Here is a 62,616-nt window from a genome sequence, read left to right on the forward strand (position 1 = left end):
GGTGGATATGATGTAGTAGCCGTTTATGCTGCTTTATGCTGCACTGCATCCATTTCATAGAGGCATTTTTGTGCCCATTTAAATCAGTTCCTAAAGCTTATGTTTATGTTCGAGCTTTTATTAGCAAAATGTATTTATTTGATTAGCTACAAAAGAAGGATCTTTGTCTGAAATGAACCAGACAACAAAATACAGAATATACTGTACATACTGTATATAAAATTCGACATCACAATAAAGAAAACATTTGAAATGAAATGGATACTGGTACCAGACGATGGTTAAAAATTTTAGAAACTGCTGTTCTCCTCGGATGTTCAAACAGAACAGTCGCTGGAGTTTATAGAGACTGGTGTGAAATATAATAACATCAATGGTGAGAGCTCCAGGGTCCATGGTTGAATCCTGAGTTCTGGTTTTATCCAGTGTGGTGTTTCTGTGCATGTTGTCCCCTTGATCACATGGGCATTTTCCTTTGTTTTCTCCCATAGATAAAACATTGCCTTTACCTCAGTTTGTTACATTTTCTACAGAGGATAGTTTTTTTCCTTTCCATTTGGTAAGCTGCTTTGTTCTCCCTGCTGTTCAGTTTTATTTATCTTTCTCTTTCTCTCACTCTCTCAAACACTCTCTCTCTCTTTTCACTGATTTCCTTATAATCTGGGGAGCACAGTGGTGCCACATGGACGTAGGACTCCTAAGTGTGAATACAGAATGCATTAATCAGCTGAAAGTTAAGGTGGTCTGTCCGGTCCTCGGATTCTTCTGACTCATTCTATGATGCTAGCATGTGTTCATTCTTTCAGATAATGTTGAATTATCAGCCGTCAAGGAATCAGAACGGTCAATAATCTCTCCCAAGGTGGGCCTATTCATGGACATCCTCACAAAGGAGTAGCCCAGGAGTGAAATATAGGCCAGGCACAGATGCCAGTGTAAAAACCACATTGACATTCAGGCTTCTTCCTGGTAGAGTCAAGACAGGGTGCTGGTAGAGGATGCAATTACCTGTAACTGGCTTTTTCGACTGTTTTCTGGTTTCTTAGGGAGGCGGTAGCCCGGTGGTTAAGGTCCTCAGTTACTACCGTAATTTCCAGACAATAAAGCGCACCCTTATATAAGCCACTGAATTTTACAAATATTTTTATTTTGAACAGAAATAAGCCACAACTGTCTATAAGCCGCACACTGAAACTAATAAACTTTACACAGGCTTTAACGAAAGACACTAAATGCAATATGTTGCTCTTCTATTAGGAGCATGTCACTGCATTCTCCCGGTATTACTGCGTGTGTGTGCGTGTGAGACTGAGGATTATGTTCTTATTATTTTCTGATGCTCATTTCTAAGTTTCTTTGACTAACCTGTAACGCTGTTGGCAAAAAAATAAAAAAGCACGAGTTTTGGAAACCTGTCTGTGCTTATATGATTTATGTTGCAACTGGAGTTAGCGAGCTCTCCCTTCACCCAGACTCAACGCGCTACAACGGCTTGTATCTAAACAGTAGCCTACCAAAAAAGTCATTGTTCACTGTCTTCCTCCTTCCTTTCACAACTACAGTGGTTCCTTGACCTACGAGTGCATTAATGTACGAGTTTTCCGAGGTACGAGCGGTCACTCGGTCGATTTTTTTGCTTTGTTACGCAAGCAAAAAATTGAGGTACGAGCTCGAGACGCCGCTGCTAGATGGCGAAGCGAAGCCAGAAAGCGAAGATTGTGACGAAAATTAAGATAAGCAAAGAAGAAAAAGTAAAAATTGTAAAGTTTAGGGATACGTAGTGTACAGGAGCAATAGTAAAAAACACCCCACCGGCATTTTCGTTAGCTCAAGTCGTCTCAACTCCAAGGAAATTACACTGAATAAAACCTTATTATATCTTTACATACTCTTTCTATTATGTTTTTATACAAGATTTGTTATTTAGAAATGTATTGTCTAATTTAATATCATAAAACATAAAAACGGGGTGTCATTTTGAGGGTTGGAACGGATTAATGCCATTTTAAGTATTTTCAATATGGAAAACTGATTTGATGTGCGAGCAAATGGAGATATGAGCTCGTCCACGGAACGAATTAAACTCGTAGGTCAAGGTACCACTGTATTTCTCTGGGGAGTTTATCTTTTGTCATCGTCGTGCACCACCGGTGAAAGTTTTTTCTCCCGATGCCGTGCAGCTCAGAACACAGGTGAGGTGCGTTTTTTCGTTTCCGTTCGGAAATTTCATTGGTCTAATGTTATGTCGCTCAGTATTTTTGGTTTGAAGTTTGTGAAAACGGGAAAAACACAGGAAATCAATAAATAAGCCGCTTCGTTGTTTAAGCTGCGGGGTTCAAAACGTGGGAAAAAAGTAGCGGAAGGTCGGGGGTTCAAGCCCCGGTATCTCCCTTAACTCTCTGCGCTTCAGGGGCACTGTATTATGGTTGACCCTGCACGCGGCCTCCAGCTTTCCAACAAGCTGGGATATACGAAGGAAGGTTTTTCACTGTGCTGTAAATGTATACAGGTATGTGACAAATAAAGGCAATTCTATTTTATTCTTACAGATCTGCTTTTCCCAGGAGGCGGAGAATTTTGGTATCTTCAGTCTGGCTGTGTTTGATCCATTGGAGTGAATGACTGTAGGATTTTTACTTGTGACTTCTTTTAAGCGTATGCATGATAATCTGAAATAGGCTTCTCTAAAAGCAGCAGAGGAAACTGTCTACTCTGAACTTTCTGCACTAATTGCCTTGTATGCCAGATTGGTGGTCAGATCACTCTGAGGTGACCTTTTTCCATAACACGATTGGCCATATTAGCTGGTTTTAACTGGCCTTGCAGCCTTCATGACAATGAACCCACTTCTTGCCTAAACATTGGGTCACTAAATGCACAGGAAGTGGCAGCTACTCCATTCCAGAAATGCCATTCATGAGCCCTTGTCACTCAGCAGTGGGACCATGCGGTTTACAAAGTGACTCTTATTTTGTTCTAATTAAATATTTTTAATACAAAGAACACCTGCTCCTTAGCAGGGGAGGGTTGACTTTAGGCACAGCAAGTGTCAGGTGAAAATGATGGCTCTTATGACAGCTTGCATCTGTCCCTTGGTCTGTCTTTTGAATTGGGCACATGTTAAAAGCAACTTTGACTACAAGAGTTTGTGCACCCAGCTACTACCAGCAGTTATTTTCTATTACATCAGTAAATTAACTACTTAATAAGCTCTCCAGGCTAAAACCAGTGTTTATAAATTAGCAAAATGGAAGCATTATAAAGTAAATTAATCCACTGGTTATTTCTTCTTACACCCTGCACAAATTTCACCTTCAAGTAATAACCTTCATAAAGTTGTATATAATTTGGGTTATACAAACTATTATTAAATCAGAAATATAAATAAGACTATTTATTTGCTATTCATTTGATGTTTTATATATATATATATATATATATATATATATATATATATATATATATATATATATATATATATAACACCCCTTGATATTCTCAACAATATTCTGTAAATTTGACCTTGTTAAATGTAGATCTGGGTCTAGTTGCTATAGTGAAGATTTATCTTCAGTATGTCCACTACATAAATCAGCCTTTATATATTCAAACTCTTATCATGGCACGTTGTGTATTCTGTAGATCTTGTCTGAACGGACAATCTAAAGTATCCTTTTTAGGTTTTGTAGGCTGTTCATGAGAAATCATGTCTGAGGCAAATGAATGGTAATTATGTCTGAATTGTTTGAATTGTAGCTATTTATATGTTTTGTTGGTGGTGTGATTTAATCCTATGGATAACCTTTTGTGTTGGAAAATAAATTTCAGTATAATACTGTATATTTATTGTAACTCTCTCTAAAAATTAAAAATACTTATACAAAATAATAATTAATAATCAGTGTCTAATCTAATAGAGAATGCTAAATAGTATTGTGGAGTCGCACGAAGAAACAGCAGACCTGCTTTTATAAATGCCGATGAATCATGGCTGTCGTCTGGTGAGCGATTTTGAGTACAAACTCATCAGGACATCAGGAAAAGGCGTGTGTTTTTCTTTCGCCCGCTGAAAAGTTTTCATTAATTTGAACAAATTCTTCATTGCAGAACAAAAGCCTGCGGTTTGAAGGCTGCATATGTGAGCTACAGTGGTATTGTTACTGTTGCACAGATCTCTGTGCAACAGTCTTAGACTCAGACTTACTGCTAAATCTCAGTTTAATCTGTACAATTAATGAATCATCCAGGCATACGTTATGAGCTATGTACGAAATTTTGACATCAACAAACCTCTCTCTTATAATCCTGCCAGCGCTGACGATCATGCCATGATGCGCGTCTGGCTAGCTCGTGTCAAAAATGCCACGGGTGTTGTAGTAGGTAAAGGCCACATGTGTCAAGCACGGTTTCATTGTTTCAAGGAACACCACATGGCACTTTAGCAGAAGTGTAGCAGCCACCGCCTACTACCTGCTGCCAATTAGGAAGCATCAGCCTGTCTGGATGTGCTAATGAACATGTAGTAAATACCATTTTCTGATCTTTAAAAAAAAAGCATTATATTTAAGCAGCATTTATAAGTAGGAGGTTTATCATAATGCAAAACAAGACGAGTCTAGTGGAGGCTGAAAAGTAAAATAAGGATTTTTTGCACCCAAAATGGTGTTTCTCTCTCTCTCTCTCTCTCTCTCTCTCATTTTTATTACAGGATATTAGGAAGATAGCAACATTTGATCAGACTAGCATATGAGATCATGCTTGAAAGCAATGCAATTTGCAACACCATTATATTACCATTTTTAGATATTGAGGCCAAACAATGAGCAGAATAAACTTGAATTTTAATATATTTATTTCTTTTTCAAATCTTCCAAGGACTGCACCAAAAACCAACAAATAATCTAGTATGTTTCATACAGATTGGTATTAATGTACTGGTTCTGTGTATGACGTGCAGCAGACGCTCCGTATAAACCTCGGTCTAACAGAAACAAACAAACAATAAAAGTGCTTTAACAAAGATTTATAAAATCATTCATATTTTATTACTATAAACTATAACTAAGGATGTGTCTGTATTTTTTTGTACTACAGGAAGGCTTAAGCACAAAGGGCCGAAGCTTTCCTGTTTCTGCAGTTTTGTTGTTGTTGTTGTTGTTGTTGTTAAATCAAGAGAGTGGGAAAGAAGAGGCAAGTAAGGGAATAACTCGTTTGTTGTGTGGACCTTTCATGACATTACATGTAACTATAAGATACAGAAAAATGAGCAAAAGAGCCAACAGGTTCAGAGCAGGGTTTTCCATCCACCATCACACTACTGAACTCTACACTACACCGTTAGAACACTGTATAAACACCGTGCATAACTTCTGTACTGTTGTACATACAATGAACATATTGCATATGGTAAATTAATATATACCCCTTTACTATGTACACATGTTGTGCCTTACACACATCTGCACTAATATTTGATTTATAAGTATGTGTCTATATATACACCTTACATACTGTACATCCTGCCAAATATTTCACGTATACATATATTTAGTGTACTCGATTATTCAGCTTTTAGCACAATATTTTTCCATGCAATACCTTTACAACAGTGTCTGCACATTTATCACTCCTATAGTCTTTATATTTACTTACTGTACATATGTTTAGATATAAATCTATCTATCTATCTATCTATCTATCTATCTATCTATCTATCTATCTATCTATCTATCTATCTATCTATCTATCTATCTATCATGTACAGCATATCTTGTTATAAATTAAATACGATAAATCATGCTATTTTGGGAATAAGAGAACCCCCCAGCCCCAGACCCCCTTAGTTTTTAGGTTCTTTATCTGCACTCGAAACAATCTGCTTCCTGCAACAAGTCCTCGAGTGCTCCATGTTTGTTTAGCGGCTGAGCGTTAAGTTAAAACCTACAATACAGACAAATTCACGAGTTATAACAATATGTGACACAGCGGCATCTACATAAACGGATCTCTTTTACATCTTAAATGGCAACTTTGTCACTGACTTAACAAAAATAGGAGGCTCTGATTAACATGGTCGCATTGTGGCTTGGATGTAACCATGGATACAGGGCAGTAATGTGTTTTTGCTCAGACAGTTGGGACTTTTGTTAAAGACAAGCCACAGTCATCGAGGGGGGATAGTAAAATCATGATGTGGAGGGAAGAAAAAAAAAAAAAAAAAAACACACTTCATGACACAATTAGAAATGAAAAATCTTTCGCTTTCAACCCTTTATAATCCCGAACCTTATCGCGAATAACACCTGTGATGATCTTACGTGCCGAGTAAGATGAAGCTTAGCGAACTAGAAAATCGCACAGGGACAAATGAAGAGCCACGGTTGCTAATGGCCTCCTTCTCGTGCATGTGGCCCTCTGCCATATTGATTTAACCTAAGCATGCCACTAATGGACCAGAACACTGTATATGACTATTAAATGTCCCGCTTCACCCTTTTCTCCCCTTTAACCAATATAAGGTGAAGATGACATGTTGCTAAGAGACTGGTATTTTTCGTGTCATGTGCTTTATTGTTCCTGCACTCATTTCTCGTCCGATGTAAGGGAATATCGAGGCAGACGGAAGCTTCATTTAGCTTTTATTTTAAAAGGTCGAACAAAAAACTGAGGTAAAAAAGAGACAATTGTCGAGTCAAGTGTTCTTCACTCACCTTTGAGGCTCAATTCAAGTTGCTGAGATGTCCTTTAGAGACATGAAGGAAAAAACACAAGAGCAGTAAAGCAGGTCTTTAGGATAATTATTGCTGTTAATGTGGTGGCATTTGTGTATGAAAGGAGCTCACGAGTCCTAACCCCTACACCATAAACAAGAGTCAATGATGGGTTTGCTGATTTAAGGGGTTTATTCCTGACTAATTGCCTTGTCAACATCATATTTTGTAGTCTGGTCAAATGTAAGCAGCACATAATGGAATATGTTTTCGAACAGGTTTTACAATTACAATGCATGAGGAGCTCTAAAGAATTTATAATTTTTTTTTTTTATATTTGGGCCAACTAAAAAATGGCCATTCACACCACATGCTTTTTTTTTTTTTTTTACGTTCGAGAGGCACAACGAAAGTATGAAGACTTACGAAGGAACAGAGGGTGGGAAAAAAATATCAGTATGAGCAAGTAGGGCGTGAAAGAGAGGCAGACAGAGAGAGAGAAAGAGATATAGGTAGGAGTGTTCTCATGCTTTCATAATGACCTTGAAGTGTGAATGCAGGACCCTGAATGCAGCAAGTTTGTTTAGAGGCTGTGACGTTTCTATGGCAACCAGAGTTTCCTTGTAGAGCATCAGGAATCTGGCAGTTCGAGATTTGTATTCCAAACTTCGTGTCCTTGATCTGCGAGACGAGCGAACTGAAGCGTTTCAAATGAGCGCAATTACGGCCCGAGTTAGTTCGATTGATTAAAGGCGGTACTTTTTTGTACTCCGCAGGCAACACGCTTTCTAAATGATTGAAATAAGTTGTGTTGGATGACGATTTGGCTTTGCATGCGCCACAGTATGCTTCAGAAGAAAGAACGGACCAGAAGAAACATCAGAACAGTCTCTTGGTGCCGTCAGCCTGAGGCACGGCCTCAGGGGTCAAGGGTCTCACAAGGATTTTTTTTTTAACTAACATCTCATCATGCAGCAACAGATTCAGACAAATCATGAAAAAAACATGAGGGGAACAACAAACACTATATGCCCAAAACTATGGAGACACATGATCATCATGCCTATATGTGGTTCACACAGATGGAGGTAGACAATCGTATAGAATGTTTTTGTGTACTGTGCCATGACTATTTTCCAGCACTGGAACCTTTTTTTTCCCCAGCAAAACAATGCGCCTGAATGCAAAGTGAGCTATATGAAGACCTGGTTTGTGAAGGTGGGATGAAAGTGTTCTGCTCAAAGAACCAAAGAACCCCACTGAGCACCATTCAAATGAACAATCATGCAGAATGCACATCTCATCCACCATCTTTGCTTGAGCTCACTACTGCTTTTGTAGCTGAATGATCACGAATCCCCATAGCCCCATGCCAAAATCTAGTGGAAAGCCTTTCCAGAATAGTGAAGGTTATAGTAACTGTAAAATGGGACTAAATCTGGAACAGGATGCTCATCAAGCACATACAGGTGTCCACAAATTTTTTGCCCATACACTGTATAATACACAGTCCTGTACAATGACATTTTAAGGGGTAATTACTTTCGGCACCTAAAGGACACGCAGCACTCTAAAAGAGCAAGGTGGCTCTTACAGACAGAGAAAACAACCGGTTTGAAATAAGCACTACAACTACAACCTGGAAAAACATCTCTGAGGTCTGCAACATCATTTATTCTTATAATCTCATTGTGACACCTGTTGGATTTGTGACTTTTGGTATTACAGCGCTCAATTAGATTAGATCGAATATATTCCGTGTCTATTTTATAAACTGTATGAAAGATGCCAACACTTTGACTCCACCGTTATTATATTGTTACTATAGAAACAATAACCTGCTAATAGGCTTGCAATCAATAGTACTTTCAGAGATGTTATAGAAAATTCAATCGAATCGTCTTCGGATCAGTCGGTTTCCAGAATTCAACAGCACCATTGTAAATAAAAAATTTGAGCCAATTAGACGTTTAACAATCCATGGATTCGACAGTAACCAGATCAAATTTTACTGTTGTAGTCATTATATTCCATAAACTGTATGGGGAAAAAATGCATGTTCTTACACTCTGCCTGCAGTGGAATCGCATAAGTTAGGTAAAGAATAAAACATGAAAGGGAGTGCTGTAATAGAAAACAGGTGGGGTAATAGCAATACTATTACAACGTTTTTTCATTTTCCAATAACTACAGGTCCTGAAGTTTTATTCCTCTTCTACCACAGCAATTTTTTAAAACGGTTGCAATTGTACATTATCAAAGATGCAAGCTTGCTCCAGTTATAGCCGCTGTTGCCTCATCAGCTTTTTTCCCTTTATTTTGATAGTAATTTTATATATTACTATTACTATATATATGTGTATATACATACATACATACATACATACATACATACATACATACATACATATATACAGTACAGACCAAAAGTTTGGACACACCTTATCATTCAAAGAGTTTTCTTATTTTCATGACTATGAAAATTGTAGATTCACACTGAAGGCATCAAAACTATGAATTAACACATGTGGAATTATATATGGAATTATATACATAACAAAAAAGTGTGAAACAACTGAAAAATTTCATATTCTAGGTTCTTCAAAGTAGCCACCTTTTGCTTTGATTACTGCTTTGCACACTCTTGGCATTCTCTTGATGAGCTTCAAGAGGTAGTCACCTGAAATGGTCTTCCAACAGTCTTGAAGGAGTTCCTCGAGAGATGCTTGGCACTTGTTGGCCCTTTTGCCTTCACTCTGCGGTCCAGCTCACCCCTAAACCATCTCGATTGGGTTCAGGTCCGGTGACTGTGGAGGCCAGGTCATCTGGCGCAGCACCCCATCACTCTCCTTCTTGGTCAAATAGCCCTTGATGCCTTCAGTGTGACTCTACAATTTTCATAGACATGAAAATAAAGAAAACTCTTTGAATGAGAAGGTGTGTCCACACTTTTGGTCTGTACTGTATGTGTGTATACATACATACATACATACACACAAGACCTGTGTCCTGAAGTCTCTCTTGGTTGATACAATAAACTCCTGTTAAATGCTAAACCTGCATCCAGAAATCTTTTACATATTAACAATAGTCTTCTTATTTTCATTTAAAAACAAACAACAACAAAAAAAACCTATATATACTCAGGCCAAGATAATGTGTCAACCATACAAGTTATTGTGAATGATTTGTTCCTACAGAAGCTAACATTCAAAGTAACTTTATCCTGTGAATTGCCTTGAAATCAATAGTACTTTCATCTAAACTTCTTCCTAATCAGTTTATTTTATAGAATTAATTCAATACATAAATCTTTATTTAACACTTGTATTCCCTCTATGACATTTATGTTAGATCTGGTGATGTGAAAAACTCAGAGTGCACAAGCACAAGAAGTAGTAAAAAGGAACTCGATCACTATGACAACAATCCGGCATGTGGGTCTCTGATGGTTCTCCAACTGTGGTGCCACAGCTACCTTCAAATGAAGTTACACGCAGGTTTGGATGCACAGTGCGCTACTAAGGAGACATAAAATTGGCCATGGAGGGGAAAAAAAAGCTGTGTACTTCTGAATACCTGTGTAATCTAAGAAATTATTTGATACGCTCCTGATGGTGATGATTAATCTCTGACTGTGTGGAGTTTTCTACCTTCATATCTCCTCACTGACATGCCTGAGACACAACATCAAAATATATAAATAAAAGCACGCCATACATTTTTCTACTGACAATCAGAACAAATCTACCGGTCTTTCTTGTACGTATATTCGAGTCAGAAAAGCACCGTTGTTACCCAGTCCCGTACACTGTATTCAAACACGCTGCTCTGAAAATCACCACATCTACAAGGCTGCACATTAGCTACACCATCTGCCCAATTTCTCACCGTGCCTACTTCGACAAGGAGCTGAAAATTATGTGAAAGTACAGATACTTTGTGCAGAGGGCTACGAAACGTGATCAAAGTCTTCGCTGTGCGTCATACTAGCACAAAAGCAAAAGATGGAGCTCTCACTAAAGCCATTAGCACTGATGGCGCAATAATGGAGGGCCAATTTATAGACTCGTGCCGAGCGGAGCTGACCCTATAGCCATTTCAGTGAGAAATGAAGGCTCATCTTAACCTTTTAGATCAGGTAATATACTTGCCGGAGCATTTAGGAAAAACTGTCACCAATTTTATCACTGCTTAAACGTAAGGCCAGATTATGAGCGCCAGACCTTACATGCATTAAGATTATTAATGAGGTAATTATAAAGGAAGACAATTAATTTGATAAAAAAAACGGATATTCCCGTTTTGCTCTACAGCACCTTTCAGATGTCTGATGTTCTTTGTTAAAGCTGCTTCGGTGCTCAATTCAAACAAAATGCCACTGATGTCAGTAATCAGGACCTAAACAGGAACTCCCAGAGGCACTGAAAGGCTCATCGGTGCAAGAATGGCTTCGCTGCAGGAAATGCCAGAAGGACCCAATCACTAGCTGATTGTAACACAGTGCAGTATAGACGTTTTGGTGACGTGCACTGTCTATAGAAGTGCAGCAAATGATACTTCAAAGGTCTTTGACATCAAGCCGTTTGTAATGTTTTGAGTCAGTGGGTTATTGTTAAGAGCACTGACAGAGCATCGCATCATATTTGCGGTGATGTTCTGTATCCTAGGTTTGAAATATTACTACTATAACAATTATTACTTGAATTCCTATGCACACCTACCAATCAGTGTTATGAAATATATATCATTAAATGTCTAGATGAATTAAATACTTATTTTAAGAAGAAGGAGGATCATAGGGTGACGTATAAGAGTGGAGGAAGGTGCACACAGGTGGACTATGTTCTATGTAGGAGATGCAACCTGAAGGAGATTGGAGACTGTAAGGTGTTGGCAGAAGGCAGTGCAGCTAGACAGCATCGGATGGTGGTCTGTAAGATGGCTGTAGGAAGAGGTGCTGGATGGTTGGGCAACTACTGCAGAAGTGATTAGGGAGACAGCTAGAAAGGTACTTGTTGTGACATCTGTAAAGCGAAAGGAGGAAAAGAGATGTGGTGGTGGAATGAGGAAGTGCAGGAAAGCATAAGGAGAAAGAGGTTGGCAAAAAAGAATTGGGATCGACAGAGTGATGAGAAAAGTAGGCAGGAGTACAAGGAGATGTGGCAGCAGGTAAAGAGGGATGTGGCAAAAGCAAAGGAAAAGGCATATGAGGAGCTGTATGTGAAATGAAACAATAAGGAAGGAGAAAAGGATTTATACCGATTGGCCAGGCAGAGGGACCGAGCCGGAAAGAATGTGCTGCAAGTTAGAGCAATAAAGGATGCAGATGGAAATGTGATTTATAAATGGACATTCTGTGCAACCCAGACGATGATGGGTTCCCTCTTGAGTCTGGTTCCTCTCAAGGTTTCTTCCTTATGCCATCTCGGGGAGTTTTTCCTTGCCACAGTTGCTCGTTCATCAGGGACAAACTTACTTATTAGAACATATACATTTTTTATCACCACATTATCTGTGTAAAGCTGCTTTGAGACAATGTTCATTGTTAAAAGCACTATACAAATAAAAATGAATTGAATTGAATTGATGACTAGTGAGGAGAGTGTGTTGAGAAGAAAGAGAGAGTATTTTGAGCAGTTGATGAACAAGGAAAATGAGAGTCAAGGTTGGATGGTGTGGAGAAGGTGAAGCAGGAAGTGTATAGGATTAGTAGGAAGGAAGTGAGAGCAGTGATTAAGAGGATGAAGAGTGGAAAGTCGGTAGGACCAGATGATCTACCGGTAGAAGCATGGAGATGTTTAGGAGAGAAGCAGTGGAGTTTTTAACAAGATTGGAGATCTGGAGTGTGCTGGTACCGGTTTTTAAGAGTAAGGGAGATGTGCAGACTTGCAGTAACTACAGGGGAACAAAGTTGATCAGTCACACCATGAAGTTATGGGAAAGAGTAGTGGAAGCCAGGCTGAAAGAAGAGGTGACCATCTGTAAGCAACAGTATGGTTTCATGGCAAGGAAGAGCGTCACATACACATTATTTGCTTTAAGAATGTTGATGGAGAAGTATAGAGAAGGTCAGAAGGAGTTGCATTATGTGTTTGTGGATTCAAAGAAAGCGTACGACAGGGTGCCATCAGACAGAGGAGTTGTGGTATTGTATGAGGAAGTCTGGTGTAGCGGAGAAGTATGTGAGGGTGGTGCCGGACATGTATGAGGACAGTGTGACAGCAGTGAAGTGTACAGTAGAAACGACAGACTGGTTCAAGGTGGAAGTTTGACTGCATCAAGGATCGGCTCTGAGCCCTTTCCTGTTTGCAGGGGTAATGGACAGGTTAATGGATGAGGGCAGACAGGAGATTTTCTCTGGACTATGATGTTTATGGATGATATTGTGATTTGTGTTGAGAGTAGGGGGGGCAGTGAGGGTAGTAAATGAGAGGGAGTGCAGTGGAAGGTGCGGTTGCAGAGTGGAGGAGTTCAGGTACCTGGGGTCAACAGTGCAAAGTAATTGAGAGTGTGTTAGAGAAGTGAAGAAAATAGTGCATGCAGGGTGGAGTGGGTGGAGAAGAGTGGCAGGAGTGATTAATGATAGTAGGGTAAGAGTGAAAGGGAAAGTTTATAGGACTGTGGTGAGACCTGTGATGTTGTATGGTTTAGAGACAGTGGCATTGAGTAAAAGACAGAAGGTGGAGCTGGAGGTAGCAGAGCTGAAGATGCATGACGTTTTTCCCTTCACTTAAACTAGAAGACCCAAACATGTTCCAGCATGATGATGCCCCTGTGCACAAAGCAAACTCAATGAAGATAAGTTTACATGGGTTGAAGTGAAGGATCTTGATTATCCTGTTATAAAGCTCTGACCTTGTATCTATTCACCACCTTTGGAATGAATTGGATTGCTGACTGCACCCCAGGCCGGCCTGCTACATTGGTACCTGACTTTACTAGCACCTTTGTGGATAAAAGATCATAAACATTTACAACCCCACTACAAAATCTAGTGGAACATCTTTCCAGAAGAGTGGACGTTATTTTAACATGAAATGGGGACGAAATGTGAAATGGAGATATTCAAAAAGCACATATAAATCTTGTGTATTAAGATGGACATATGTAGAAATCTTGAAAATGGTCTAATCATACACACAGATACACCGAGATGTTTTGATGTACTGCTGAGAGCAAGTTCATGTTTTGTGATCCACTGTGACACTTCAACATACGTAGGCAGTGTGACACGAAGACTGGCCACAGAACTGTAGAGTCACTCTTGTTTAATTTGTAACCAAGGAAACAGGCAATCTGGTGACCTGTGTCAACAAGAGCAAAGAGAATCAGTTACTAGACGAAATGATAATGTTCCACATGACTTGCTTAGGACCTGCACGGAGGACCGAACAAGGGATTAATGTTATCGAACACAAAGTGTAAACTTGTTCACTGTTTGTTTCAAATTCAAATCAGCACATTCCTTATATGAACCTGGGCAAGAATCAAAATAGACAACCTAATCTTTATTGTAGGACTATAAGTTTATTCTACACTGATAAGGACCATAGATACTGACCACTGTAGATCAGGAACACCAAACAGATGATGCTCTGACCCAGCCGTCTAGCCATCACAATTTGGCTCTTTTTCAAACTCGCTCCAATCCTTACGCTCGCCCACTTTTCCTGCTTCTAACACATCAAATTTAAGGGGAAAAAGTTTACTCCCTGCCTCATATATCCACCCACTAACATGTGCCATGATGAAGAGATAATCAGTGGTATTCTTCTACATCTACATAGTTTTATAACCACAAATGACTGTAAATGACTGTAGAAAGAACATTTCTCAATCTTACATTCCAGTGTTCATGTTAGTTCTCACTCTCCAGTGTTCTGTATTGTTTAAAGACTATAATCACACTCTTGATATCACCCAAATGAGGATGGGTTCCCCTTTTGAGTCTGGTTCCTCTCAAGGTTTCTTCCACATAACATCTAAGGGAGGTTTTCCTTGCTACAGTCACCATGACTGCTCATCAGGGATAAACACACATCGCTCACCTAAACTGTTAAATTCTGTAAAGCTGCTTTGAGACAATGTCTGTTGTGAAAACGCTATTGAAATAAATTTGACTTGACTTGACTTATTTACTCACAGGTCATAATGTTCAGATATTATAAGTATACACAGTAGAACCTCAGTTTGTGGATAAAGTGGCTTACGAGTGTTTTGTAATACGAGCTGAAATTTGCATTGGATTGCGAGCAAAAATCGAATATACGAGCATCGAGCAAGGACGTGTTTTCAACTGATGGTTATGTTCGCTTACCCAAGTCAGCTAACCAGGTAAAGTATTTGCCCTCAGTCTTTGTGTAGCTACCGTATCATAAGCAACCCAAGTAGAGTTCTCTTTACCATACATACTGTACTGTTGTAAGGATGGTCAGATGTCTTCATGAGGCCAGACCCCAAGAACCGCCATGCCACAAAACAATAAACTTTCTAATCTAAATAGAGGATCTCTTTAATCTGACGAGATAAAAAGCCATTTTTTCAGATGTCCTCTCACCCATCCTTGAGCCAACCTTCTTTCTCTCCTGGGGATATGGCCAGGTCATGGAAAAGTGACTTAGAAGTTCCCAGAAATTAAAGTTATTATACTTGCATACTGTCATAGGTCCCCTGGTAGTCTAGTGGTTAAGATGCAGCGCTCTCACCGCTGCGGCCCGGGTTCGATCCCTGGTCAGGGAACCATCCCCAGCCACTGTCAGTGCTGGTCCCAAGCTCGGATAAATTAGGGAGGGTTGCGTTAGGAAGGGCATCCAGCGTAAAAAACGTGCCAAATCAAACGTGCGGAGGATCCGCTGTGGCGACCCCTAACGGGAGAAGCCGAAAGAAAGTTTTATACTTGCATACTGTCATAATGACATTTTCGGAATGTATGAATTTTACCTTTACATGTTTGTTATCATTTGAAAGGTCTTAGTGCAATTGGAAATATGATATAAGTCCCATATCAGTGGAACAGACCAAAAATAAAGATCTCAGGTTTGTGGAAAATTCTGTCCTACTGATATGATGGGTTGTCTCGTTGTCTTTATCAGGTGTTAGTTTTTACCCGAGGTTGGTACTTGGTTATTAGGTCACCTGCTGTCCCAAGAAAGGGTTTGCAAACTTTTATTACTTTAAATTTATGAGTTCATGATGGTTTGGGTATTTAAGGAGATTTGGTGAAACACTCAGGGAAGCATATTGTAGTCAGAACTTCCCACACAGTCTTTGTGTGTCTCTATTGCCAGATACAGTGACTAACAATTCTTTTGTAAACTGCATTGCTAAAATATTTGGTTTTATGTGTAACTTTCTTGTATTATTCGTTTTTGATTTGACATTTGTTTATTGATTATTGCCTGGCAAATAAAGTATATACAGAAGGCTCATGAACGGATGGAGCATAGAGCACAACATCTGATTTCTGACTATCACTGACTTATGACAAAGTGACAACTATTCTTTATGCATGAGCAAGCATTGAGTGGCCTACTGAAAGAATATTAGTTTACGGTTATATCCTCTGACTAAGATTCAGACTGGCGAGTTTGTGAAGTGCGAGAAGTACAAGCAGTGTACCTTCACCCAGGGCAGTGGATTCCGTCGTTGGGCCATTGGGTCGTCTATACTGTATTCTTACGTTGGACCACGTGTGTGGGTAAAGCAGCGTATTTTACATACTGTTTAGTTGTTAATAAGTGTAGTGATTGTTAGAATTGTGAAGCAATGTCTCTCATGAAGAACAACCCTTAAATGGAAGGCGCTACGAAGAAGAAGGAGATTTGTGATTAAAAGTGAGAGAAAAGAAAGAGATTCAAGTGATTAAAAAAACCAAAATGAATCGAAAAATTTAAGTGTAAATTAATTGAAGCCAGTCATTCGGGTGAAAGTCTTTCGGATATCATAATGGAAGGAGATTCTTCTTCCAAGCAATAACCTTTTTTTCTCCTCCTCATCTACCTCATACCAGCCTCGAATCTTCTCAAAGGTACAGGAAACATCATATTTAGTTGTTTCTATTTAAGTATTATTGTGACAGTATACAGTAATACAATAACATCACTTATGTATTATTATATTATATTACTGTACTGTGAATTTACATTATTTGTTATGGGAAAACCCGTATCGAATTTGGTTTGCGAGCACGTTTTCCGAAACTAATTATGCTTGTAAACCGAGGTTCCACTGTACCGTATAAATATATACTAATCAGTATATACTGTATATATACATGCATACACACACACAAAAACACATACGCATGGTGTAGGTTTTCTGCCATTCTGGGGCTGCATTTCTGTAAATGATGGAGTTGGAGATTTGGTCAGGATTAATGGTGGTGAGAAATACAGGTACTTATCCACCATGCAACACCAACAGGGAGGCGTCTGATTGTCCCCAAATTTATTCGGACCTTTAGCAATACAGCAAGCCCAAACATACAGCCAATGTCATTAAGAACTTTCTTCAGGGTAGAGAAGAACAAGGAGTGCTGGAAGTAATAGTTTTGGCCCCCACAGAGCCCTGATCTCAGCATCATCGATCCTGTCTGGTATTACATGAAGAGACAGAAGGATTTAAGCCTACATCCATGGAAGATCTGTGGTTAGTTCACCAAGAGGTTTGGAACAACCTACCTGTTTCCTTCAAAAACTGTGCGCAAGTGTACCTAGAAGAATTTATGCTGTTTTGCAGTCAAAGGGTGGTCACAGCAAAACTATTGATTTGATTTGGATTACTTTTCTGTTCATTTACTTTTCATATAGTTATTTGTAAGTATTTTGTTATTTGAAAGTATAAATTAATTAAAAATTAAAAATATTTTTATAATAATATTTTTTTTGTAGTCGTTTTTCTTTTTTATATCCGAGTTGACGAGACAGGATGTCGCGAATACATTCGTGCATATAAATATATATATCAAAAATGAATTGTAACCGAAAATGTATTTGAACGGCACAAATTTTATTAACGCGTAATTAACGAATATATATATATATATTTATTTTTTTTGGTTGGTTTTTTTTTTGGTTGGTTTTTTTTCTTCACTTACACACACACCATATTGGTCAAAACTTCCATCATCATTACACATGATCTTTCATCTCCGATCCTAAACCTGTCGAGACTGCGGCCAGAAAGCAGTGCATAAAGCCCACAGCATTTCAAGGTCCACAATCTGACATCAATTAATCCCAGATGTCTGCATCAACCAGTGCTAATAGGGTGGAAGGTTATTTCCAGCAGGACACACAAAAAGGGTTCTCACCTGTTAGCTACCAGCTCTATGACTTGTTTTCCATTTCAGCTAGAGTGTCTGTACACAAATTATATAGGTGCTGCAGCTGCTAGGGTCCCCCACGCACCGCACACACCCAGCATCTGCATTATGGTGCTGATGGCAGCATTTGGAGGTCATTTGGAAAATAGCATAAACAGAACTGCAACTAAAAAAAACACAAGACATGCTTTCAGGCAACATGCATCAAGTGCCATTATGTATAGTGGATATAATACAGCGAAATGATCAAGCACTATAAAGACCACATGACAGACAAGTAACTAAGTACAGACATCCATTTGAAGATTCGTATATAATCAAGCAGGATTGTTCCACTTCAGTTTTCACATATGTATATAGTAATAATGCACATACTACTGGTAGCAATGTTACTACTACTATTACTACTACTACTATTACTACTACTACTACTACTAATAATAATAATAATAAAGAACACAAAATGATAGAAACACGATGGACTAACTTCTTTCAAGCCAAACTGTAGGTTCATGCAGCTGATCAGTGGCTGTTCTAAGTGATATCCAAAACACCCACCTACACTCAGAGGTGGAAAGTAACGAATTACTTTAACTCGCGTTAGTGTTTGAGTGGGTTTTTTTGTGTAATTCTACTGTAGTTTTTAAAATGTACCATTTTACTTTGTTTTGTTCCATATATTGTAATTAACTACATTTGAAATCATATCTATTACAGAGTAAATAATGTAATTATAATATTAAAAAAAGACGTGAGCGATTAAGACCAGGCTGAAAGCGAAATGCCGTCAAATCAAAAGTTGTACGATCAATGTCTGATTTCTGAATTTGCGATTTCTCTCATTAGCATACATGACATAACAGAAAGTGCATAACTCACGTTAAGACTCGAGACATGGGTGGTGTTTTGATTTTAATAATTTTTTTCTGTTGCACTTTCATTTGTAAAGGGGGTTCTTTAAATTAAAATACAACTTCGTTTTAGATTTACAGTTGTGTTCAAAATTATTCAACCCCCAATGCTGTAAATGGTTTTAGGGAATTTAGTGTACATTTGTAATTGTATTCAGAATGAAATCCTACAAGGACTTCTTAAAGAACCATATGCAACTAAAATGACATCAATTAGTTTTGTAATACAGTAGTAAATGTTTCTTTTGTGAATTCTTCATTGACATAATTATTCAACCCCTTAAAGACTACCACTCTGAAGAACAGAGGTTCAATGAAGTGTTTTCAATCAGGTATTGAAAACACCTGTGGATATCAGGGAGCAGCAATAAAGCCTAATAAGCACCAATTAGGCAGCTTTAAAATGACTGTGATACTCAGCTCCTTCTAGACATTTACTGGTGTGGTTACAAACATGGTGAGGTCAAGAGAATGGTCCAGGAAGACAAGAGAACAGGTGATTACTCTTCACAGGAAGGGCAATGGCTATAAGAAGATTGCAAAGATGTTAAACATACCAAGAGACACCATAGGAAGCATCATTCGCAAATTCAAGGCAAAGGGCACTGTTGAAACGCTACCTGGTCGTGGCAGAAAGAAGATGCTGACTTCGACTGCTGTGCGCTACCTGAAGCATAGAGTGGAGAAAAGTCCCCGTGTGACTGCTGAGGAACTGAGAAAAGATTTGTCAGATGTGGGTACTGAAGTTTCTGCTCAGACAATACGGCGCACCCTGCGTAATGAAGGCCTCCATGCCAGAACTCCCAGGCGCACCCCCTTGCTGTCCCCAAAGAATAAGAAGAGTCGACTGCAGTATGCCAAAAGTCATGTGGACAAACCACAGAAGTTTTGGGATAGTGTTCTGTGGACTGATGAAACAAAATTAGAACTGTTTGGGCCCATGGATCAACGCTATGTTTGGAGGAGGAAGAACAAGGCCTATGAAGAAAAGAACACCTTGCCTACTGTGAAGCATGGCGGGGGGTCAATCATGCTTTGGGGCTGTTTTGCTTCTGCAGGTACTGGGAAGCTTCAGCGTGTGCAAGGTACCATGAATTCTCTTCAGTACCAGGAGATATTGGATGACAATGTGATGCAGTCCGTCACAAACCTGAGGCTTGGAAGGCGTTGGACCTTTCAACAGGACAATGATCCCAAGCATACCTCCAAGTCCACTAGAGCATGGTTGCAGATTAAAGGCTGGAACATTTTGAAGTGGCCATCGCAGTCACCAGACTTAAATCCAATTGAGAACCTCTGGTGGGACTTAAAGAAAGCAGTTGCAGTGCGCAAGCCTAAGAATGTGACTGAACTGGAGGCTTTTGCCCATGATGAATGGGCGAAGATACCCGTAGATCGCTGCAAGACACTTGTGTCAAGCTATGCTTCACGTTTAAAAGCTGTTATTACTGTAAAAGGATGTTGTACTAGGTACTAAGATTGAATGTCACTTGGGGGTTGAATAAAACTGATAATGATGTGAGCTCAGAAAAGACATTTGTGGTTATTTCATTATAAATGTTATGTTATATTTGTCTGACCTACACGTGCCTCTTTGATTTAATTGTAAGCAGGATGACTGAATGATCATAATCAATGTCAAACCGACCAAAACAATCAATTTCAGTGGGGGTTGAATAATTTTGAACACAACTGTATATCCCCTTATCCCTTTTAAGCTGCACTAGAACCCTATAGAACCCCATAAGTACATTTATTCAAGTAGAATATTTTAATACTCTTTCCACCTCTGCCTACTGAACCTAGACTTGATCTAGTTTGCTTCTCTGACACATTCATAGCACGTCACCAACATCCGGGGGTGTGCTGATTATTTACTGCATCAGAATTTATTCGCACAAAATTACTTCAACGCTGCAACAGGCCCGTTCTCTAAAATAATGTCAACAGGATTGGGGGGGTGGGGGGTGGGGGTGGGAGAGACACACAACCTCATTATGATCTCTATCAGAGTGTTAACCTTCCATTTCCCCACAGCGTGTGGTTTGATGAGGAGACGCACATCATATTCATTAAACCCTTTTCTACCTGCAGCATGGAGTACGATTTCTCTTCAGTGCTTCTGAATACACCGGGCTGTGCCGGGAATTTGTAAGTTATTCGTGATACTAGGGTTATGCAGTTCTCCTACGACTGATGCGCAGGCAATACCGAAAGATTACACTAAACAATATACAGCGATATTAGTATAAAATTTTTCTCCATCGGCGAGTCAAGTAAACAAGTTTAGATGATATACAGAGAAAAAGGTAAGTAATGCATAGCAAAGCTTTCAGATTTATGGATAAATGCTTTAGACAGATGTTTCCTCTAATGCCAGTTTAGCAGTAATGTAACCAATTCGGTTATTAATGAATGCGGAAACGAATAGGAATTAAATTAAAGTTGGAATAAGGTCCGTGCACGAGGATCTCGCAGCACTAATCGAGTCTTCTAACTGATTTTTACCTTCACAGACACAAAATAGGATGCTTGGGAGGAGGACCTGCTTGGGTGTCTGGTTCAGGAGCTCAATAAAGTTGTTCTAAAAAGAAAAATGAAGAGCGTGACCCCAGAGTTCAAACATCACTGGGGGAAAAAAAACAGATATGAAATAAAGGTACAGTATATCACACAATTTGGTTCATTAATTTAACCTTTATTGGAATGCATCCTCGTATTACACACAAGACATAAATAACACGGCATATCAGTCACTTTGGGAACCATTTCATAATATTTCTGAATATTCTGAATATTCAATATTCCTATGAAAATCAAGTTAAAGCCCCTGTATTTAATGGCTGCACACGGAAAAACTGAAAGAGGACTGCAAGCGTATACACTTACTGATGTGTAGCGTATATACACTAATCATGCTCTGTTAACTCAGTGAGCCTGGGGTTGGTTAAGTTACTCTTATGAACACAAACACACATCAACACAGAGTGGATCAAGGGTTTTTTTTCCCCCTCACAATGCAGCAATAACAGACACTCACACAACATCCACTGATGCAAACACGAACGCTTGGAGAGAGAGAAAAAGAGTTCAGCTGCGGGCGGCCACAGCCGGTGTGGACTGCTCTGTGGACTGCAGCTGTTTGCCCAGATACTCCCTGCAAAACAAGACACAATCGTTAAACCCTTTCACCTCGTTCCCTGTTGCTTCCAGCTTTATGGATTTCTTGAAATCGGCTGCAGGTATGTAGTTTGGGGCGGCGCTGGATCTTTTCAGCCACTTATTTTAACGGAGTTAAAGAAGTAATTTGTGGACTGACAAAGAGATGTTAATTACAGTCTCACTTTCAAAGGCGCCGCATTGTGACCTGCGTACAAGCTGAATGCAACCGCATCCAACTCTGCATTTCTGAATAATCTTTTATGGAAACGTTATGTTCCAGGATAGAAAGCTGGAGAAAAAAAAAAAGGCCACTTTCATAAGCAAGACACAATAGCATTTGGATTTCGTACTGTGTGAAAACGCTTCCTAGTTAAAAGCTTTAAAAGCCCCTAAAAGCCCGCCATCTTGAAGTCTAAAATATTCGTGCCTTCCGGCTCATTTTGTCTGAACGAATGACTCAAAAAAACAACAAAAAAAAAACAAGGAAATGCGCTTGCATTATTGCATGTCTGCACTCTTGTTCTTAGGAAGATATTACAAAGCATTTTTTAAATAAAAAATAAAAAAAATAAAAAAAACCTGCACATGTTTATCGAATAATCCAGACAGGAACTATCAAATAAGTAAACAAAACAAACACACACACACACACACACACACACACACACACACACACACACACACACACACACACACACACAAATAAATAAATAAATGCATACTCTGAGTATACTTTTATTATTCCATTATGCTAGATTTTTGTTAAATTCGTAAAAAACTGATCGCAATATTAAGAATTATTCTCAATATCATTAGCAATTCACAGCTCATTCACAGGGACTTAGATGGCAGATGCTCCATTTAATCTAATACTAATAAAAACTAATTCGGTCATTCGCTTTCGGTCAGTAAGTAGAATCTTCCGAGTGATGCATTCTAATTAAACCATTTAATCTCTGTCGCTGCAGCAAAATACAGGATTTTTCTAAAGTCACAACCCATCAAACAGCTGCTGGGGCAAAAAGAAAGTAAAAAAACGTGATAATAGCATGCTCCTGATAGTCCCAGAGAAAGTGAGACATTGCCTAAAAGAGCTCCAGCGGTGCTCCAACCTCAATCGCAACACAAGCTAAAAGACCACGAACACACAGCACGAGCTAAAGAGCTTCATGACCTCTTCGGATGGAGCGAGAAAGCCATGTTTATGCTTTGTAAGACTCTGAGAGCTCCCGAACGCTTACAAAAAGTCACTGAGACGTTTGAAGATTATATCGCTTTCCATCTCTTTAAGCAGTACGAACAATCCCACACCGATGCCAATTTAATAAGATGACAATAAGCACGTGTCAGTCACAAAGAACATAGACCCAGGCATCCAGAGAAGACAATCTGTGCTATATATAAACAGTGCACTTCAGCACGAACATCTGCTAGAAGAACAAATCCATAGCATCAATTACGCCAGCGCGCATCCGCGATGGTCTGAGGCTAATGGAGAAGTGGTCTACCTGTGACTCTCCCGTGTGTGAAATATAAAAGCCATAAAATAGAGACATGTGCTATAAGTAAAAACGCTTTTCGAATTTTCGTTTTCCAAACCCCCTGTTTGCGCACTCCAAATTGAACTCAGGTGCATCATGTTTGCTTTAATTATGTTGAAATAACTTGAATTGCACATGATTTAGGAAGGCAAACACTTGAATTTACCAAGCCATGGAACTTGGCCAAGGAACTCTCCATATCAAACAGTGAATACCATTAAAAACAAAACAAACAAAACATACACAACCACCAGGACGGGTAATTTTGTTCTATGAAAGTACTGAGTGGCTTTACTCTGAAATGATTAATCTAATGGGCACTTACAGCATTACTGTCCATCAATCACGGTGCTATTTCCTTAAAAATAAGAATAGAAAGACGGAACTTGTAAATTTGGCATACTGTACAGTGCTGTGAAAAAGTGTTTGCCCCCTTCCTGATTTCTAATTCTTTCGCATGTTTGTCACATTTTAATGTTTCAGATCATCAAACTAATTGAGAAAAAAAATGGCTTTATAACCTTTTCCAGACTGATAGCTCTCAATTATTTTCAATCTCATTTGTTTCTGAATTTCTTTGGATCTCGGCATGATGTCTAGCTTTTAAGGATCTTTTGGTCTACTTCACTTTATCAGGCAGGTCCAATTTAAGATATTTCTTGATTGTGAACAGGTGTGGCAGTAATCAGGCTGGGGTGTGACTAGAGAAATTGAACTCAGGTGAGATAAACCACAGTTTTAACAGGGGGCAAACACTTTTTCACACGGGGCCATGTCATTTTGGATTTTGTTTACCCTCAATAATAAAAACCTTCATTTAAAAACTGCATGTTGTTTTCACTTGTGGTATCTTTTACTAATATTTAAATTAGATGATCTGAAACATTAAAGTGTGACAAACATGCGAAAAACAATAAGAAATCAGAAAGGGGGGCCAACACTTTTTCACACCACTGTATGTGTTTTAAGGTGATGTTTTAAAAATGCATCATGTCTGTGTGTGTCTGATGTCACCTGGAAGTGAATGCCATAGTTTTCCGTAATTATACGATACTATTAGATCACTGTGAGGATTGTTGACTGAAATATTTAATAAATTATATATGATATAAATCGTATTTAGTGTGGACAGGCACAATATGGACAAAGGTTTGTGGACACCTGAGCGTGACATTTGTTTCTGCTTTTTTGAAAACCCCTTTCCACATTGGTTACAATAACCTCCACTCTTCTGGGAAGATGCTCCACTAGATTGGTGGATATTTCAATTAAATTTGAGTCTTTTTGTATAGCGCTTTTTACAATAACAACGTAATAAGGTTATATAAAAGAATGCGCAAGTTACAAAAAGAATATTGCCTATAGACTGTGGCGGGAAAAAAAACTCCCTGAGTCGGTATGAGGAAGACACCTTGAGAGGAACCAGACATAAAAGGGAACACGTCCTCATCTGGCCATGAGAGTGTTGCTGATGTAGGGTGAGGAGGCCTGGGGTGCAGTCAGCATTCCAATTCATCCTAATGAGAACTTATATAAACCTTATCTTCATGGAGCTTGTGTTGTGCACAAAGGCACTTTCATGCTGGAACAGGTTCGGTGTGCCTCCGACTTAGTGGTAACCGTATGGACAAGACGATAATGAAGATAAATGGCTGGAAAAGTCAGATGTCCCAATACTTTTGTCCATTTAGTGTATTTACCCAATGCATAAAAGCTGACCTCTGGACCAGATAGTGTTACACAAGCTCCTCTGTATAGACTGTTTAGCATTCCATGTCTATAATGTCTAGATAAATCCTTACACATACGTATCAGTGCTATTACCTTGTTCTCTCTAGATTAAATTGAAGTTCTATTTGTAATGAAAATAAATTCAATGTATAAACCGGGTATTTAAATGCTACGGTTTAAAAAAAATCTCTTGACTAGTGGATACGTGCCACACAATTTCCTTTTTCTTTTTTTTTTTTTTTTTTTTTTAGACACGAAAAACTTTCTTTCGGCTGCTCCCATTAGGGGTCGCCACAGCGGATCATCCGCATGTTTGATTGGGCACATGTTTTTACGCTGGATGCCCTTCCTAACGCAACCCTCCCCATTTATCCGGGCTTGGGACCGGCACTAAGAGTGGCTGGGGTTGGTTCCCTGACCGGGGTTCAAACCCGGGCCGCAGCGGTGAGAGCGCCGCATCCTAACCACTAGACCACCAGGGAAACTTTTTTAACATGAACTTAGATAAAATTGTGTATAGCAGAGATAGTGTAATAATTAAAGGTAGTGATATACTCGGAGCACCAATAGCAGCAGATAATTGTTATAGAAATATCTATTTTTAATAATTTGATGTAATTTTCATAATAGGAGGATCATTGAATCATTGAGTCCATTTGGATATAAATTCATTGCTTATTTATGGACTGTGTGGCACACAAATGGAAAATCTTGGATGCATATTTGTTTATTTTGTTGTTGTTGGCAGGTTCTCAGGGACAATCAAACTTGAGGCTATTTACTTTAACCATCCACACTGAGCCAAGATGAGCCAGTCCTGAGAATAGAGCAATATCCTTGACGGGCGAAATCAATTCTACACACACGGACTAAAGTGATACTGTGGTACGTTTACAAATTTTTGAGAAAGCAAATATTTGTGCTCTTCTTATTTATTTATTTTTGAATGCTTTTAGTCAACAACAGCAACAGCGTGGGCATCAAAAACTGAACGATTTCCGAGACGCGCATTTACCAAGAAGTGCATCTTTAACTCGAGTGCTTCGTGATAAAACGGTGGTTTCCTGAATGCCACGTTTTGAGATTTTCACTGACAAATGGAGCTCTTTTAAAAGGTTTAATATAGTAAAGTATCTGTTAGAAAAAGATAAAATAAAATCAGGTTTAAAGAACTAGTGACCCATGGGTATGTAAGGATCCTGGAAATATTACAGGATGTGCTGTTGTACAACCCCAAAGACAACCCTGAATATCTTCCAATAACCACGTGGCCAGACGGAGTGTTAATTCCTCCTATGCCAGAGCAATTTGCAGACGTTTACTATTTAGATTTTCATAATTGATCAGTTATAGTTACACTTTTTTTACACTGTAGTTCCATTATTCATCGATAATACGACCCCAAATCCAAAAAAGTTGGGACACTGTGTAAAATCAGAGTTTCTGCAGGTTTCACAAAGTCAAATGTAAGACTTTTTAAGACCTTTGAAAGAACATTACGAATACAATTTAAAACCCAGATCGCATCAAAAACACACACAAAAAAAAAAAAGTTAGCAGCTGGCCTTAACCAAGTCCTTAATTCATTTTTTTAATAAATTTTTCAAGCCAAGTATCACTAAATTTGCACATTCCAAAGGCTGAAAAATAAAATCTGTTTCAGTCTGTGGTACAATTCGAAACAGATTCGCACAAATAACACAAAGCCGATTGCTCGTTGCATGTTTTAGTAGTAATACAGCAAATTATATTTGGACTAGCACAAGAAAAAAACCTTTTAAAGTCCTGCGGGAGAATATCAACAATACCCGTTCAAAATGATTTAAAACCTTAAACAGCAAATTTTAAAACAATTTTAAAGCCTAAAATTTCTATTTTTATATTTAAGATTTTTTTTTTTTTACTTTACTTTTTGCAGATTGGAAAAATGACCTAATTTTTTCCCTTAAAATGGTATATAATTCTCAGTTAAAACATTTTAGATGTTCTTTTGTTTGACTGTAAATTGAATATGGATTTATGGGATTTGCAAATCAATCTATTCTGGTTTTATTTACATTTTAAACAGCGTCCCCGACTTTGTAAATTGGGGACACTGTAGATACATTTTATTTTGTCAAGCCAACGAATTATAAAAAAAATTCATTTCCTAATCAGCTTCTCTCATCTCATCTCACATTTTTTAACAAGAAAAAAATGCAGCTTGTTACATGTGACAGAGAAGCCACATAGAGCCATGCCTCTTGTCTTTAAGACTCCCTCATGGTGGAAAACTGTACATAAACATCGAACAAATCTCCTCCATAATTCACCATATTAATAATGATTTATTGTTTATGTGTGTTAATAGCTCGCTTTATTTTTAGCCTTAGATTACTCGGATCATCTGCCGAACTAGTCCCTGTGACTTAGTTGTAACTATAGAAACGCAAATGGATTAAAATTAGCACAGTAATATAAACCCATCGTTGGAATGACTGCCAGCACATCCGTCAGCGCTTGAACCCACATCTTCTGACTTGACCATTAATCATCCTGTACTGTGCATGTAACGACTGATTGCATTGCTTCAGCCTCTTACATCGGCGGGTCGGGTTCCTGTTGCGCCGGTTTTTAAACACTGCGCCTGACATTTGAAATGACCTCGACTGCTGACGAACTCGGAACTTACCAGTTATGGACCATCAGCTTCTGAACGGCGAGTAGAGCGTTGTAGCGCACCAGTTGGTCCTCGTGATGCATGTGGTTCATCACAAGTTGCTTCCCACCCAGCTGTTCAATCACCCTGATAAGGATATGAAAAAAAAAAGTGAGGAGCCAAAGTAAAATAATGAGTGCAGGGCAGAGACTGAGATAAATTACAGAGAATGGAGCAGTTAATTAGAAGTAACATAGCATTTAAAAATGACAGAACGCTCCGAACCCATCAACAACGAAGAGACACAACACACGGTGTAATATAATCTGCATTCCGGCAAAGTGAATCAATTAAATGTAAGTCAATTAAGTGATTCGACGACGGCACACTCGAGCTCAAGATTATTTCGGAGAAGTCCGCATTAGCGGCGCGTCGATATTGTAATGGATACGATGAAAAGGTCCAGATATTTCTGCTGTGAAGATAATTACATTTTTTTTTTTTGCCAAAGTCACTTCATATTACCAAAACATCTCATTTCAAGAGTCATTCAGTTGAGCATAAAGGCGCTGTATTAAAATGCCTCGTTTGATAATCACTGGCAAGTCACACTATTAATTTTCAACGCGTCCATTTGGGAGCATTTGAAACACTCTGCTTATACAGTAGAAGAAGCACTGCTGAGTGTGGAAATGGCACTGCCGGGTATCAGTCATTTTTTATTAATTACAGAGCGTTGATGCAATTTTTTTTTTGTGAGAAACTCATTGGTCAGACGATAAAACAGAACAAAATAAATGTTCGAAGTTCATTTAGAATAAACAAATGCCATTTTATATGTTTATTAAAAAAAAAAAAACACACAATCGATGCTAAATGTAATACCTGGGTGGTAAGGGAAAATGAAATAGGAATAATTATCCTGAATAATTCCTGATATCCAGCAGGGCAGAACTACGAGACTAAATTGCTTTGAAGTGAGTCAATTAAAGGTTTAGTACAAGAGGTGATTCATAACAGTGAGCACCTATGGAGAGCACTGAACTTCCTGGAAAGACTGGGGCATTGTTGAGAGCAGAGTAAATATGCACCCCTGTGGTGGTCACCCACAGAAAATAATCAGCAGTAGAGTCTCTTCGTACTTCACAAAAAAAAAATCGCATCCTGTTGGGCGGTTGGAATGGAAACAATTCATCGGCAGGGTGGTTTTGATTGACGTTATCACTTAGATGTTTAATACTGTCCAATAAAAACACAAGGACTTCTTTTATTCCTGTGCCAATGTCACAGTACCATTTTAGATAGATAGATAGATAGATAGATAGATAGATAGATAGATAGATAGATAGATAGATAGATAGATAGATAGATAGATAGATAGATAGATAGATAGATATGCGTAAAAAGACCAATATTATGGTTAATTTTCGTTAGATCATACACAGACATAAAGCAGTGCGAGAGGAGTGAATGAATCCTGTGCATCTTTACTGCTTCTCAATTACTGATAATGAAGCTGTCGAGGTCGTATTATTATTTTTTTTCAATTTTAAAATCATCCGGTGCCTCTATCGAAAATTGCCATATTCACCATACGAGTTAAACGACACACACAATTATCCATTCAGCTCAACGGGGTCAATAGGAAATGTTGACAATTGCGGCCTCGCTCGGTATGCAACTGTGACTGCATGTTACTATGGTTACGGTTGTTTAAAAGACGGCATGTTCGTATAGGGCGCTGAGTAAACTGACCGGAATTACCCGCGCGTTCAACTGTTTAAACGCACCGCTAATATTTGCACTGTCGCAAAAAACGATTATGCAAATTATAGAGATTTACGCTGGTGTGTCTGTGGAAGGGGTGGTGGATCGGCTTACCTTTTGCCGCGAGGGTAATGCCTTACATACTCTCCCACATCGTGAGCAGCCACAGCAATAACCTGGGGGTCATCAGACCGCTCAAGCAGCCTGGTCAGAATCCTGGAACACAGCAAAACAAATATAAACTCAGGTGTCTGGGGGAAAATAAGCGCAAAAATACAGATTTCGAGGTCAATGCTTCCAACACTGTTTGAGATGATCTTAATAAAAACCTGGCAGAATTCTATTACAAACCACACAATGACATGTAATAACAGCTTGTATGACAAAAGGTGCTCTAACGACAGACAATTAGAGAAAATTACTGTTCTGCTTATGTCATCAGTCAGCTCGGTTTATAAAATAAAATGTCGCATAAACAGAAAAAAAAAGCTTTTGGTTCACTAGCGCCACTGTTATGGCAACAGGAATGACTTCAAAAACATGAAGAAAAAGAGTCATGGATGCGTATTAAAAGAAAAAAAAGAGAAAAAAAACACGGCGACATGAATGCCAATTCTTCAAAGTGTACTCATGTGATAAGGATGCACAAAGCCCGCATTTTATCCGCGATTTCTTTCCATGCTGTTTCCCTTTTTTGCCCTGTCATGATACAACTCTGATGAGACATCAAAGAGATTCGGCTCTCTCGGCTGCCACGGTTCAAAAATCCGCTCGGCTTTTTTTTTTTTTTGTCCCGTATTTAGTCCCTCGTGATCAACGGTTTCTCTTATGTTCGATTTTTGTCCCGGGGAAACACGTAGAAAAAAAAAAAGTTTAAGTGAGTCAAACCTATCAGATCTCTTTCCTTGTAATATGTGGCCTATTTCAGGCACAGCAGAAATGTAGATTAAAGTGTTAGCTCAACCGCAAGATAAAATACTACTTCATTCATCAAGAAGGATGTTCTTTATAATAGCCCTGGTTCAAAGCGGTAAGAGAATAATAGCATGTGATTTTAGATGTAAAGGACACATAAAGCAGCAGGACTTCTGCCAGGATTAGAAGAGAGATCGCAAACAACAGGCCAAGAAAAGCCTGAGGCTGCAATCGCAAGGAGCATTGGTAATTAGAACAATTGTACAAGAATGCATAATGGCTTATGGACAAAGAGAGACATCCATTATAACAAAAGAGACGTTCGGAAAATTAACTACAAGTGCTGGAGTATAGGATGAAGGACAGGATCGACTAAGATAAAAGAAATTATAAGTGTATTAAAAGGAAGCCAGGACTGATTAAGGAGACAGGAGTGATGAGTGAGATGAGATACATAAATTACGGCGTGCCAAAAGGGCTAGAAGGAGTCATGATTAATGATTTCAATTACTGAAAGGATTTACTTTTCTTGTGCTGCAGTTTCGAATAATGTACCTCCAAACCCAAGAGAATGGCTGCGTAGAACTTTCGTTTTAATCCACCATATTGCTTATAAACACACAAGCAGCCTTAACACTCAAACCACTCACAAGTGGCATTAATAACATTGATTATCTCATTACACTGGGACCTTTCGAGAGGCCAAACTGCGATGGCTTAAAGACTGCGCATCACAACACTAAAAGGTATCGTGAGGTGCTCCTGGTACACAGTAGTGAGCACCTTTCAAAAGTAGTCCAAGGACAGATAATCACTGAACTGGCCAGAGGGTCACAGGTGCCAAAGGCCCAATGATGGGCAATCTCGTCTGGTCCATTTTGTGCTATTGTAGCAAAAATTGTTGAAAAGGTTCGCTATGATAAAGGTGTCGGAACACACAATGCATCACAGCTCACTGTGTTTTCCCGGACTGCATAGCTGCCAACACCAGAAGAATCCTGCGAGCATCAGAACTGGATCATGGAGCGATGGAGGAAAAGAACATGGTCTAATGAGGTACATTTCTTTGTACGAAACAGGCGTGTGTGGACTACATGTAGAAAAAGTGCCCACACACTGGTTCTCATACACATTCCTATGTTGTTTGTTCAGTGTCTATAGGGTCTTTACGATGAGAGGATGTAAGATAAATGGAATGTCTTTGTCTAGGATCACACATCTCTGGTTATTATACTTATATATATTATACTTTCTCGAACAGGAACAGTTTTAGGGTAGGTTTTTTCCAATGTGTATATATACACTTGTCTGTTATCTGCATTAAACTGAAGAAGAACATATGCGCCATTTCTGATCAGAGAAGGCACCACGGGCATCGATGATCACATGAGAAACCTCTCCAAGAATTAATATTTGTTTGGGCATGATTAAAATCTAACAATACTTTTAACGCATCATCTGAATAAACTGTTGCAGCCCAGTTACACCCCAACAAAAATTTGACAAAGAGCACAGGCTGTTGACTTTGCCTCCAAATCATCTACATCTCAATCTGTTGGAACATCAGTTGAAAGTGTTGGAAAAACATGTCCGATCCTTAAATGTACAGGACTTAAAGGATTTGCTGTTAATGTCTTGGTGCAAGATATACCACATTGCAAAATGTTTGCAGACACCTGACTATACTTTCCTGCTATATGTGGTTCTTCTCCAAACTGTTACCACAAAGCCGGAGACACACAATTGTATAGGACGTCTTTGGATGCGGTATAAAACTATTTCGCGTTCACACAAACTTGGAAACCCGAACCAGTTCCAGAATGGCAATGCATAAAGCGAGATCCATGAAGATATGGTTTACATGGTTTGGAGAGAAAGATCTTGAGTGGCCTGCTATAGAGCTCTAATCTCCACCCTACTAAGACCTGATAAGGACCAGTTGATTTTCACGTTTCTCATATATATATATTAGTATTATGCAGATACAGCCCTAGGATTTTGGTTCATGTTCACAGCAAACATCACAATGGGGAAAAAGTGGCATGTTGCTCCAAATAGGCTGGTTTTAGTATTTCAAAAACTGTTTATTTTCACACACAACCGTCTCAGGTGTTCACAGGAAACAGTACAAAAACTAAAAGTGTATTTGATAAGATCAAACCTTAAGGTAGATAGGCTACAACAGCAAAAAAAAGAACATCAGGTCTAATTTTTGTCTCCCGTGAGCAGAAATCTGGGGCCATTGTGGGCACCAAACTCAGTTGAAAATTAGAACGGGGAAAAAAAAAAAAAACCCACCTGGTCTATTTTTTTTTTTTTTTTTCAGTTTTTAACTGTTAGGTTTGAGTAAGTCAATGCCCATGTGTCTCATGCTGATCTCTCTGATCAGCAAGGTTCAGCCTACAGACCCTCAGCACACAGGTAGTGTTCTATTTAAACTCTTGTGTGGAAATCTCAGAAGATCACCAGTACTCAAACCAGCTCATCCTCAACAACAATGCTGCAATGCTTAAAGTAAACCTTTCCCCGTTTTGCATTGTGCTGCTCCCGCATGACTGGCTGATTGGCTACCTGAATAATGAGCGGGTTTACAGGTGAGCGTCTATATTAAGTAATAGACAGAAAGAGAGAAAACAAACAGCATATTCTACTGTACACTGTGCATACTTATCACTTATCTGTTATCGTAAAATCCATTACAAAAAAAAAAGATTAATCCACTCAATCCTCTTAAGTCTATGCACCAAATGTAATTTCAGCATTCTAAAATCACAATGTCAAAACCAGAGTTTATTTGATTTGGACATGTTATATTAACCACCCACTTGAGCAATTCGTAGTTTTTCTCGTTTAGACGGACCGCATTCTCCCTCCAAAACTTCTCGGACTTGTGCACTGGACTCCATTCGAGTCGACCAGACTTCAGCTCGGAACTGTACTCATCAAAGGAGCTGAGCAAAGATGGAAAGATAAAATCAATGAACTATGCAAACAATAAGGCATTTTTTGAAAACTGGAGGTGTAACGGGACACAAAATTCGAAGTTCGTGTTCAAAACATAAAATTGCTTGTTGTTTTTTTATTGTTTTATTAATGCAGTATTTTGTTATTAACTTTCCTTCCCTCATTTTATATTCCTATTATTTCCTTCATTCACAATTGTCAGGATTTTCTCCTTTTAAGAGACATTCATGGCAATTTTTTCATTGGCAATGGCCGGACGTGGTGCGATTTCGCACATGCGCAAAACAACACTACTAAATCTGCTTCTGATATGAAGTGAGAAGCCACAATGACACTGTGCTAACTGTAGTTCCTTTGTTTGTTTTTTTCTGTACGAATATGTATGCCATTACACCCCTATTAGAAACAGTCTGTCATTTCACAAATTGTTTTTTAGTTCAAACCCACAATATCGTCGTAACATGCAGCTTTGTGCGGTCATTCATTAAAAGGTAAACCTAATATATAGGGGACTTTGTAGAAAAACAATTACTGGCTGTTGCCCATCGTCACACTTCCCCGTTCGTTACTCCCCCTACTTTCCTGTCAGTTAATGAAAAGGAACCAGACGAGTGCAGGGCCCCCGCACTATTATATCAGAGAGCAGTGACACACACTGGCATGGTAGTATTTATTAAAACTGTATCAGGCTGAGCAAACTGTTCCGCAATTACAGACTAGGGATCTTTTCCAATTTGTCTTCAAGCCCTTTATCAGTGCCACTTCGGGACTATAGTTTGCTGAAGGCTGGACATTCATGTTTGACAGACTATTTACAATTCAGAAGTGGGCAGCGAATGTTTAGTAACAGTTTTGTGCCTTACAGGTGATGAGCTTAATCGAATTGTAGGCACCTTACAAAGAGGCCAGTACTTGTCATGGAGATTGGAGTAATAAGAGAAATGACAAAGCAAATGAATAAACTAAAATTTCCTCCAGCCCATCTGTTACTATGTGTAATTTGTCTGCCTCCCACTACCCTAAAAATGCCCTGCACTCACATAACATCTGGTCTATAGTGATCTCTTCACTTTGACAGCAACTTCTTAAAATCGAAGTAACCTACAATGCTTTGCCTGATTTGTTTCATATATAACAACAAGGAATGGTACCTGAGGTCTTGGACACTTTCTCCCAGTCTCTCCAAAAGGAACTTGATGTCCTCAGAAATGTCCTCATCATCATACTTCTGCTGGTCCAGATTCTCCAGTTGTTTCAGAACCTTGCACTGAATCATGGCCAAAGCATACTCCTGACGAGTCTCCCTCTCTCCAGACTTCTCCAGCAGGTTCTGTTATTAATATGCAATTTCAGTCAATTTCAGTCTTAAATCAAAACAACATTTTGCTGAGCCCCTTATTATTGTAAATAGCAAATGATAGGCTTTATGACAGAAGTGCCCAAACCTCTTCCTTTGAAGGGCCAAAAATCAAACTTGATCAAAGACCGTGCGCTGAAACTAAATGTCGCATTATACCAAACTGTAATAAGATTAAAGTTGCCATGGTTCCCGTCATTTATAATTTCGTAATATTTAGAAACAAATATCAAATATTACCCTGTAATCTGCTTATCTTAAGCAGTTGTATAGATTAATGGCAGTTATAGTACAGTGAAGATACAGAAACAATCCCTTTTATAATACAACAGATTTTAATACCAAGCTATAAGCAAGACAGAAATATGCTTGTAATATCAGTGATCTCTAATGAAAGTCATGAAGCTGCTCCTTATATTTCTTTTCCAAAATGGGATCAAATTCACTTATATTCTTTGCATTTTGTTTCAATTGACTTTTACTGCTTAAATATAAAACAAAAAATCTGTGTAGGTGCAATTTTTCCCCCCATTTTTTCTTCCTCTCATATATTGCATTTGCCCACATGCAACTAGTTTGTGCATCTCTGCTATAAAACATACATATGATAAAATCACATGACTCTGGCCCATTCCATTTAGCTCTTGTTCTCTATACTATTCATCAATCAAAAAAAAAATAATAAAAAATCACGTGTGTTACATTAAATTCAAACTCCTCCTTCTTCTTCGGCTGCTCCCATTAGGGGTCGCCACAGCAAATCATCCGTCTCCACACCCCCCTGTCCTCTACATCTGCCTCTTTCAAACCAACCACCTGTATGTCTTCCCTCACCACATCCATAAACCACCTCCTTGACCTCCCTCTTTTCCTCCTTCCTGGTGGCTCCATCCTCAACATTCTCCTACCGATGCACCCCATTTGTCTCCAAAACGAACTCATTTCTAATCCTGTCCATCCTCATCACTCCCAAAGAAAATCTTAACATCTTCAGCTCTGCTACCTCCAGCTCCACCTCATGCCACTGTCTCTAAACCATACAACATCGCAGGTCTCACCACAGTCCTATAAACTTTCCCTTTTACTCTTGCAGATCCTCTTCTATCACAAATCACTCCTGCACTCTTTTCTTCACTTCTCTAACACACTCTCCATTACTTTGCACTGTTGATCCCAGGTACCTGAACTACTCCACCTTCCCCACCTCTTCTGCCTGCAACCGCACCACTCCACTGTCCTCCATCTCATTCACACACATGTACTCTGTCTTACTCCTACTGACTTTCCCTCCCCTTCTCTCTAGCGTGTACCTCCACCTCTCCAGGCTGTTCTCCAACTGCTCCCTACTCTCAACACAAATCACAATATCATCCGCAAACAAAACAAAGTCCACAGAGACTTCTATCTGACCTCGTCCATCAACCTGTCCTTTACCACTGCAAACAGAAAAGGGCTCAGAACCGATCCTTGATGCAGTCCAACCTCCACCATGAACCAGTCTGTCGTTCCTACTGCACACTGTACTGCTGTCACACTGTCCTCATACATTTCCTGCACCACCCTCACATACTTCTCTGACACACCCGACTTCCTCATACAATACATTTACATTTATGGCATTTGGTAGATGCCCTTATTCAGAGCGGCTTACAACTGAGCAGGGGAAGGTTAAGGGCCTTGCTCAATGGCAGCATTTTTGTAGTCCACCAGTGTGCACCTTCCTCTACTCTTATATCTCACCCTATGCTTCTCCATCTTCTTAAAATAAGTGTTCACCACTGCCATTTCAATTCTTTTAGCAAAATCTACCACCATCTGCCCCTCCACATTCCTCTCCCTAAGGCCATACCTGCCCATCACCTCCTCATCACCTCTGTTCCCTTCACCAACATGTCCATTTAAGTCTGCCCCAATCACCGATCTTTCAATCCTAGTTACACTCTCCACCACTTTATCTAACTCACTCCATAATTTTCCCTTATCCTCCATCTCACAATCCACTTGTGAAGCATAAGCACTGATCACATTTATCATCACCAATTCAACTTTCAGCTTCACGTTCATCACCCTATCAGAAACACTCTTCACCTCCACTACACTCTTCCTTCAGGATCACCCCTACACCATTTATCTTTCCATCTACACCACAATAGAACAGTTTAAACCCACCTCCAATGTTCTTGGTCTTACTCCCTTTCCACTTGGTCTCCTGAACACACAACGTATCTAACTTTCTCCTCTCCATCATATCAGCTACCTCTCCCCCTTTACCAGTCATAATATCAACATTTAAAATACCAACCCGAACCTCCATTCTCCTACACTTCTCCTTTCCCTGCCGTCTCTGTAGACGTCTTCCTCCTCTCCTTCTCCTCCTTCGACCAACATTAAACTTGAACAAGTAAGTTGATCAACGCTAATTAGATCTGAAGACAAAAAAATATCCGATAGCCTGTTTCCTGTTTAGAAAAAAGATATAAAATGGATTTAGACTGTTCCTCATAAACCACACAAAACATTTTAATGGACTATATTAAATGGACTACAGGGTGAAAATACTGGCTAGTGTATTATAGAAGACCTTCACAAAAGCACACATTAATCATTACTTTGCTGGGGGAAAGAAAAAAAAACAGGAAAAAACACATTATACAAGCCTTCTTTCACCACATGTAGACTAAAATAAAAGCCTGAAGTGTCAGCTATTGGGTCCACTCGTGCCCCCAAAACCTATTTCATTCTCATGTATAAAATGGTGAAACAAGAAATATCCTGAAATCCATTTTCTGTACCAAAAATGTACTTTAAAGGTAGTTTTTCGATGGCATTCATCTATTCAGCAAGGTCCGAAGCCACTTAAACATACTCCCTGCTTTGAACATGATATACTCAAAAATATTTAAGCATAACAAAAAAAAAACCAAAAAAACAACAACTTTCCATCCTCCTAAAGAATATTTATCATTTGGAAACTGATAGCGGTATATTTGTATATATACCCACACCATGATGCTACCACCACCATGCTTGACTCAATTATCTTGAGTCAAGATGTGTGGCATGCTGGACACCATCTGACCCAAACAAATTTATCTTAGTCTCATCAGACCACAGGACATGGTTCCAGTAATTCATGCTCCTAAACAGGTCGTCTTTAGCAAACTGTTTACATTTTTACGTGCAGGTGTTTGTTTAAACTCTGAGTGCATTTATAATAATTATTATTTTTATTATTATTATTATTATTGAACTTTAACATACACAGCAATGCCAGGGGTATGAAAAAGAAACTAGAGTTAGTGCAGTGTCACTGTGGCTACTCACTACGTATTGGATTTGTTTAAAGTAACTAGCCAGGAAGTAGCTAGCAGCTAACACTAGCGCTATAGGTTCTTTTATATCCAGCTTCAAGAATTTCTCTTAAAAGGAGAAAATCCTGACAACACACACACACACACACACACACACACACACACACACACACACACACACACACACACACACACACACACACACACACACACACACACATATATATATATATAAAAAAGAAAACAAAAAAGAAAGATGGGGCAAAAATGGCATTTGCCTGTAGTTCAGCAAGTTCTCATTGTTCCTGGATAAGAGTCTAACAATAGTGAACATCTCGATTTGACAATTTGATTTCACTCTTCCTGGCAAAAATGCTTCAAATCTATCAAATTACTCCTGTGAACAACCTTCTTAAAATTTTCTAAGAAAGTGAAAAAAAAAGGCCAGAAATTGAATTGTTTTGGAAGAAGAGAAAAAGAAAAAAATTCTGCCAATAACGTGGTTAGATAAGTGTATATCATTTTTCTAATAATGAATGTGACTGAGCTCAGGATTAACCAATTACAATCGAAAACATTTTTTAAAAATGAATGATCATACGCCTGACATTGGTGAAGGGATTCTGATTAACCCTAAATTAACAACAAATGAAAGATACAGCTGTTAAACCGCTGTTTCTCTAGGGTTATCGTGACATCTTGAAAAAGCTAAAGCATGTGCAAAACGGATTTTGCAAAATGTATATGCCCTGATGGTAAAAATTGAGTTTGGTGTAAAATCTATTAAAACGTATCATAAATAAAAACAAAAAAAACATTATAACCATGATACAGCCTAGCGCTGGCAGCATCGTGGTATGAGACTGCTTCTCTATGCATAGAACTGGGGCTTGGTAAACTTAGCAAAGATTGGTGTTATCAAATAACCCCTCTAATATTCCCTCTAATAATCTATTCTGGCATAAAATCCATAAAACTCAGACAGAACATAAAGATAAACGCCATCTTCCAGCTCAATGGTGACACAAAGCACAAATCAAAGTGAACGAAAAACAGCTTTAAAAAAAAAAAAGAAAGGCTCAGCATTTTGAAAATGACCCAGTCAGAGCCCAGATACAAATTCTATAGAAAGCCTGTGAAAGGGCTTTGTGCAGAGGGCTGTGCATAGGCGATCCATTCATAATCTCATAGATCTAGTGTTTTTTTTAATAAAACAGCAAATCCAAGATGCACTTATGCTGACAGACTCTTACAACTGTCCCCCCACCCCATTTGTTTTCTCTATTTGTTTTTCACTTACATTTTGTTGGTGGCTATGTCATAGCACCGGTGGGGTCTGACATGATTTATCTTGACTTGCTATTTTGAAAGAGGTCTGCAGAGGTTTGTATCCACTGTATGTAAATAGCCTCTCAGTGTTACCACCACAAGCTCACACATTTCTTTTTTTTTTTCAGTCTGCAAACTGACTGCTTTCATGTTTCAAAATCAGCCTGTAATAAAATACACTGAAACCAATAATAAGCAACGCTGCAAGTATAGATGAGGGAAAGCACAATTCAGAAGGGTGATTATTAGGCACTATAATTGCTTGCTCTGGGCAACTGCTGATTGACTACATTGGTGACACACACACACACACACACACACACACACACACACACACAAGCCTCAGACACAAAGGTTAGACATCGAGGTACCATCAAGTAAGGATGTGCTGGAAATACATATAAAAATGACAAGATAAATATCTGAGTACTGAAGAAAGCAAAAAGCCAAACTGATAGAGTGAAAGCTGTCACCTTGAATTATGGCAGTAATGTATTTTGGAGAGAACCGTGTTAACATATTAATCTGTCACACCGAAGTGCAGCTAAAGGGAATGCTAAATTGAGAATTGCAGTAAGGCGGCTTGACAGGCCGTGATATAGTCTCTAATAGGAGGCACTGTGTACTGGGGAGGACTTGTGCAGCAGAGAAGGAAATTGGAAATTTTAAGCATAGCACTTTGCCAGATGGTTACTAATATTTTTCACAAAGAAAGTTTAATTCAAGAAAACAGGCCGTGTCCCAGAGGAGACTGAATCTTAAATAAAGGTCTACAGTCATGACGTCGTTTCAACAGGTTAAAAGCAAATACAGCAAGCAAACATAAAATGTTCATTTAAATAATAATGCGTTATTGTGAAAGTATATTAAAAAGTACAAATCCCACAGTGACATAATTTACAATATTCTGTAAGTACTGTATATACACACACAACCCCAGTTCCAAAAAAAGTTGGAAAATCTTAAATAAAAACAATTCAATGATTTGCAAAACTCATAAATCCATACTCTATTTGCAATTAAACAAACAAACAAAAACACAATACATATCATTTTAGGGAAAAAACAAGGTTATTTTGAATGTGATGGCTGCAACAGGGCCATGTTTACCACTGAGTCGCATCACGTCATCTGTCCGTATACATTTGGGAAACATCTGGGAACTGAGAAGTCCAGCTGCTAAAGTTTTGGGAGAGAATTATTGTCCTATATTGGTCTATACAGGATTTCAGCTGGTCAACAGTTCTGGGTTTCCACTGTTGTATTTTTTTTTTGATGATGCGCCAAATGTTTTCAAATGGTGAAAGGTCTAGACTGTGGGCAGACCAGATCAGCACCCAGACTCTACTACAAAGTTATGCTATTGTAATATTGTAAAATACAGTATGCAGTTAGCAGTTAGAAGTAGCAGTAAGTTTTTTTAACTGAGCACAAACTGATAACAAGCCAGACGTTCCCTCTCCACTTTAGTCTGGAGGACTTGCATGGTTTGCAAAAAGCAATAAATATTTTGATTTGTCTGAACACAGAACGGATTTTCACTTTGAATCAGCACATTTTAAATGAGCTTTGGCCCAGAGAGGAAGGTCAGTGTTTCTGGATGATGTTCACTCATCCCTTCTTCTATGATAGAGATTTCACCTGAATTTGTAGATGACATCCGAAGATGATCACGGACATTCAATATTGATTTTTGCCCTTGTCCTTTGTGCATAGAGATTTCTCCAGATTCTTTTAAACTTTTGATATTATGTACTTTAAATAATGAGATATTCGACTGTTTTGCGATTTTATTTTCAGGAACATTATTCTGAACTTGTTCTAGAATTTGCAGACACAGTCTTTCACAGATTGGTGAAGCTCTGTCAATCATTACTAATGAGAGACCCTGCCTCTTTAAGATACACAATTTATACCCAATCATCTCACTTACCTGTTGTCAATTAACCTTTTAATAATGCTGACTTTTTCCACACTTTTGTTGCCCGTCCCAGCTTTTTTTGAGACGTGTTGCAACCATGAAAATCAAACTTACCTTATTTTTTCCTTCAAACAGTATATTATTCTTAGGTATATAAGATTTTCAAAAAAAAAAAAAAAAAAAAATAAATCACTGCGTTCTGTTTGTATTTACATTGTAAAAAGTGTCTCAAATGTTTTTTGGAACTGGGGTTGACCAAATGGAGACTTTCTACATTTATAGAAACATTTTTCTACAAAAAGCAATACAAATAAATAAACTTGGTCAATAGACTGAATTGTTATTCTTTTTTCCCTGATGAAATCTTTTTTTTACTCTCTGCTGAAAAAAGTTACTTTTTAAAACTCCCAAAAAAGTCAAACAATAAGTGTCTATAACAAAATGATTTTCACAGCACTGTTTTAATGTCCTGCCCTATTTTAAGTTATTTTATTAATTTATTAAAGTTGTTTAACCCCCTCCACAAAAAAAAAAAAATTCCAAGCACACAACAAGAAGACAGGCAACAGTATCATTTTACCACAAGCTTTAAAAATGAAACCATCATGTAATTATGAGTGCGGACAAAGGCAGTCCCTAGAGTTAATAAGATCTTAAGCAGATGAAACGAATGAAACGAAGAACTCTAATTCAATACTGCCAGAGACGTGGACAATGAATTCATTACCAAACTCTAATGCCTGTGACAGCTTCCAGCTTTCAGGGCTAAATTAAATACTAAGTGTCATGTGCCGCAGATGTAAGAATCGCAGAGTGAGAAAAACAGGTATTTCTCCCCCCCTTTAACATTAATGTTGTAGTGCAGGTGCACCTCTCCCAAGATGGTGCTTGATAATAATAAGTGGGAGCAAAATCTGGTTTCACCAAGCGTACAAGATAATGCAAGTATAATTGAAGTTGTGCAAAGCTGCACAAGTGTGCCATTCGCAGTGGAAGGGGGGACAGGCAAAATGATCCAAAAGCACACTATTAGTGTTCTGTATCTCAAATGAAGAAAATAATGGCATACTTTGTAATTTCATAATGAAGCCTCAGGAAAAAAGATAAACCTTTTTTTTTTTTTTTTTGACTAAATGCATGATGTGGTACAATTGCCAGCTCACAGAAATGAAAGCGAGGGTGTGAAAAATAAATAAATAAATAATCCATAACCCACAATGAAGACCATGATCTTTTTAACACCCTCTGCTTGCCAGCATGTGAAGATGGGAGGACATTCAGGTAACTCGTTTATGTGAGCAAAGAGAAAGTGTTGTGCAAATGTTGGTGCCGTGTGCCCTGTCCAATAAATCCTCACTCTGAAATAAAGTTGTCTTTTTCTTCTGAATGTCATGTCGCCATGATACGGCTACGTAATAAATAAATCCGGTGGTCCTCACTACTGAATTTTAAGCTTCCCGTTCGCTAATTTCTTTAGCCCTTATACACTTTGCGATATCAAGGTTTGAATCAAAAGCCTGCACAGTTTACACCTGATCACAATCGTTTCCGATATTTGTAAAAAATTGATTTCGGAGAAGAAATAAAAAGGTACATGGTGTGACGATTCAATGTGCTGCATACAGTCAAAGAGCACAAGCAGCAGCACTTCCCTTGATTTGCTGACTTCAAAGCTACAGCAAAAGCAAACAACCTCCTCAGCACCATATTCAAACCAGTCCTTATTACCGCTTATAATAAATCTAATCTAGACTGCGAGCAATGCAAATTGTTTAGCCGATAGTAGCTAGGACTGGTAAGAGCGTTGTTATGGTTACAGTGTGTGTGTTCGTAGGCAAGTGTGTAAAATCAGCACACCCTGTGCCTCTTCTTTACTCTTTAATTCATGACTATTCTATCGTTTCGCTTTACTGTAGTACTTTCTACAACGGTTACGTCCTCCCTCCCCCACCACCACCACCCCCAACAGCTTATAAAGACTTTATGTCTCGGTTGATAAAGTGCATCAGGTGACAGAGGTTGGCGTACCCTGAAAGCAGCGAGGATGATGCGAGTGACCTTCTCTTTGACAGACTCCTGCAGAATGTCGGAAAGGGCGGGCACCACGTTGTACCGGCGCAACTGCTCGCACAGCTGAGGGCTGAAGGCCAGAAGCCAAACGCAGAAGATCATCTGGTACTGAAGCTGGAAGCCGCACTTGTTACTCAGCACTGCGGTGATGCTAGAAGAAGCACAGCGCAAATGTTACACATGTTCCAGCCCACGCTGATCTGCAAATCTACAGGGTGTAACGGTACACGTGTTTGAATCGGGTGCACATGTGTAACGAATGCAATCCTTTTTATGTGTGAAACATACCCACAGGAACGTATTAGGTGGCGGACCGCAAGTTTGTTTGGTCGCGGACTGTTTTTATTATTATTATTATTATTAAACTTGAAAACATACAATGCCAGGGGTGTGGGGAAAAAAAAACGAAAGTGTATACTGGAAATATGAATTGTAGCGTGCCGAAATATGATCCGTAGTACTGTTTTGTGTTTACACGAAATTGCAGCCTTAAAAGCAGAAAATCCTGACAATTTCACATATCGGGGTTGTGAATCAATGAAGGATTGAAGAAATAAAGACATTTGTTAAAGTATGCTGAAATATTTAGAACAGTTAAATAGAATATATCTTTAAACAAATTAAATATTAAAGTAAAACAAACAAACACACACTTAAATACACATCTGCACTACGCAAATGGGGTCTAACTAATGTACAAATTCTATTACTATTATTATTTTCCAATTATTTAATCGTATATAATCAATTGAATTTGTGCCAATTTAACCGATTGGGCAAATAAATCAATATCATAAAAAGCGCATTGCATTCATTTGTAAGCATTTTATTTAAAATTGCTTTGAAAATGTGAACTGTTGATGTTCACAAATGTAAATAATTATATACTGCGTTATTAAAAAAAAATAAGAAAAAAAAACAACAAGCAATTTTTTTTATTTGCAGAAATTGCATTTCTTCCCCCTAACTATACAGAAATTAAACCAAACTGTGAATTAAAAACTGTGACAGAAACATTAGACTGTGTTGTGTGGATTGTAGTCTGTAAGTATAAACAAATACTAAGGGAAACAGGTGGGGGGAAACTTGCATTTTTCGCATGACTGCTCATTTGGTCTCATTTGTGCTTCTCAAGTGCTTATCAGTCAGTCTGGTAATTGACGCATTCGAATGTTGTTGTTTTTTTACCGAATGCTATTAAACGATAAAAGTATTAACATTTAAAGCACCGAGTCTTACCAGTTCACTCCATCGGCTTCGACCCAGGCGAACCTATACTCGTTCACCCTCAGCATCAGCTGCAGGCAACCGGCGACGCACTGAACATACTGAGAGCTCTGTGCAGGAGGGGGAGGAAAAACAACCATACACACGAACAAACGTAGACAAACGCACACACATATTGACATGCACACAAGACATAGACAGATAGGACAAAACTGTCAGAAGATGAGCAACATTAACAATCCACAGAAGCAAGGGAAAAGGGTGCATGGGATAAGGCCATCCTGTGTAGGAGTTAGCAGAAGAGAACACAATGAACCAAGGCCACCCGAAGTAATACAATCGATTCGCATTCGCCTAAGCACGTGCAAGACCTTAGGGGGGAAAAATCGTGATCATGCAAATTTTTAAAGACAGACGTTCCCACAATGCAGTAGAAACAAGACAGTGGTGTCTGCAACCTGGATGGAGAAAGGTTAGCAGAGAGGCTGAGAGCAGGAAGAAGATTCAATTAATCGCTGCTAAAGAAAGAGAGAGGAGAACAGAGATGTGACGTTGCAGACCAGCATGAAGGAATTATGCATACAATGCGAGTGTTCAAGAGGAGAGGGGTTCTGAAGAACAGCAAATTAGTGGGCTGAGATTTTGTGAGTGCTGACAGGAAATTGAATTAGGGATATGCCAGTTTGCATCATAGCGACAGATTAAAGAGTGGCATGAAAAAAATTTCACATATTACAACGAGTAAGTCGTAATCAACCAATAGAAGATTGGGAACCCAAAAATTTAAAGCACTGCATGGGTTTAGATGAAGAGAGACCAGTGTGAGAGTAGGAGCAGAGCTGTAGCGGTAAAAGGGGAAATCGAGTACATGTGAATGAAAAAGATATGCAGCAGAGGTCAGGTAATGCCGCATTGAGAACGGATGTCCTTCTGAAAGCTGACCAAGGCCTCTCTATAAGATACTTACTTCACTGGGAGAGATGGTTCCTGTTCCTGTTTCTGTACCTTGCAGTTTCTAACAAAAGATAACAAAAAAATCAGAAAAGAAAAGCATGTGTGCTGAGGTAAAAACTTAAATGTTGATTCTTGTCCAAAATCTAGGCTGTAAGAATGGTTATTGGAAATCTATAGGAGTATATAGGAATCCAATATGGAAGTACAATCAAGGGGATGAATGAATAAATAATTACACTGTGTCCACTGAACAAATGGTATTCAGTAGCGGGCGGTCAGAGCAAGCAAAGCCTTCTCTGCTGGCCTAAACACTATCAGAAGCACTGACCTACATTTACAACCTAAAGTCTAAGATATTTTCCATGAAATTTTATTCATTTATTCCCAACAGTTTATCTTCTTCTTTTCATATCGTTTCTCTTGGATGCACCGCTTCCAGTACGTGTATGTGGAAATTATATTATTTGTCCAATCAGATTTCAGCCTCTATGTGCTGCCATGTCAATCTAATCTGCTCAGGACCTTCAAAGTCAGGACTGCTAACCTTTTTACCATAGTCTCCTTGAAAATTAGCTCAGCTAGCTGGCCCAGAGTAATGTCAGCATTTTTCCGTCCTCTGATTGGATGGTCAGAGGGAAACTTTTACAGCCAAGTTCGACTAGCAAAACACGTGTGTAGCTCTGCACACATTAATACATCAGAGTTAGACTTTTTTTTATGCCTATGGAGGAAGAGAAATTGATTTGGTTGCGGACATACTGAAAAAAACATTGTCAAGAAAAGCTAGACGTCGTGAGGAGAGGTCGCCAACCCCGAAGCTAGCTAGCGTGTCTCAGCCCGGGAAAGGGTTTGTTCACCACTTCCAGACCAGTGAATACAAGCGATACCACTGGCTTACAACCTCTGAGGAGCGGTGCAAATTATGAGTCGCGTTGTTATATTGCGTTTTTGTATAGCATTGATGGTTTCTATAATTGCGGTGTGATAGTGGTGGTATTAAGAGGTGGATTAAGTCGGGTAAGTCCCCACTGAAGGCTCAGGTACCAAATGCACGGCCCGCCACTGATGGTATTTGGTATTATATTATTTATTAGGAGTGTAAGGAGTGTAACGGTGAACAAAATGTGGGACATGACTCGGTTTTTAGTCACAGTTCGATTCGTTTTCGGCCTGCTATAAAGCTCTGATCTCAACCCTACAGACCACCTTTAGGATGAATTAGAACACTGACTGTACCCCAGGCCTCCAAAAAGGATTGGACTTAATTGAAACAAAAAATGAAGTGTGAAATGAGATTTTCAAAAAGTCAGGTTTCCAGAAACGTTCTTTTGCGTATTGTGCATAAAAAAATTAAATAAAATAAAAATGTGCACAACGCAAACTGAATCACTATGTAGTGTTATATAATAAACCAGACCTGGGCAAATTGTTTGACCACGCATCCACAACAAACAGAATGTACGTAATGATTTTCAATCACGGTTGCCAGGTGAACAAGCAGAAACCCTATTTCACCACAGATTGTCACAAAAGAAAATGTTTCATTTTGATACGTTTGTTTACAGACCGTACGCACCAACTGGTGTATATACCAGTAACTGTGCATAATACAGTAAGTACATTTCTATGCAATATTAAAACAGCTCACTGAGCAAAAAAAAATTATAGCTGATAATCTTAAATACCATCTTTCCTTTCCTAAATATTGGGCAAAACTCCACTGCCTATTTTTTTTTCCAACCATTGCTTGACTGTTGAATTTAAGATTACATTTAAGGTTTAGTTGCTGCTTTTAATCCTTGATAATTGGACTCGTGCTCTGCTAACTCGGCAGAATAGATCATTCGTCCACCCCTGTATACAACGGGAGAGAATGAAGAAATGTATGGTAGTCTAAGAGCCTTTTAAATTGTAGACAAATGAGAATGCATCTTTAAAAGGTTTTTATTTTTTTTTCCATATTTGGTTTTCTATCCAGCATGTTAATTTTTTTTTGCTTTATTACAGTGAGGTGTTTTATTAGCATAACAGAAAATGTGAGTGCTTTTTGTTGTCACAGGTCCTGCATATAGGAAAAATACAATAAAAGCTGAGAGGCAGAGCCATAAAAGCCGCATTTCCCTCTTCATTAAAGGTACTTTCATTTAAGTGCTATGAATTGTAAGCATTTTTTTCTTTCTTTATTTTAAAATAATGTTTTCAAATCAAAGTTCAGCATGCATATTAATAAAATGCATTAGTGTGGTAAAAAGATGGGGGGAGGCATCAACATTATGGCTCAATCCAATAATAAATATTTGATTTGTGATCTGTGCTTTCACCTCAGATTTTCACCTCAAAAACTGATCCATGTTCAACAGGGTTGCCTTGTTGTGTAAATAAAAATAATAATAATAACGACATTTTAGTAAATAGGCAATTTTAAATGCTACTTATATCCTTACACCAAAAGGATCCTTCATTTTATTGTTTTACTACCACTTACTACTAAAAGTAAAAAAAAAAAAAAAAAAAAAAATGTCTTGAAAAAATAAAATACAATATTGCAAACATAGTAATTGATGTAGATGTGGATCAGTTACTGAGCTTAAAAATATTTCTATTGCAATTCACTTTGTCACTAAAAACTACCGAAATACAAGGAGAACAAAAAAAATATATAATTTGCATGATGCTTCTAGTATTGGAAAGAAAGGTGGAGAACACAATAGAAGTTCACTCCAGCAGCCGCTCTGGCTTTGGCACAAAGTAATTAGCTTATGAGAACATCAAAAGGCACATTTTTCAACTGAATACACTTCAGTCATGTGGTCTTGAAATATCAATACTACTTTGATGCCCATCCACACCACTTACCAAGAACACAATGGGTTGAATGAAAAACGGAAATACCTGACATCCTGTACAGGATCACACACCGCTCGACTTTAGAAGGAACTCGTATGTAAAGTGCAAGGCGGTGAAACGTGATGTGGACTGGGTTTGGTCAATGTTCTTCTCATCGTTGTTTTGGGGATTAATAGAATTTGATCTCACACACATTTTGTCATGCTGCGGAATGGAAACATATATACAGTACGCTTCTCTACCTGGGAGCTAAGCTGAGTCTTGATCCAGTTGAAGTAATAGTTCAGATCACTCCCTTCCATCAGATCCCGGCCCCAGGCTGCCAGCTTGGCGATGATCCTGGCAGCCTAAAAAGAAAAGGGGAAAAAAAAACATTTATCATGAACATCTTGGCATCAGATAAAAATGCTTCAAGTTCAAAAAAGTTCAAAAAGTTAACAGCTGCAAGACCGAAAAAAGAAAAAGAAAATGACACGAGATTCCTGCATATATTCAATCCACATAAAGTTACAATATCATCAGTGCCACTGGAAAGTTTTTTTGCTCCATCATCCGGAAATTGAGAGTTCAAAGGCTGCAGCCGTCCCTGGCCCAAGAGAGCATAATTGGCTCTGTTCTATGAGTGGGAAGAGTAGCTCTCCTCTTTCCCCTCTATCAATTAGAGCAGTGCTAGTCATTTCTCTAGTGTCTATGTCTCTCAGGAATATAAAAGAGAGGGCAGGTAGCACTCTCATCCAAGTGCATTCAGATGCCTTACAGCAGTTCAGTACGATGAGATTTCTCAAAGGAACTGCATGCTTTCCACAATCCCTTCCAAGAGAAAATAAAGGGGGAATGAACTACAATTAAACTTTTTAAACGGGCATCATTGTTAACGTATAATAAATTAATAGAAATCATCTGAAATCATCTGGATCATACAGAAATCATGTTCTGAACCTCAGTGGGCAAGCCGTCGTTGGGTCCTTGGGGGACCGCTGTTTTAGACCACTGGACTTGATGCTCTGGACCTGAGCTACAACCTGGTGCTGTGCTATGGTTGTTACGTACAATCAAATCTAAAGTCCAATGAAACCTGCTCTTCGATTAATGAGAATGCGGCGTGAGCATTTTTCCACATACATCGAAGCAGGTGTCTTCCGACCACATTCGTCTTTTCGAGTTTTCAAGCATGGTTTGTTGCATTAGGTCCATTCAGGCGATTGTTTAATCCACAAGTCATTTTTTCGCCACTCATTCATAATTTGATGGTGACTGGTTATTACTGGTTATCCTTACAAGTGATACAAGTGAAATGTTAGCGAGGAAGATGGTTTTCAGATGGTTGCTCAAAAAAATTAAGCAAGTGGTGAACAGTGAGAAATTGACTGAGTGAAATAACGTGAACTGGATACAACTAACCTTAAGCCCTGACCAAGTGTGATTCAGAAGTCAATGATCCAGCTACAAAATGTTTTTATAGCAGTATCACTCTGCTCTATGCATGACCCCTATATGGACAACGCTTGCCGAGTTAAAAGCAAGAAGGTGACTGAACGGCATTAAAAGATTACAAATAACACGTGGGTTGCTAGGTAACAGAAATAAAACTAATCTATAATTGAAATCCGCACTTTTATATGATTAAAAGGATTTCGTGTAAACTGGAAGGCGGACACATCTTTCAGGTTTAAAGCACCGTAGGCTGAGTGCAAGTCAAGTGGAGATTTGAAGGTTCAGTCGCAATTGTTTTTGCTGGTGGGTTTTTCTTTTCACCCTCTGTTCCCTGTGTCTTAAATTCACTGCTTGATGTGCACGCTGCCTGAGGCACTTGTCACGATTGGACAGAGACACACAGCTGCCACTTCTAATTTGTATCCAGCTCGACTTTTTTTGTTTCCATGCGCCGAGAGTCAGGTTCTCGCCACTCACCATTCCATGAACCTTTTCTTGTGATTTCCCAGTGAAAATGAGTGTGAAATAGCAGGAGTGTGCATTTTATATGGGGCTCATTATGTTTCAGCTGTTCGAATCCAGATTTCGCATTACGATTTTAATTGATGATTCAAAATGCATTCAATTGAACATTTTCTCATTTTGTATATGTAATGCATCTGAATTTGTAGTGTGAACCTGTTGCACATTTAGTTTACAATATTAAACCTGTGTTTATTATTGGCACGGAAAATTGAAAATGAAATTGACACGGAAAAACGTATCCGTTTTTTTTGGAACGTTGAATATTTGGAGGATCGTGTGCCGAAAGAGATACGCAGCATAAATCAAAATACAGATTGGTACTGATTCTATAAACTCACGGCTGAAGAAACAAACCCAGGACATCGCTCTGGATTCGGAGGATATTTACTCTTGACCTTTAAAGAAATTCAATAATGCCAGAGAGTGTTTTTTGTTTTTTTTTCTCAGGGACGGGGGAAACACACCCTCACACTGCAAAACAGAAAGAAAATGATTTATACGTTCTTTCGTTTTTCTCCGAGATTGCCCCGAAATCATACATTCCTAGTTAATTTTTTTTTTTTCAATTTTTAATCATTCGCCGCTGTTATTTTTTAGAAATACTTGCCGTCCTTTTTTACATTTTAATCATCAAGTATTATTAGGATTATTAATCTCCCATTGCCAAAAAGATGAGTCAGTGTTCATACTTGAAACTTTCTCAAGATAGCTAATCTAGACTATATGGCAAAAGTTTATGGACACCTGCTCAGAAAATTCAAATGAGCTTTTTGAACAGCCCGTTCCACATTTTGTCCCCATTTCGTACTGTTACATCTCCTGAGAAGATGTGAAGTGTAGTTGTGAAGATTTTTGCTCTCTCAGCCACAAGGACGTTAGCAAAGTCAGGTACTGATAAAAGAGTGAAGAGGCATGGGGTGCATTTAGCATTCCAATTTATTCCGAAGGTGTTCAGTAGAGTTGAGGTCAGAGCTTTATATCAGGCCATTCAAGAGCTTTCACTCCAACCCATGCAAACCACATCAACATGGAGCATGCTGGAGCAGGTTTGGGGCACCAAAACACATCCTATGCAATTGTGTGTCTCCAACTTTGTGATGACAGTTTTGGGGAAGAATCGCACATGGCTGGGAAGCATAGGTGTCCCAACACGTTTGTCCGTATAGCGTGTTTTCCTATTTGAGAACAAAACATCCAAGCACCCTAGACCAGTGGTCCCCAACCCCCAGGTCCGTGGGTCAATTGGTACCGGGCCGCCGGGAAAGAATTCATAACTTACATTATTTCTGTTTTATTTATTATATGATTCTGAACGATGTCTTATTTTGGAAAATGACGGGATTCTCTCTTCTCCCAAAAAAAGGTTGGGGACCGCTGCCCTAGCCCATCAAAAATCACATGGCTGTAGGCATGATCATGACTGATGACAACTGGCATTTGCAGAAATTTAAATAAATAAATAATTGAAAAGAAGTTCATGGCCAAGAACATGGCACTTTTTAAATTTCATGTGTCTGGTCATCGTAATTGCTGCTTATGTCTTTAGGAGCGACTCAATAATAGAAGACAATCTGGGCGAGTAATTAAAGCAGACACAATTTACTCAGAGTGTCTGGTGGCTGTTAGGGAAAATGAATTTCGATCATCTAATTGCAGTAGTGTTTGCTTTAATAACTTACCATGTGAACGGTGAAAAGGTCCTGGCGGTTCAGCATAGGCAGGAAATATGACCAGGCGGTGTTTTTTGTCTTCTTGGCATAATCAAAGAAAATGTTGACTCGCTGATGATTTTCCTGGGTTTGGGTGGAAACGTGAATGTTTATTTAGGACTCACAGGGATAAAAAATGCTTTAATAACTATAAAAGCCTAATTGCATACTCAATTAATCCAGCAATTTAAAGCCATATTGACCATTTATGATTTTTTTTTTTATTTGCACCACTAAACTGTCAGATGTGTGAGAGGTGACCGAAGTGTTAAAATTCAAAGCGGACTCCCAGATGCTGAATTGCGCTGGTGAAATGCTGAAAATTGTAACGCAGTTAAAACGTACCACTTTGGCAACACCATTTTCTAAATTTACTGGTGACACGTATATACAGTTAAAACCTCAAAGAAAATGAAGTATTTTTAGCCACTAGGTGCATGAACGGCTCATTATCAAACAAACGTGGTAGTACCTAAATCTTGGTAGGATTTACATAATTCCTTAAGCACTTCATCAGAAACACTTGTACACCTGCTCTTCCATGCAATTATCCAAGCAGCTGATCACACAGGCAGCACAATGCATAAAATCAAGTCAAAAGCTAAAGTGACTTAACATTATGGCCACTGATCAGGCATACATTTATGACCACATGCCTAATATTGTGTGGGTCCCCCCTATTGCTGCCAAAACAGTCCTGACCCATTGATTAATTACAGCGTTAACTTCCTCAGCAATTTAATCTACAGCAGCTCGTCTGCTGTATGGACCACCCACGGGCCAGCCTTCGCTCCCCACTTGCATCAATGGACCCTGTTGCCGGTTCACCACTGTTTCTCCCTTGGAACACTTTTGATAGACACTGCAGACCGGAAAACGCCTCACAAGAGCTGCAGTTTAGGAGATGATGTTTGATTTGGCACATGTTTTTATGCTGGATGCCCTTCCTAAGGCAACCCTCCCCATTTATCCGGGCTTGGGACCGGCACTAAGAGTGGCTGGGGTTGGTTCCCTGACCGGGGATCAAACCCGGGCCGCAGCAGTGAGAGCGCCGCATCCAAAACACTCGACCACCAGGGACCCCTCTGACCCAGTTGTCTAGCCGTCACAATCTGTCCCTTGTCCCCCATTTTTCCTGCTTTGAATAGTCAACTTTGAGGACACAATGATCACTTGCTGCCTAATATATACCACCCACTAACAGATGCCATGTTGAAGAGATAAATCAGTGCTATTCTCTTCATAATGTTATGCCTGGTTGGTGTGTGGTTTCATGCCTATGCTTACAGTTGCTTCAGTGTCCAGTTCTGATATGTTTTCCTGCTCAGCACTGCTCAACCAATTCAATTCAGCTTTTAAAAATAACTATTGACCACAACCACTCTTCTCTGTCCTCGCTCATAAACAAGAGGTTTCTTCCTCAAAACTAAAGTTCATTTAATGCATAATTCTGTGTCACTCCAGAGACTGCTGTCTATGGAAGTTCCATTACCAGATGAGCTGTTTATGAAACAGCGCAACCAATCCACCTGACATCGACTGTTTTCACATAGATTCAATCTTTCCCATTCTGATGTTTAACGTGAATATTAACTGAAGCTGTTAGCTTGTATTTGTGCGATCTTTTCGTCAGAATTGTCCAATTGAATAAAAAAGGTGTGATCGCAGCTAAAACCAACATGGTGACCTCTAAATAGATTTCCTCTTGAAACTACAATGTTTAAACAGATACTTCAGGTAATAAGTGAAGGTCAGCACCTACTATTATATATATACACATTTATTGTATACGCTTATTATGTTTGTGAGTGAGTGTATCGTACCTGCAAAGTGTCATCGATCAAGGTTAAGATGTACTGAACCGTCTGCTCCTTCGATATGTGAGCCATTAGGTTAAGAAAAGTCTTTGCACACTGCAAACAAACACTGATTTTTAAAACAGTAGTGCAAACACGAACATTCATTCCCAGAAGGTATGAAAGTCTTTCTGGTGAACACGATCATTAAAAGCTTTGATGTTTTACCTACAAAAACGATCCTTCCATTAACGTGTTGAAAATGTATTAACCTTCAGTACATTTAGTACTTATTACCGAATAATCAACAAACATATAAATCACAACCGACCTGATGTCCTTCGTTCGTCAGAATTGCCTGCTTCTGCTCAGAATGAGCGACCTCAAACTTCTTGATGAACTCGCAGTCTTCTCCTGAGATCATCTGGCCCCTAAACAAAAGCGAATTCAAGTAAACCCTCTGTAGTTACCCCGAAAACAAGTACCATAATTGGGGAAAGCTTTTAAGTGGTAGTTTAATGGTTTAGGTTCTGGGTTACTGATCGGAAGATGCTTTTGGGCCCTTGAGCAAGGCCCTTAACCCTGTCTACTCCAGGGCTAAACCAGGGTAAAGAAAGAATTTCAGTGTTGAAATGCATAACCACCAAATCCACACGAATTGTTCAGCTGACAACAGAATCGACATGTGATATGGCTTTTCCATTCCCCTGACCTAAAATCCGCTGAAAACGTGCAGATGGTCTAAAGGTCTAAGAGAGTTTGGGGATTATTGGGGAAAGGATAAGAAGAGTTTCTGTAGAAATGGCGGAAATTGTGTTTCAGTAGGAACAGTGACTCAGCAGACATCCATCTGACGTGCTTTTAGTTCTGTGGAAAAAATCCGTAGTAAACTAGGCTGGATTTTGTGGTCAAGAGTACACATGCATGACTGCATACGAGTGTGCGTAAATAACTGTTCTTCGGGTGACTGAGAATGTAATTGCAGGAAACGATAAGCTATCTGTCAAAATAAACAGGGGGTGGGTAAAGCTGTAGTGCACAAACCAGTCATGAAATCCATCATTATGCAAAAGAATTGTGTAAAATGTCAATATTTCACATTTGCATGCAAAAGAAAAGTACCTGAATGCTTAACCACTACTGAGGAGGTTGTGTGACTCTGTTATACCATGTGGGCATTTTTCTGGCATGATTTGGCTCAACTTGTCCACTTAGAAGGAAGGGTCACTGCAGATCAATACAAAGCTGTCCATTATAAGATGTGTCTGAGAGGCTTTTCCAAGCTGATAAGGAGCTGGGAATTGAATTGCTGCACAGAGCTGATGGAAATGGAATTGACCATGGCAGGCACACATTTTATTTAGCTTTAAAAGGACAATCAAATTGACGGGTGAATGAATTCCTCTGAAAGCAGAACGGAGTGCGATTTAATTTATAATGCCACAGTATACCTCATCCGAACTCTATTATCATAATAATAAATAAAACATTTCACTAAAGCGAATGGAAATTATTCCAGAATTCTGAGATTTAGGATTTTTATATATTTTCCTCATATGTATTGCCAATTTTTTTTCCCCCACTCACAACTGCCTTGTCTTCCTTGGACAGTATTGTCCCACTTAATGTGAAGAAAAAAACAATCATTAAGACATAACAGTGGGATGTCCTCAAACAAGTCTCTCAGCAGTGTGAGTGGATATTATAATGTGTGGTGTCTTCACACAGCATGGCCTTTTTTTTTTTTTCTTAATTTAATTTATTAGATACATTTTGAAATCTCTTAATAATAATTCTTCAGTACGAGCTACAGGTTGTCACTGATCCAGTAGTTTCTATTCTATCATCTAATAACAAACATAATCCAATAATTCCATGGAGTTTAAGCTTTATGACCTTGATTTAGTAGGACCAATTTGGGAATAATGTTCAGCGAATGAATGAAAGAATGAATGAATGAATGAATAAATGAATGAATGCATACATATATGCACAATTTCATGATTTCAGTCTGGTCTCTTGAAGCATTAAGGCTTATGGGGGGCATCAATGGACAGAATCAACATTTTGCTAATTGTTTTTAGTGGCCTACTGGTTGTAGACATGGTTCTCCTTGGATACTGTAAGAACCTAAATGCAGCATTCAATGTCACTGATCATGATATTTTCATGGAGAACAATTGTTCGAGACAGAGCTTGAAAGGCATTAGTGTACTTATTTACAAAGATACACTGGAGGGTTCAAACCCAAGCATCGGGATGTGTTCAAATCTATAGCTGAAAATAGCTGTTAATCGACAGTCAGCTGGAAACATATTAGGATTTAAATGCAAAAAGTTTCCAGAAAACACCTGTAATTACAAACAAAGATAGTTCAATTAAGCAATGACTCAGGAGAACATATAATTACACAACTCACTCTTTCTGTCAAACAGAATAGGAAATATACTCTATATTGTGGTCATATTTAATCTGTATAGTTTTGTATAGTCTTGGTCTGTACTTTTGATTCACCAATAGCTGGAACTAAATTCCTTGTTTGTCAACACACTTGGCCAATAAACCTGATTCTGATCAAATGTAATATGGCACGGATGACTGGCTCTTTTGAGTACAGTAATCCCCTGCTTTAATCTCGTAAAATGTTAATACAGTACAGTAAAAAAAGATTACGGTGACGTGCATCTTTAACTCGGCCTCTTTTTTGACGTCACAGGACACGTCAACTGATAAACAAGCAGAGAAACTACACATAGGCTACTACAGAACTGCATGCTGTACATGTACATGTAAATGTGATGCAGTGTACTGTATTTCTTCCAATTTACACAAAATTCATCTCGCTATATTCTTGCAAAAGTTCCTGTGTGTGGGAGGATAATTTATGGCTTAAACATTTTATTTTATTTTTTTTAAAGCATTTTTGGGGTGGCGTCCGTTCATCGCGGGGAATTTTTTAACGTAACCACCGTGATAAACGGGAATTACTGTATTTAAAAAATCTCATAGGCTGTTCCAGCATAACAAACTTTAGACAAGTTGCAAAAAACATTCAGTGAAATGCCTTCATTGAAAAGGCCAAAAAAGAATTGACAGAAATTTTCGAGCTGATGGAAGAAAGTCTTCTCAACATGTATAAATATTGAGGAGAACGGCCTTATGCCATATTCCAAATACTACACCAGGTTCCACTCTCAAGAACAGGAATCTGAGGATACAGATTCAGAGTGGACGCAGGTTCAACAAAACTGGACGGTTAAAGGTTGGAACAATGTCACCTGATCATCAGTTTATAATTGATCATATCTTAAACCCCATTTCACACATAGTTCCACCCTCATGATTGGCTGCTTGGAAAAATGCGTGAATGAGTTCCTAATAAAGTGGTCAGCGAGTGTAAAAATTCAATACAAAGTTATTTTATACAGAAGATAAAAGTTAGACTTAGACAACAGTCAAAGACTGTAGTAAGAAATCACTGAAAATCTGGCATTATAAATGTATATTTCAGAGCCCGGTAGGAGTGTATGAGGGCTAAAATGAGAAGCACAAGATTTAAAAAAAAAAAGTGTGGCTTTTGAAATTCCACATTATACAAAATTACAAAAGGTAACTAATGTTTTTGTCTTGATAATTAAAAGCGGCCACATGTGTGCTCATGAAGTCCAAAGACCCTTTTATTAGGTTTTATTTCACATCCAGAGATTTCTAAAGCTTCATTTCAATTTCCTTTTCAAACACAAAAGTTCTTCCAACACAAATGAAGTTCAGCGTAAAACAACAAAAGAGAAAAAAAATTATAAAAATGGAGGCTTAAACTATAATAATTGTGCAGGTCAAGATTTTCAATACATGCTGACCACAACTCGTTCGTTTATTTCACGCTGCCTGTGACTCATTCGTTTATTTTGTCTGCCCACGACTCGTTTGTCCAATTCGCACCGGTCGGGACATCATATGTTCGCTGGAACCGTGAGTTTCTTTTAGGTGTGACGCATGACAGATGAGATAATATATCATTATAATTATCTGGAATGAACCAGCAGATTAATTTAAAACATGCGTTACCACTGCATGCGACCAAATACTATTTATTAGCTGGATAAACGAAAGAAAGTTTGTCCAAAGCCCCTTTTAGAATGCGCTGTTAAAATGAGGCAATTAACTCCTAACTGCTTTCCAGCTGACAGCACAGCCCATGTTGCAGAACAGCCAGAGACCTTCTGCTTTTAGATTTTGTGGGACAAACACTTTTTTTTTAAGTTGATCCTTGGAATAAATGTACTTCACTATTATGTCTCTTAAATATATTTAACCTATGGAAATGACCAACACACATGCACACACACACACCATCATATTTATCAGGAAATAAAATGTTGTCCTGTTTACCTTTCTACAACAGTAATTACATCAAAACAGTTAGAAGTGTTTGTAGATCATCTTGTACATTTTCATACCACACACTGTGTTAAAGTGTTATATAAACGAAAGGCTTTTCGCAACCGCTGAAAAGTAGTACGTTCCAAACTTATGCAATACAGACAGATTTAAATCACTTGATTTACTTCATGTTACAACAGGGGGAAAAATGTTGAAGAGTGAAGTTAACAACCCGCTTATAATTAAATTTCACACCATGGTGATGTTGTATGTGATAATAAAGTCAGTAAAGTAAAGAAAAAAAGAGAAAATAAATAAATAAATGAATTGTAAGGTGAATTTCTTTGTGACTCTTTAAGTAAGACGTCAATAAATCATAAATTCTAATAAAATGAGCTAGTTTTCAATCGTTAAAACGAATCTATTTGACATAAATAAGCTGCACATATGCGCACGCACACACACACACACACACACACACACACGGACACACACGGACACACGGACACACACACACACACGGACACACGGACACACACAAAGTGTCACAAGACACTGAGACCATCTTTGTCATTTAAGAAAACTGTTTAGTTCCTGTTTTTGAAGAAAATCCAGGGGAAGTATGAAAAAAAAAATGGATTCGGTACAATTGTCTAAACTAAAAGAATAAAATCAGAACAGTAGGAATGTGCACGTATGTATGTATGTATGTATGTATGTATGTATGTATGTGTATGTATATATATATGTATACACACACACACACACACACACACACACACATATATATATATATATATATATATATTTGTTTGTTTGTTTTTTTTTTTTTTTTTTTTTACTGTATATAAAAAATAATCCTTCGTAATCAAACTAAAGAGGTTTAGTTTAAAGATGAATTTTCTTATGGAAATTCACTTTACGGCCAAAAGTTTGTGGACACCTGACCATAAGATTAATTCTTTAATGCTTTTGAACATCACCATTCCACATTTAGTCTTAAAATAACCTCCACGCTTTAGGGAAGATGTTAAGTAGGCTTGAGGTCAGATCTTCCACTGTAAAATATGCAAAATAAATGTTCATGGCTCTCGTGATTTGAGTGAAGTGAAAATGTCATGCAACCGAATAGTGCGTGTTCAAAACGGATGAAATCTTCTACACTTTCTTTTTAGAGCCGAAACTTGTATATCACTCAGATTTGACGTAACACAACAGGAGGGTTTAGATATGAATGTATGGATGGATGGATAGATACTGTTTATTAGTTAGTTATTACATAGCAACAAAATGCAGTTTAGCATCTACCAAAAAGGCAAACAATAGCAATTATGCAAATTGACAAGTGCTGCTAAATATGCAAATATATGCACAGCGTGTAATAATACAGTTACATAAACAATTGTATATCCTATAACTTTGTGGTGACAGTTTGCAGAGGAAAAAACTAAAATGATAGTCATGATGATGATAAACAAGAAGATACTTTGCATTTCTATTTAAAAGGGACTTACTGTAAGTAGGACTGCCAGTTGACCTTGTTGGCTCGGACCTCAGCCGCCTTGGCAGCGATGATGTTGGTCGGGACAGCAGCGTCCACTGCTCCTCGGATATCCATCTCCAAATCCTGGCTTGTTATTCACCTCGGGAATGAACCGGTGACTTCTTCAGCTACAGGGGGGACAAACAGAAAAGTGAACCCCTATAGGCAACACACTGCACCGTCTCAGGCCACAGTCTTCATCCTCAATACACCAGCACTATACACTGATATATGATATTGTCATTTGTATGCGAGCATTTGAGAGACACATAAACGAATCGTTTGCTAACTTGCCAGCTAAATATAATATTTCAAGAAGACATAAAACAAAACGTTAGTATTAGTAATGAATGGAAATATCTGTCTATCAGCTGACCGGGTTATACTAGCCGACTAGCAAGTCCTTATGCTAAGCTAATTCTGCGTCTTTCACAGCGGGGAAAAGCTCTCAACCTGCATTAATCCCATAACCAGTCAACCACTAAATAAAAACAAATAAACAGCCCGTATTTATTTTCTTATTTTTTTTTGTAACATGAAGTACCTGCTGCTTCGGCTGGCCAAAAAAAACAAGCAACAACGCGTCACGAGACTGCTGTCACGTGATACCCTCACGTGCAAGGAAGTGAGTGAGGGAAAAATTAACCCTTCGCGTGAGCCGCGAGGGCTCGCGGATCGTTCACGCGCATGCGCAGTGAGCGCGCGGCTTTATCCAATCAGAGGGCGATTGCTTGCTGCAACGCCATGATAATGCAAAAGTCACTGCATTTTGATGAAGGAGCTGTTGCAAAGGTGGACAAAGTGCACAAAACCATGTACTCGATTGTTATGTCATTAATGAAGCGATACATTAAGTAAACTTCAAACTTTCACACGATTTATGACAGCTATAATGTTCATATTATCCTATTTGTGTCGCAAGACTCTTGCTTGATCAGCTTATGTGAAAAGACTCTAATGTCGCTTTTAAGTGCACCGATCTATTAATAGAATATAGATTAGATAAATACCATCAAAATGCAATCGAAACAAGTTCGAAACAGAGAGCTCGCTCTACCATGATCGGTCGCTTGCTGCGTGCGCGACCAGTTTCGCTTTTTTCCACTGGTAAATAAAAAAGAACAACTCATGTCGCAAAATGTAGTTGAGTAAAAAGTAAGATATTTGGCTTTAGAATGTAGTGAAGTTACAGTAAAATCTCCCCAAATGGAAATTTGTTTAATATATTAGTCCAATATAATTTTTTTAGTTCTGTACCTGATGATTGAAAACAATCGATCACAGTGATGAAACACGTGTATGAAAGAAGCTCAGTTTTCATCTGTGCTTCATTGAAAAAGTTTTCTTTTCAAGATCAAGACTGATCAACTGGCTAAGTTTACTACATTTCATCTTCAACAAGCAGCAGTGCAGCAAATTCTTTCCATCATGACAATGATAAGTGACTAATTACATTGGAGCTATGCGACAGCAGTCGTGTTTATCTCATTTACAAGTATAAAAAAGCATAAAGTATGAAATGGATTGTTTTCTTATTGATTTTACCCAATGCCAGATTATGCCAGAATACAAACCAGCGTTCTGTCATTCCAGAGTTATTATTTGTACAGATTAGCAACCTCTGTGGTGTGCTTAAAAAATAAATAATAATAAAACATAAGAATAAAAGTAATTGAATACAAATAACAAGAAACACATTTCATAAAAATTTAATTCTACTAATAGAAAATCATTCTTACTTGTACCACTTGACTGTTAGTTATGTGACTGTGTTGGGAAGTATTTTATTTAATTACTGGGGATGATTAGATATATTTTTTTTACTGATATTGGAATTTATGTCAATCTAAAGTAAAGTAAATAATATTAGCCAATTTCACCTCACGTTACATTTGCATGATGCAGTAAAGCCATTAATTCAGCAACCACAAAAGAAAAACCTGTGACTGAAATGCTAGGATAATTACATTTGGCTGACATTCTGCGTAGAATGGATATGTAATGAATAGAATTGGTCTCTTTTTGACTTAAATAAGTGTACAATGTTTCTGTCAACTTAGGAGACATAGCTGCACTCCTTTACCCTATATTTTTTCGCAACATACATGCGAAGTATAGTGAAATGATAACCGCCATCTTGCTACTTGTGCTGCTTTATAATTGGATGATTCCCCTCACTCTCACTCATTCATTATTCATGAACTACCCCAACATTCTGTAGAAAATAAATTATTACCTGCTTGAAAAAGCAAGAGCCAAACAAATAAAAGAGCAAGATAAAGTGGAAGCTTGCTGTGTCTAAAATTGTAAGTAGACTTTGCCATTATTGCTAAATGTATAGTCAAAAAATCCTTTATGTGGTTATGCTTTTGATTGATAGTAGTAGACATGTATCTGCATATGCTTATCTAATGTGAAAATCTAAACCTAAGCCTAAAATCTAAATAGCAATCTTTTAGCAATTTAGAGACACCTGCATATTTCTTTTTTTAATATGTAAGAATACACAAGAATAGAATCGTGAATAATTGAAAGAAAGTTTTGT

At 38.5% G+C, this 62,616-nt stretch overlaps 1 protein-coding gene across 2 annotated transcripts; it reads right to left on the minus strand.

The window, feature by feature from the left end:
• Window positions 1-21,624: 21,624 nt before the first annotated feature.
• atp6v1h (ATPase H+ transporting V1 subunit H) lies at window positions 21,625-60,736 on the minus strand. Of its 2 annotated transcripts, XM_046851611.1 has the most exons (14): window positions 60,616-60,736; window positions 60,043-60,199; window positions 54,477-54,576; window positions 54,173-54,262; window positions 52,320-52,433; window positions 48,924-49,028; window positions 45,848-45,895; window positions 44,893-44,990; window positions 43,612-43,804; window positions 34,817-34,995; window positions 33,527-33,652; window positions 29,901-30,002; window positions 28,053-28,166; window positions 21,625-22,104 (listed from the first exon to the last, which is right to left on the minus strand). In XM_046851611.1, the coding sequence occupies exons 2-14, from the start codon at window positions 60,144-60,146 to the stop codon at window positions 22,038-22,040; spliced, it is 1,440 nt and encodes a 479-aa protein (XP_046707567.1). In that variant the 5' UTR covers window positions 60,147-60,199; window positions 60,616-60,736; the 3' UTR covers window positions 21,625-22,037. The 2 variants fall into 2 exon arrangements, with proteins under 2 accessions (XP_046707567.1, XP_046707568.1); XM_046851612.1 differs by lacking the exon at window positions 45,848-45,895.
• Between the last annotated feature and the right edge of the window lie 1,880 nt (window positions 60,737-62,616).

This window comes from Silurus meridionalis, chromosome 6 (genome assembly GCF_014805685.1).
Source record: "Silurus meridionalis isolate SWU-2019-XX chromosome 6, ASM1480568v1, whole genome shotgun sequence".
NCBI lineage: Eukaryota > Metazoa > Chordata > Actinopteri > Siluriformes > Siluridae > Silurus > Silurus meridionalis.

What these genes read in the sequence shown, in the direction of transcription:
- atp6v1h (XM_046851611.1), bottom strand. Translation starts at nt 60,146, where the DNA reads ATGGATATCCGAGGAGCAGTGGACGCTGCTGTCCCGACCAACATCATC. An exon ending in GAAGCCGATGGAGTGAACTG is followed by an intron (nt 43,805 to 44,892) that starts GTAAGACTCGGT and finishes TGCTTCTTCTAG; the next exon opens with CATCACCGCAGTGCTGAGTA. An exon ending in AAGCTGATGGTCCATAACTG is followed by an intron (nt 22,105 to 28,052) that starts GTAAGTTCCGAG and finishes CTTGTTTTGCAG; the next exon opens with GGAGTATCTGGGCAAACAGC.